The 66,346-nt window shown below is 43.4% G+C and overlaps 2 protein-coding genes and 1 pseudogene across 2 annotated transcripts in view; 2 read left to right on the top strand and 1 right to left on the bottom strand.

Annotated features, from left to right (window-relative positions):
- CRTAP (cartilage associated protein) overlaps nt 1–18,767 on the top strand; it is a 20,049-nt gene extending 1,282 nt beyond the window's left edge. Inside the window, exons 2-7 of the mRNA XM_019727727.2 lie at nt 3,600–3,749; nt 6,216–6,387; nt 10,840–10,968; nt 13,516–13,661; nt 14,609–14,692; nt 18,256–18,767. Of these exons, the coding sequence (XP_019583286.2) occupies nt 3,600–3,749; nt 6,216–6,387; nt 10,840–10,968; nt 13,516–13,661; nt 14,609–14,692; nt 18,256–18,309 (735 nt within the window). The 3' untranslated portion in view covers nt 18,310–18,767. The remainder of the gene's footprint in view (nt 1–3,599; nt 3,750–6,215; nt 6,388–10,839; nt 10,969–13,515; nt 13,662–14,608; nt 14,693–18,255) is intronic.
- Nucleotides 18,768–24,306: 5,539 nt separating this feature from the next.
- On the bottom strand, nt 24,307–65,397 carry SUSD5 (sushi domain containing 5). Its single transcript, XM_019727725.2, has 5 exons — nt 65,162–65,397; nt 58,107–58,284; nt 53,849–53,967; nt 44,738–44,926; nt 24,307–28,558 (listed from the first exon to the last, which is right to left on the bottom strand). The coding sequence occupies exons 1-5, from the start codon at nt 65,250–65,252 to the stop codon at nt 27,270–27,272; spliced, it is 1,866 nt and encodes a 621-aa protein (XP_019583284.2). The 5' UTR covers nt 65,253–65,397; the 3' UTR covers nt 24,307–27,269.
- On the top strand, nt 25,618–25,913 carry LOC141567213 (transmembrane protein 126A pseudogene; annotated as a pseudogene).
- Nucleotides 65,398–66,346: the final 949 nt, after the last annotated feature.

Raw genomic sequence — 66,346 nt, 5'->3', positions numbered from 1 at the left:
AAAACGATTTTTAAAGGAATATATTGCATTTATTTTAATGACTACAAAAAATATATAGATTCATGGCATATGCCAGACTTTGGAGATAGAAGTTTTTTGTGTTTTTTTTACTTGGCTTTTAGTCTTTGGGCTGCAAGATCTGTTTTTCATATTTCCGCTGAAACAGCCACGTGTATGTTGTATTCATATGAGAAATAAAATAGCACAGAACCTAAAGTATCAGTTTTGTGAATGTTTGTCTTGGCAAAAACAAACAAACAAACAAAACCAGTTTTAAAATAGAACCAGAGATAAAATTAATAAATTTCCAGGACCTTGAAAAATGATAGCTGGCTCATACAAGCACTATTTTTTAAGCTAAAAATGATTTGTTTAATTCTCTCTCTTTTTTTGTATAGCTTTTGGCAAATACAGTCAGAACCAAATTTGAGTCACATAATCAAGGGGGAAACATTTTATTTTTAAGCCTTGAGAATAGTAAAATCTCTGATTTCTGTAACAAGCAGATGCATTTGAAGCAAGTGACATAGGGAGGAGGGGAAGTTCGTAGCTTCCCTTTGAAACCCTTTGTAGGTCTTGTAATAATCACTTACTTAAACGTCAGCACAATACCATCTGTTAGTATTTTGAGATCTCTTCTAGGGCAGAAAAAAAGTTAAGAATTTTATTTAAAAAACCAGAATCTTCACTTCATTGCTTCAGTTGAAAATCATTGAAAAACTGATTTTAGGTGGTGATATTCTCTGGTTTATTTATTTTTTTCCTTAATGATGTTTATAATTTCACACTGTTTCTGGGTAGAGGGAGAATGATTGGTGACCGGCACATACATTCTGCCTGCACCTGAAGGCTAGAGGTAGATACTGGAGGCAAATGGTACTGCCAGCTGTAGCAGGATTTAGGTAGATGTTCCTGTGCTGGTCTGATTTGCAGGCCTCTGTTTCAGTGATTAAGGACAAATGCCTGAGTTGAACACATGGATAGAGATGGTGGGTCCAGACTGTCAGAGAGAGGTGAGGAGGTGTGAATGTGTGATCACGTAGAGAAGGGGCTGAGCTCCTGGTGTGTAGCCCTCAAGCCCACACTAGGTTTTATGTCACCAGCCTACCTTAGGTTCCATGTCACTAGCTAAGGCTGCCATCTCCGTGAAGTGCTCATCCTTAATGACTTTGAACTCTGAGGAGACAGAGCTGGCCACTTCGTAGGCACTGTTACTTCACCCTCCTGGATGTGGACTCTGTTCTCTCCTGAACCACAGGGCCTGCCACCACATCGAGGGCAATTTAGGAGTGGCTCTTTTGGCAGTAGATGGCGTCCTCTCATGTACGTGGCTGGCTCTCAGGAACCCCTGGCAGGGTAGGTGCTCCCACCTACCTTCTCCAAAACCTGCCTGTGGTCTGTCAGAGATTTAGCTGCCAAGATGTAGCTTCATGTTCCAGCTGGCAGGGCCTGAGTTAAAGTGAATAAAATCACCCTGTCCTCTTAAGGATGGGGTTCCATTTTGTAAAACTCAGGTCCTAAGTGAGAGGCCTTAAAAAACCCCACGTTGAACCTCTCTTTCTAAGTGGTCTTCTGAGAGCTAGAGAATCTAATTTCATTGACAAATGCTTTAAAAGGGCTGCATTCATACCTCCTCCCTTTCTTTTAGTTGCCAGACTGGCCTTTTTCCGGCCAGGACTGTAGAGCTTTCTGTAGAACTCTTTCAAAGGCAGTCTCATTACAGGCCACTCACTGGTATTCCCAAAATATCAGCATTGACATCTGGGAGTCGGCCCTCATCACCACCCACCAATTCTCTATTGTGCCACTGCCAGTTTCTGCAAATGACTTGGCTCCACTTCTGGGGCAATTTCGTACAGGTATGTGCTACCCTTTGATTCTCAGAAATCCGAGTGTACCAAATATCCCTTTATATTCTGTCTCCAAACCTAGTTCCGTAATCCCTGCCTCTGAGTGTCCCTCCAGGTTGGCTGAAGGAGTCTGTGCCTTCACACGTGCCTCCCCGGCCTCCACCATGTTGCGCCATGATTCCAGGGAACTGCCAGAGCCAGGACATCAATGTGCGGGACCCTCTGGCTGTTGGTTGTGTTTTCACACAGGGAGGTGTCCATCTCCCTGTCTACCTGCCTTCTTGAGCCCCCCCAACACTCTGTTCCTCTCTGAGGACTTCTGCGTTCCCGGGCTTTTCTTTCCCACAAGGGTGCCACACCTGCAGCTCCGGGGCCACAGACCTTGCTGCTCCTGCACGCCCCAAGGGGAACTCTTGTTCTAGTTTGGAGGATTCCCTTTTTCTCCCTCTTCTTCTTCCAGGCCAGTTTCTTCCCGCAGCTCCCCTCTCAATTTCCTCCTCTTGTCACTCTTGCCAAGTTCTCTCAAGAGCACAGGGCTTTTGTCACATGAGTAATTTCTGTGTTCTAACCAGACAGCTACCCCCATGAGGCAGTGACACTCACAATCAGATGGCCACCACCTAATATGGGGGAGAAGAGAAAAGGGAAAAGAGAAGAAAATATGAATTAGCTTTATGAAAATATTATGTAGTCATGTCATGTCCAAATCCCTGATACTTACTATGTCCTGCCTTGCCAGGTGCCAGGAATGCAGACGTGAATGACACTGCTGGGTCCTAAAAGGACCATAGCCTGGAGGGGGAGATAGACACATTAGCTGAGCCCACAGAGTGGTGTGAAAAGCGGGAGGACAGAGCACGGGGTAACGGGGTAACGTAAAAGACAGTCTTTTTAATCATTGTTGCTGGGAGATAGAGAGTACTTAATTGAATATATGGGCCATGAAGGCAGCAATCTTTTTCCCCCTATTTTGCTCATTGTTACAGACTCACTTTCTAGAACAGTGCCTATCGTGTGGGAGGCTCTTAACAAATATTTGCTGAGTGAATGAATGAGTAAGTGAGGAGGGGGTGGGGGTCATTGAGGATGGTAAAGCAGAAGGTTCTGTGAGACACTTGGGAAAATATTAATGTATCTGTCAAGGTTCTGGCAGAAAAGATGTATGTATAGTCATTTGGGTGACTGGAGGAACATTTAATAAGGCAGTTATGTACAAAGGCCAGTGGGTGTGACCACCTCTAGGCAAAAAGGGGCAAAGGAGAAAACCTGGAAGGAGAGACTATATGGAGAGGGCCACCTTGAGAGGAGCTGTGACCTTCAGTTAAGGGACAATAGCAGCCCGAGGTGACTAAGCAGAGAGGGAGCCAGTAGACTAAACAACACAACCTACTCTCTTCCTTTCCTTCAGTCTCCTATTGGGGCTCCTGTTGGGGCTCCTCATTGATGAACCCCATCCGAAGCTAGAGGACAAGGGAGTCCATGCTTGTCGTCCATACAGGCCAGCTTCCTAGGACATGGAGCACCGCGGAGAGTAGATCGGGAAAGGCACACAGAGGCCATCTAATCACCTTCAGAGAATAAACACTTGTCTAGGTCTTGATGGGCCCTGGAAGTCACTGAACCCTTAGCTGGAAACATGGTAATTTAGAAACACTAAATTATTAAAGGACCAAATAGACCTTCTTATTTTGCAAAAATCACTGCTCACCGTCCACTGAGTAGCTTTCATCTTTCTTTTTTGTTCTGTAGGCAAATAATCTTCCGAAAGCCATCGCAGCCGCTCACACCTTTCTACTGAAGCATCCTGATGATGAAATGATGAAGAGAAACATGGCTTATTACAAGAGCTTGCCCGATGCTGAGGATTACATTAAAGACTTGGAAACCAAGTCCTATGAGGTATGTTTGGATTTTTACACCATGGTTAGTCACGACGTGTGTCTTAGTGAACAGCTATAGACATCTAAGCACCTCTAGTAATTTTTGATGACATTTAATGATTATTATGACACTAGAAATGATTGACATTTTAGCACAAATTTGATCCATGTAAGAATGAGATTTTACATTCCATAATGCTGTTAAAGTCACCTTTCTTTTAAATGTTACATTTTAGAAAATATGGTCATTTGATTGTTTAGTTTTAAGATGGTAGAATAAAGACATATCTTGGAAATCATCCAAAAAGGACGAAGAACACAAGAAACAGAAACGTAAGTCTCTGTTTCTGATGAAACGAGGAGAAATTTCTATACACACACGCACGTATCACATATATGAGTATATGTATTAAAGCAGAAAGAGAATAAAGGAACTAGGAGGACTGACTTGTTTGAGAGACTACTTAAATTTATGCACCTGCAAAGGGGAATTCTGATGAGAATTAATGAGGACGATAAGAAGAGGAAGAATCTAACCCCTTTGAGCATTTACTATTGTGTGGGCCTGTCGAGCTCAGGCACTGGGGAGCACGGGTACCAATACATGGTAGGGCAGGATTGAAAACACAGGAATGTGTTGAAAATATCCATGGGGAGCCATTAGATCCCAAGGTTTGATTACAGTGTGACCAGGCTGAAAGCTCACTTTTTGACCCTCAGAAAGTATGTGAAGTCTCTTTTCTGGGGGCCCTTTAGTGTTCCAGGGAAGAATTTTCCAGCCTTCTGCAGGGCTGGTGGGGTGTCCATGCTTGTTTACTGGTGACCGAGAGCCAGTGTGGAGAGAGGGATGGGGGCCTCACAGCTGAGTCAGAGCCCTTACCGGCTTCCTGGTTTTCAGCCCTGTGCCTCAACCCCAGCCCTGCTATGCCTGGTACTTGACCCCAGGGTTTAAAGGTAGAGTCTCTAGAATAATCCGTCAGTCTCTGATAAGGAGTGGCTTTGGGAGCTGTGACCCCTTGGGTCGGCAGGGGGGTGCTGGGACGGAAACTAGGCCTCCCACACCCCTGTTCAGACATTCAGCCCTGCTTTTGGTTTCACGCCTTGCACCAGCCTTCTGTGGTCTCTGGTGCCTACAAGTGCCAACGGGCTGTGTCGCTCACTTTCCCTGTGGGCCCCTCTGTGATAATTTGTTTTTCTGTCTTCTGAAAAGTTGTTGAAATCTCTTGTCTCCTATGTGCACCTTTCCCATTCTCCCATAAAAAGGGTTTACACCTTCTTACTCTCTTCGCTGTCATTTTTCATAGGGTCTGGAGAACAGAGCTGAGTGCCTATGGTCATGCACTGTGCTTAACTGCAAGTAGCTAGACCCTTCTTTCCCCTTTGGAGTACTGCTGAGTGTGGCAGAGCTGCCCTCCTGTGCACCCAGCGGGTTCCCTCTCTCTGCCTGGCCTTCCTCTTGCTGCTGTCACCCTGCTGCTTCTGCAGAGTCTGCTTCCCGGAGTTGCTGCTCAGTGAGCCAGTCTCCAGGCAAGGCCTCTGCAGTTCTCTGCTTGTCTTGTTTCTAGGGGATGCTGCCTGTCCAGGAGGTTGAGGGAGATCCACCCTCCCTACCTGAGGCCTTAGCAGGGTGAAAATTCCAGGTCCAAGGAGTGTCCCTCAGATACCCCCATTCTGGAGCAGCTGCAAAGGAACTCCAAATGGAGAGGCCCATGCTTATTTCAAGTCCTGTCCTGACTTTTCCTACTCAGCTGGTTTCTGTGTAGATCCAAGATCTCTACTTAGTTCTTATGAGGCCAGGCTGTTTCCTCAGCCTTACTTATTTTTTTTAACCTGGTCCTGTCAACAGCAGAAATTCTTTGAAGTTTCCACTGTCTGACACATGGCTGCCTTCCCTAGTGACTCATGCTGCTGCATGGCTCTCCTATTTTATACTTCACTGTTGGGAGAGATATTTGACACCTGCTCTCAAGATATGTCTTTTCCTTGACTCATGGTTTTAAAATTAGCTTGATTGAGGTATAATTTATTTAAAATCTAGTTAACAATTTTAAATATATAATTCAATGAGTTTGGACAAATATATACAGTGGTGTATCTATAACCATGATATAGAATATTTTCCTCTCCCCTAAAATGTTTCCTCATGCCCCTTTCAGTCAAGCCTTTGCCCCACCCAGACCCCTGGAGGCCACTGCTCTGATTTCTGTCACTATAGTTTTCTCTTTTTCCTTGATTTGAATTTGATTTTGTTATCTAGCGTCTGCTCCTTTTTGAATTACACAAAATAAGAAGCGTACCATTATACACAGGGTAGAAAAAGCTAGACATAAGTAAGTCACAAATTGGCTTCATATTTAATTAAGGGTCAATGTGGTTTCTTCAGAATTCATGAGAATGGAGCTTGATGGTGTTCTGACTCCTTCCAGAGGACAGGTCCGGCTCGCTTCCTGTCTGGGAGCTTCACTGGCTTCTCCTTGCTTTCCAGAGCCTGTTCATCCGTGCCGTGCGGGCATACAATGGTGAGAACTGGAGGACATCCATCACAGACATGGAGCTGGCCCTTCCTGACTTCTTCAAGGCCTTTTATGAGTGTCTCGCAGCCTGTGAGGGCTCCAGGGAGATCAGGGACTTCAAGGATTTCTACCTTTCCGTAGCAGGTTGGTGGGGGTTGTGTCCTAGACGTCAATGGGATAGCTGCCCCTGTGGAACCTACATGCCTTCTAGGTGGCTGGAGTGGCCTCTGAGGAACTTTTGAGTTTAAATATGAATGGGTAACTGGCGTGGCCGACACCTACTTGATCAGTCTTTGACTCGCCAGGGGCTTCTGGAGAAATAGAGTATAATGTTCAAGCACCGGCCTGCAGAGGAAGTCTACCATATCAGCTCTGCCCGATTACAGGTTCCCCACAGGCTTTTTGAAAAATAAAAGTGGGCCCATGAGTACCTCGTGTGTCACGTTACTGAAGGAATTCTGATAGTGGAAAGTATCTGGCACACATAAAAGTAGAATAAAGAGTATAATGATCCTTTAAGTAGTTGTCAGAAGATAACTTTTGGAAGAAGAATTTTCTGATTATAAAACAGTGCATGCTCATTATAGGAAGTTTAGGAGGGAATGAAGAAAGAAAGAAAATTTAAAACACCATCCAGAGAGAGCCCAGATTTCCTTAGGGTTTCTCTTTAGCCTTTAGTGGTCAGCATTCTCCAGAAAATGGGAAATGGCCAAGAAGAGATTTCCTGAATTGGTTTTGGGAACACATGTCTTAGACCTGTACCTTGTAGAAAGGGTTCCCTGGACAAATAAGTCGGGGACTGGGTGAGTACTGCCTGCTTCTTGGAAGTCGTTGTGTACTTTAATGGTTAAAGGTTCATAGAGCAGTTTGGCAACTCTTAAGTTATTGAATCCAGGGCTTTTTGGTTTTGTTTTGTTTTGAAATCAATTTTTTTGCTCATGTGTCTCTTTTTCCACAGAGTACTTTTTTTTTCACTTAACAAAATCTTTTTAGTTTGGAAGATTTCAAACATATAGAAGAGTATAATGAACCCCATGTACCCATGACCCAGGTTCACAATTGTCAACTCATGGCCCCTTGGGTTTCATCTAATTCCTGCCTACTTTCCCTCTCTCGTGTTATTCTGAAGCAAATCACAGATGCTGTATCACTTCATTTGTAATATTTCAATATATACCTCTAAAAGATAAGAACTCTTTTTTTTTCAATATAACCACCAATCTATTACGCCTGAAAGATTTGTAACATGAGTTCCTTTATCTTATCATCCAATATCCAGTGTCCCTTTCATCTCAGAAATATTATAAATATGTGTGTACCTTTAATTTACAATTTGTTTGTTTGAATCAGGTTCCAAATGAGGTCCATGCATTGCATTTGGTTATCTTTTTCAATTTGTACTGTGGTAGAATATACAAAACATAAATGTTACTATTTTAACCATCTTTAAATATACATCCAATGGCAGGAAATACATTCACATTGTTGTTCAACCTTTATCACTGTCCATCTTCAGGACTTTTTTTTTTTTTTTTTTTAAGGAGGGTGCAGCTCATAGTGGCCCATGCAGGGATCGAACTGGCAACCATGGTGTTGTTAGCACCACACTCTAACCAACTGAACTTACCCGCCACCCCTCCATCTTCAGAACTTTTTCATCCTCCCAAACTGAAACTGTACCCATTAAACACTAACTCCCCACTCTCCTCTCCCAGCCCTGCTAACCACCATTTCTGGTTTTATGGGTTTGACTCTCTAGGTACTTTATATAAATGGAATCGTACAGTATTGGTTTTTTGGTGACAGCGTATTTCATTTAGCATCATGTCCTCAAGGTTTATCCATATTGTAGCAAATTGCTTATCTTTTAAATCTTTTTTAATCTATAGTTTCTTATTTTTTCCTCCTTTACTATTGAAGAAACTGCATCATTTATCCTATAGAGATTCTCACAGTCTGGATTGTGCTGACTGTATCCCCATAGTCCTCTGTTCTCTGTATTTCTTATAAATTGGTATTTGGATGTAGAGGCTTGGTCAGACTTGGGTTTGATTTTTTTTTTTCTTTTTGGTGGCATTTTGGGGGCAAGACTGCTTCCTAGTGCGTGCGGAGTTCTTCCACCAGGAGGCACAGAATGTCTTGTTGACTCTCTGTGTGATGTTGTCAGCTGCTGGTGCTCATGCTTGGACCGCACACAGCTCTTGTTAATTCGTGTTCTTCTGCTAGTGAGGGGTTGTCCCTTCTAACCTCCCTTCATGTCTATAGTGTCGGGAGTATTCCTTACACTCAGAATAAAGGAACGGGTGCGAAAAGGGTGATAACTTGGAGCTACCATGTTTTGACTATAGATTTAAAAAATAGTTATTAGAAAAGGTAACATTTATTAAACTCTAAGTAGATGCCAGGCCCTGTTCTATGCTTTCTATATGTGTTATCTCAATTTTGCAACCCTATGAGGAAGGGACTGACATTCTCCCATTTTATAGCTGAGAAAGTTGAGGCATAGAGAGGTTAAGTATTGTGTTTTCTATCCTCAAAGGAAGGGCCGGGATTTGAATTCAGGCCTTCTGACTGCAGAGTCTTACCTCTTAACTCCAGTGAAATAATGTCTCACCAGGTGGGGTATATTATACCTAATCTGGAACTTTATTTTATTTTTGATAGGTAATATATGCACGTAGTATTAAATATGAAAGACCTCTCCTGGCAGCACTCCGCCCACAGCAGCTCACGCAGACCTCCGGGGGGGCTCTTGGCAGCCCAGCTCCAGGGAGAGCTGTTGTTCACAATCTTAGCTGTAGAGGGCGCAGCTCACTGATGATGTGGGAATCCACTGGCGACCTTCTGTGTTAGGAGCAGGGCACTCCAACCACCTGAACCACCGAGCCGGCCCCAGATCATGTTTCTTAATTATTTATTTCTTTAGTGTTTTTTAATCTGGAACATTTTTTTGGCCTTTCTTTGTCTTTTTATGCCATTGATATTTTTTAAAAACTCTAGGCCAGTTGCTTTACAGAATATTCCCCAGTTTGGGGTTCAGTGATATGTCCTCACAATTACAGTCAGGTTGTGCTTATTTGGCTGGAGCATTAGGAAGTGTCCTTCTTAGAGTATCACATTCAGATGAACATGGTATCTGTTTGCCCCTTATTGGTGATGTTAATTTTTAAGCATTTGGTTAAAGTGCTTTTCAGTTTCCAGTTTCTCCACAATATAATAACTATTTTACCTTTTGAGATTAGTAAATAATTTGTGGACGGATACAATTTACTATCCATCAAACTCTGTGTCACCCCCACCCCTTTTCCTCTGAGTTAGCATCTGTTGAGGATTCTGCCCGAATCATTTTTTTTCTATAAAGTTTGTGTATGTATGAATTTAAACAGTATATCTTAATGAGTACGCAGAGATTGTGTCATTCATTTTTATTGCTGCCGAGTACTTTTTTAAGGGGTGAGGGGAGTAGTGTACTACAGTTTATTCAACTATCTGCTGGACATTTGGGTTGTTCCAATCTTTTGCTATTACATATAATACTGCAAAGGGAAATTTTAGGCTTGTTTTTCTTCATGGAGATGTGTTTTCAAAGTCAACTTAAGTGGGATTGACTGCTCAAAGAGTAAATGTTTCTGTAAATTATTTAGTATTTTGTTAACATTTTGTGTTTCTACCAGCAATGTAAGAGAGTGCCTGTTCTTCGACAGTCTTTCCAACAAAATGTGTACTATTATCCTGGAATCTTTTGCTTCTAGCTGCATGAAAGGGAGAAAAGGGAGGGGGCCGAGTACCACGTGGGAGATTTTTGGGGACCAGGCCCAGAAGTAGCGTTCATTAGTTGTTGCTATTCACATTTCATCAGCACAGATAATCATATGGCCCCAACCCCACTGCAAGGGAGGCTGGAAATGTAGTCTTTGATACCTTTCTGTGTTGTTATACTTAGGTCAACCTACTCTTTTAAAGACTATAAAGATTCTATCATTTATATGTACCATAATTTATTAATCAATATCTTATTGACCAACACTTAGGTTATTTCCATTTGTTTGCTGTTACAGTGTTTATATGAGCCTATGTCTGAAGAAAATTTCCCAGAAATAGACTGCTAGGTCAGAGGATACGATGTGGATTTTAACCTCTGATAAATTTTGCCAAATTACTCTTTGAAAAATTTGTTTTTGTTTTGCTTCTACCAACAGAATATGAGAGAGTAAGTTTCACCATTCTCTGCCTAACACCGGGTGTTATCAAATTTCAAAAATCTTATCAATTTAACGGTTTAAATTATTTTAGGTGGGATTTAATTTCTTAATTACAGATGAGGTTTTGCATCTCTTCACAATGTTTATTAGCCATTTTTATCGTTTCCTCTCTGTTAATATCCTCTTGACCATTTTTATATTGGGTGTTTGTCTTTTTTTGTTAATTTTAAGAAACTGCATATTAAAGTTTTTAATCCTTTATCATAAGTGTTGCAAATATTTTACCTTTATCATTTATCATTTTTATCTTTTACTGTTATCATTTGGGAGGTAGGGCAGAAGTAATATTAAGTAATGAGTGCATTGCCCTGAAACTTTGTGTGTGTTCTTTCAGATCATTATGTAGAAGTTCTGGAATGCAAAATACAGTGTGAAGAGAACCTCACCCCAGTTATAGGAGGCTATCCAGTGGAGAAATTTGTGGCTACCATGTACCATTATTTGCAGTTTGCTTATTATAAGTGTAAGTAATCTACGCGATCTTGGCAAGATCCTTCTAAGACTTAACTTCCCCATCTATAGAATAGAGGTAATAGCCTATACGTATGGTTGTTGAGAGAATGCATCAAGGTTACATCATCAGCGCTGGTACCGAGCTTTGCCAAACCCTGGAGCCAGATTGCCTGGATTCGAATTCCAGCTTTGTCACTTAGTAACTTCTCTGTGTCTCACTTTCCTCATCTGTAAAGTACACATAATAGCACTAATCTCGTAAGATTATTGTGAAGATTAAGTGAGTTGATAGACATGGAATGTTGAGGATATTCACACACTGGCACATAGCAACTCTTTTTTCCTTTTGTCATTATGTCCCTTCCTCCTCATCATTGGCCTTACTTTTCTGACTATTGGAGTTTTATTCCAGTTGGTCTTGCCTTGGCCTGAAATTGGAGTCTACCAGTCAGAACATTCCAAGTGGACAAAGGGAAATGAATGTGAGAGGGAAAGTAGTTCAGAGTTGGAACTTCAGGGCCTGTTTTTTTTTTTGGCTTTTCCTCCTCTCCCTGTGACTGACTGTGGAGTACCACTTGTTTGAGCAACGTGTACTTGTTGGTTCAGTGACAAACACAGAATGATTATTAGGGACAGTTGCAGCAGGAGCTCTTTTGTCTTACTGATGAAATGCCTGGGTCTGGTGGCAGGAGGCTGGCTAGATTCCCCTGGGCTACCCTTCAAACTCAGAAGGACCTCTTCTTGCGGATTCAGAAGAGTGATGGGTGGTCTTGGTTTTCATAGCTCTCCTCCCCTATGGTGGCCATTTTGTTCTTTGTTGGGTTCTGTCTTCCTGGAACATCCACCTACCTTTTATCCTGTCTCCTGTCTTCTTCAGGACACACTGAAAGATTTGCCTGCTGAAGGTTAAAAGAAAAAATGAAAACATTTTCTAGACATATATTTTTTTTAATGTTTAATTTTTGCTTCTAATCAAAATTGTTCCTCTGAAGCAGTCATTTACACCAGGTCTTCCTGAGTAAGGTAACTTGCCTCTCTCAGCGGGGAACCTGATCTTAACCACAGCGTGAACCTTGTCTAAAGAGGCAATGAAAAAGTTTCCTTAGCTGGGACATTTCTGAGATTAACAGGAGAGTGGAGTGTTTTAAACAGGTGTCCTTCCCAGAAGTCCCCTTTTATGGATGGAAGGGATGAGGTTTTACTTGTCATGGTAACAGTGGCACTAGCTGTTTGGTAGAGGATCATGTAGCATAGAGGACAAGAGTCATGTTCTATATAATCTGTGCACACACTTTCATATGAGACAGCCCTGAGCTCACAGTAGGTCCACAGCAAATGTTCTCTGAGCTGGGCTTGGTTGTGCGTGCGCAGAGCCAGAGCGCTGGACGTTTAGAGGTGTTCTACACACCTCCAGGCTCTGGCAGCAAACCGGTCCTCTGAAATCCTCACATATCTGAAAATCACCCTGCGTATCAGAAACTCTGGCAAAGACTTAGAAGCACAGGTAAACCAAAACATCTAGCTTTGCTTGCCATTCCCCAGGAAATCTTTGTTTTCCGTAGGAGTAAAATTTACTTCCGGAAATTGGCTTCCTGAAAGTCTGCCCTGTTTTGAACTCTTTCTAGATTACCTACTGTACTGAATTTCTTGAGGGCAGACGTTGCTATTTACACTTGAACCCTTTCCCAACCTCATAGGCCTTGGGTACTAAGATGTGTGAGTGTCCTTGAACTCCCGTTTTAAAGTTGTCATTACCAGAAACAGCCACTGGGTGGTACAATTTATTCATGCACACTGGTTAGTTTGGCCAACCAGAACTTGAGCAAAGGTAGTGTTCTCTGGTTGTAAATTAGATGTGGAATGTGCCAGAATAAATACCAAGGACTTGTGCCTTGTCACTTCTTTTTTGTCCTCCACCCCTAACACAAATCCCAATCCCTGCAAAACCCCTATGCTGAAGGTGCTGTTATAGGTGGGGCAACTCTCAGGAGGGAGGCTGAGGTGGGAACCTCTCCTCCTGGAGATGACAAGACCAGGTGAATTTTCAAGTGTCTTCCAGCCCAGAGAGTCCACTATCCTTTTGGTTTCCTAGTTTAGTTTAGCGATAGGAGGGCCCACCTGGATCTGGGGATTGCGGTGTCATCCAAATGGGACCCAGGCACTTTGGGACCCAAATGGGGGCTTGTTTGCTGAGCACATGCTCCCCAGCTCCCTCAGTCCCCTGACAGTCTAGGCCTTGGGACCCAGCCTTCTCAGGCTCCAGGGATGTGAGACCAGCTTAGTTCACAGGAGTCTGAGGTGGAATATAGTAGGCATTTCTGCAAAGGCATCTGCCTAACAAGGAAATTCAGTATGTCAGAACTCCAGGTTGCCATGGAGACCCAGTCTATGACCTGCCCACCCAAGGATGATTCCGTCCGAAGGAGGGGCTGTGGAGAAGGGGGCTGTTCATGACCTTTTCCTTTAGGAAGCTGTGCTTCAAGGAGGGGTGGCTCGTGTGGGGAAATGCAGGTCACCGTGTGCTGATTTTCTGTTCCTCTTTTCTCCCTGACCCCAGTGAGCGACCTGAAGAATGCGGCCCCCTGTGCGGTCAGCTACCTGCTCTTTGACCCCGACAACAAGGTCATGCAGCAGAACCTGGTGTATTACCAGTACCACAAGGACAAGTGGGGCCTGTCAGATGAGTATTTCCAGCCCAGACCGGTAAGTGCCACTGCTCCAGGCACGACAGTTCCCTTCCTCCTGTTCATTCTTACGTTCTGGACACGCTTTGCACCTTAAGAGAAAGAGTTATTTTGGAAAATAAAGGAAATGCATTCTTCCTGTAGTTTTTCTGTCTGTGAATATTTTATGGCTTTATTGTGATGTTTAAATCAGTAAAAATTCTACAAATTTCAAACATCACAGAAATATTTTACTTAAAAAGTGAAATGCCTCTAGAATCCTATGGCTTCTCTTTACCCCTTGCCTCGTTGCTGTGCATTTTCTCATATATACAGCATGTATTTGTTTCTTTTTACAGAAGCAGGATCATACTTTATATACTGTCTTGCAGCTTGCTCTGTCTTTATAACAATGCATCGGAACATTTTCCATGTCACACCATATAACTACTTTATTATGATTTTCACAGCTCTGTGGTTGGCTCATTTGTGGATGGACCATCATGTAATTTCCATGATGGACAAGCTCAGCTTTGTACGTGTTGTTGGGGACCTTTCAAAACTTACATGTTGCTTTTAAAAGATCTTTTCTAAATGATCTTTTTTCTTAACTTGTACTTTCATTGGGATTTCTGTATGCTGTCCTGGTTTGCCGTTCATCTTTCTTCACACCTCTCTCCCCTGCCTATTCTCTCTCTCTCTCTCTCTCTCTCTCTCTCTCTCTCTCTCTCTCATATTCTCTTGTTTACTGGGGATTGGCCACTTTTAAAAAATTGAGATATAATTCAAATACAATAAAATTCACACTTTAAAGTACCCAATTTGTGGTTTTAGCATATTCACAGAGTTGTGCAACCATTACCACTATCTAATTTTAAAGATTTTCATCACCCTCCTCCCCAAAGAAATCCCATGCCCTGTTGCTCCCTCCTCCCAGTTCTAACATTAAAAGGTTGGTCATATAAACTGTTCTCTATGTCTGAACAGGAAGCAGTTCAGTTCTTTAATGTGACTATACTCCAGAAAGAGCTGTATGCCTTTGCTAAGGAAAATATAATGGATGATGATGAGGTAAGTTCTCATGTTTAACACACTTCTGGGTAAGAGAAAATATTACTCATTTCTTTGCTAAAATCACTGGAAGGCAACTCATCCTTGAAATAAGAAACAGAAGGGGACCTTGAGAAATGCAATTTCTGTGGGCGTTTTAATGAAAGTCAGAGTCCTGGCATGAGCAAGAGTGGCTTTCTAGGAACCCAGGCTGAAGTGCCATACTTCCTGACAGGGAGTGTGGAGGGATGCTCCAGAAATCCATCATAGGAGCCATCCAACCATCATTTAAAAAAAAAAAATCGTTTTATGGAACCACAGTGAATTTTCAATTACTCAGTACTATGAAGACACTTGGAAACGCCCATCCCAATTTTTTGGAGATTATTATCTTTTTTTTTTTTTTTTTTTAATTAGGTCCTTGCTTTACGTTGTTTTATCATTCTCTGAAATTCCTTAGAATTCCTGACTGTCACTCAGCTGACTCTTTTTTGCTGATGGAGCAGTTATTTTGTGGTGGTGCAGCCTAGTTGCAGAAAAGCCATCTTCAAGGGTAACATACAGAGAGATGTATTTAGAACAAACTGGAAAATGCTTTCTAAGACAGCTGTGCACTTGCGAGCCATTGGAGCTGGAAAAGAGTGGTGAAGTTGTTCTGCTCTGACCCCTCACTTTATGGATGAGGAGCTTGGTGGGGGGGCAGGAATTTCTGGGAGTTGCTAGGCCACACCCCAGGGCCCTGAGCCTCCATATCTGCTCTTTCCACTGCCCCAGTTTTTGGTGAAACACGCTAAACAAGACATCATCAAGGAATTTGTTTTCTGTGCACTAATTTGCAGGGGACAGACCCAATACTAGCATTCATTTCACTTCCCTGAGCCTCAGTCCTTTGTCTAGAACATGGGACTAATAATGTTGACCTCACAGGGTTCAGAGAATGAAATACTGTGTTGCCTGTGGAAGCGAGTTAGAAACGAGGAAGTGATACATGTGCCATATGCCTTGGGTTGGGTTCCCTTGAAGCAGAGCCTGAGATAAGATCACAAGGGTGCTGCAAAGGAATGAAGGCTGGCTAGATACAAACAAAGTGGGCGGGTATGGTTTGGAAAGTGGAGAAAAATATATTTAGAAAAAGGGGGAGGAGTTGAGTTCCTAATTAACCAGAGGCAAGCTACTGTCGATATTTTGGTATATATGTTTTCAGGTTTTTCTATACGCTTTCCAAAATATATTCATTATAAATTCAACTGTAATTATGTATCATAGCTTTTCCATTTAACATTATAATATGAGCAGTTTCCCTTAGTATGTTTGTCTAGAACAGCTTTATTGAAATATTATTCACATTCCATAAAATTCTCCTGTGGGTTTCTTTTATAGGTGCCCTTTGTCAGGTTGAGGAAGTTCTCCTTATATTCCTAGTTTGTTTGGTGTTTTTATCATGAAGATTCATTAAAGCTCTCTCATGTTACAGATGAGGAAACAAATTCAGAAAGGTAGAGTGATTTGCTCAAAGTCACACAGCTGGTTAATAATCATCCATTGAACAGACCAGGCATGTTCCAGGCTTTAAAATTCCTAGGATTTAGACTTGACAGTCTTAAGATAAAAAGACTCTATTATGGTCCCGGAAGTAATTAACATCTTAATCGAGGCTTTAGAGTTGTGAAAGAATTCATCCTTCTCTACAGAATAAACTATTTTCTTCCTATATATGAAATTATGGCATGTAATAATTTGAAATAAAATATAACGAATGCAATAACATTCTTAGTTTAATCTTTAAAATGTCCAAAGAACAAAATACTGCTTTGAAACAAAGCATCAATACAATTTAGCTACTGATATTCGTGGTGTTCTTTATTATCTCCCTGGGGTTGAAATGTGTGCAAGACCTTCTGAAAGTTTGCACACTGGTTAAAAATTTTGCAGAGGCCCATTATAGTTTCAGGAACGATAAAAGCAGGCTAAAATCGATGCTTCAAGTCTCAGATTCTGATAGTTCTTTGCTTCAGGGAAGTCTAAAAGAAATAGATTATAATTTGCTAGAGTGATTTGTGGAGGAAGTGCTCTCAAGTAGGAAAGGAAGGGGAGGAGCTATGCAAATACATGGTCACAGGTGGAGTCAAGCCAAGCCTGATTCCAGGGGAGCTCGGCACCACGTAGCTCTTCCTGCCTTTTGTAGTGCCCCTTATCAGCCTCTCCTTGGTTGTTGTCAGCCCAGAGGTGTTGGTGTGTACACTCCCTGGCAGAGCACTTGTCCAGCTATTAGCAACCAATGCTCCCAGCAGCTGGTGCCAATAGCCTCCACTACAACAGGCCGTATAGCGGGATGCATTTCTTTCACTGATGAGCTAAATGCAAGCAATACCATCATGCCCATGTCACAGAAGCCACACGGCAGGAAACAGTAACTCTGGGAACAGATGTCATGGTCATACATGTAATCCCTCTACCGTACCATGTTTTCTTTTGGGGGTCCAGAAAGCAACGGAAGAACATTGTTTTTCAAGCAGTAGTCTTTCACTCCTATAGCGTTAGTTTCTAATTTCGGGCATGACATGATAAAGGTATTTGATGGAAATAATAAGACACCCTTTTGAGTCTCATGTACTTGGTAGATTATTTAACTATTGGCAAATGCTGAGACATTTTATGAGTCTTGCTGTGTTAAAATATCAAAAGGAGCAAATAGGCTCTTGGGTTGGGATGGTGACGTCTGTGAGGGGGGCCAAGTTTTAGCAAGAAGTGGTCAGCACAGGTGGGGCTGGCCATGCTGACCTCACAGGAAGAGGGCTTGGCCTGCGTGGTGATTCATTCATTTTCTGCAGTAAAGAGGTGTTGTCCGCTGGTGGCCCAGTTGTCTTATGGGAGAGAAATCAATGCATAGAAAGAAATCAGAAAGTGTGCTGGGCTGTTTCAGGTTGAGGCTTAAGGCTGATTGCAGGAGGAGGGAGCCAGTGGGCTACTGGTATCCACAGTGTGTCCACTGTGGGTCCCACAGTATCCAAGAGTCTGTTCTCTAAGTACGGAGGTTGCTTTAGTCACACCAGCAACATGCAGGTATACACTCAATAATTCATCCCTTAGCAGGTTTATTGAACACCTTCTGTGTACTAGACTCTGGGCAAGAAAAATAACCCAGGTCCTGGTTCTTGAAAAGTGTGTGGACTGGTGATCAAGGCAGAAAGGGAGCAGATAGAAAGTGTTCCTGTGGGATAACTACTAATAGAAAGGGGGTATAGGGGTGTGGGGAGGGATGCACAGAAGAGAGGGCCCGAAGCAGGGTCTTTTAGAGAGTGGTTGGACTGCCTACTTCACACAGGCCTTCCTTCTGTGGGGGCTGCAGAGCATTTCACTCCAAGTTTGCATGGAGTAGATTCCAGACCCCACCCTCAGGGAGGGTCCTCTGAGCCCAAGAGCAGGGGAGAAAGAGAAAGGCCACTCCAGTCTAAGCCGTCAGCTGGCAATGGCCTCCTGGAAACAGTCTCTGCTCACCAACACTTTTCAAGTCACCAACACTGCCTCCCCTACTTTATACCTGCCTTCCCCACTTAACAGAAGTGTCCTGTTGTCTCTTACAGGGAGAGGTTGTGGAATATGTGGATGACCTCTTGGAGCTGGAGGAGACCGGCTAGTCCATAGCTGCCAAAGAGACTGCCACTCGATGTTCAGGAAACACAGATTCTTTGTCCTTTTCCCAGTAATCCAAGTTGTTGATACCTCAAAGCCTTCTCTTTGCTGTACAAAGTAAAAGGGAAGCCCCCGTCTCTCATTATATATAACAAGGGGTGAGCCTGCCTTCCCACACCTGCCTCCCCATCTTCACACCTGCCTTCCCATTTTCACACCTGCCTCCCCTACTTTATACCTGCCTTCCCCACCTTCACACCTGCCTTCCCATCTTCACACCCATCTTCCCATGTTCACACCTGCCTTCCCCACCTTCACACCTGCCTCCCCTTCTTTATACCTGCCTTCTCCACGTTCATACCTGCTTTTCTAACCATTTGGTTGGAAGGATTGTCTTCCATGTTCCCCCCCCCAAGAAAATCAGTATTATTTTTTAAATAAGAAAAATATTCCTAAAAGATGATGATTGTGAAAATCTACTTTGACCTTTCTGCTCTCCCAGTTTTCAGTCTTTTTTACCCCCATGCCCTGATCCAGCAAAGATGGTAGAAGACAACGGCTAGACTTCTCCACACCCCGTGAGGCTCTACACATGGTCTGACCTGCACGTTAGGCACCCACTGAAAAAGAAGTTGGGTAACAGAGGTAGCCCTGCCCAACTCTTTTGCATCTCCCAAGTCTTATCATGCTCAGTTGATTCCATTTGAGGACAGTACTCAGTTATTAGTCTCTGATTTGGAAATGGAAGAAAGCAGAGACGTTTAGCTTCAATCTTTCAGTAAATGTTTGTTGAGCACCTACCACATGCTCAGCATTGACCTGACACTGGAGATACTGCACAGAATAACAGAAAAAAAAAATAAAAAATCTCCACCCTCATGGAGCCTACAGTCTCTAAGGAGAGACAGACAAGAAATGAGCGAGAATCAGTATATACAAGGTATCCAGGGTGACAAATGGAGGTGAAAACTAAAGCAGGGAAGAGAGTAAGGAAGCCTGTTTTAAATAGGGTGGTCAGGGAAGGTCTCACCAAGGAGGTGACAGCAGAGCAGAACCCGTAGGGAGGCAGGTCTCCCGGGAAAGCATTCCAGGCAGAGGCAACAGCCTGTGCAGTGCTTTGCAGTGGAACGTGCTTGCTGTGGGTAGGGCACAAGGAGGCCAAGTTGAGGAGTGGGTGAGGGGACGAATGGAAGGAGATGAGGCCCCAGAGGTGGACGGATAGGGAATGGGGGACAGGACAGATGGCTTAGGGCCGCGTCAGCCGTGTAAGGCCTCTGGCTTCTCTGCGGGAGATGGGAGCCCCTGGAAGTCTTGAGCAGAGGAGTGCCTTGACTTACATATTACAAGGATCACTCTAGCTGTCATATTGTGAGAAACCTGAAAGCGAGCAAGGGCGGAAGCGGGCATACCAGTTAGGAGGCTAGTGCAAAATTGCAGGCAAGGGGAATGCTGGCTTGGACCTGAGCGGCGGCAATGGAAATGGTGAGAAGTGGTCGGATTGTGGATTTATTTTGAAAGCAGGGCCAATAGGATTTGCTGACAGACTGGACATGGAGTATAATAGAAAGAGAGGGTCTAATGGTGACCATAAGGTTTTTGGCCTGAATAACAGGAAGGATGGAGTTACCATTTACTGAAATGGGGAAGATGGGGGGAGGGCTAAGTAAGGAATTTGGTGCAAAGCAGGCTGTCTGAGGTTGGGAGGAAAGGTTCAGGCTGCAAATAAAATTTGAGGGTTTTCTCAGGTCAAGTCTTCAGCAGAGCCTGAGATGGATCCAAACGCATGTGGTTAACAATGGGAGTACATTCAGGAGAAACCTGTGAAAGCCTCCATCAGTTATAGACTGTACTTTAGGGGGCAGGGCTGTGCCTTTGAAAGCAAGTGGCTTGGTCAGCTGAGGGCAGTTCTCTGGAAAAGGGACTGCGGAAGCCTGGCAGCCAACAGGCCAGCACAGAGAAGGTGAGGGGTGGGATGTGAGTCCTAGCTCTGTGAAGGGGATCTGGGAGGGGCTCCACAGCGCCCACTACTGAACCATCTTCATGTCAATGGTATTTAAAGCCAATAGGCTGGATGGAGTCACCAGGATTGTATGTATATAATGAGAAGCAGGAGAAAAGGGCCAAGGACAGAGCCCTGGGGCCCTCTGGGCAATGAGAAACCCACCATAGAGGCTGAGACGGAGCCGCCTTTGAGGTTGGAGAAAACCAGGAGGGTGTGGTCTGGGACCTGAGCTTTCTTTATTCAACCTTATTCCCTCTTCCAATAAGCCACTTAGTCTAATTGGGACCCTCCAGGGATGGGGGCAGGAGGAGACTGGCACAGCATTTGGGAGATAGGACTCACCCACAATGGCATGGGAAAGAATGAAAGGGGATAGAATTTGGGGGTTTTTAGTGTAATGGTGATTAAATGGGGGTGGAAAATCACCTATTTTTGCTTTTCCAGGCTTCCTTTCCCCCGTCTCACTATTCCAACCTCTGGGAACTCAGCTGTATCCTATACTGTCCTGCTTCCTTCATTCACCCCCTTTCTCCTGAGAGCACTTCTTTCACCTGCACAAAATCCTTATGTCAAGATCTCCTTCTAGGGTACCCAACTCGAGACAGTGACCCACTACTCTGGCTTTGGCTGAGTTGGCCCACGAGGGCAGAGTCTGCGCTCCCCAGGGACTGTGTGGCCACCATTATTGACGGTTGCCCTTGTGTCCACCGCAGCCTCGAAATCAGGGCCCCCTCCAGCCCAGCGATGAGTCGCATCCTGTGTGGCTTCTGCCCCTGGGTTCTACTTTCTTCCCTGGCCCCACCCTCTACCCCAGATAAACTCCCTTTGGAAGTCAGTGAGGAAGAAGGTCACAGGGCAGGGCTATAGCGTAGAGGGGGACATGGTGAGTGGACCTCCTGCCCCAGGATTCCTGAGTCCGTGGAGGTGGCGCACCCAGCGTGACAGCTCCTGGCAGCAGTTGCCCTTCCCAGCTGTGTGAGAAAATGCAAGGAGACCACTGCAGGGACCAGGCTGGGCTGGTGGTCTGACTCTCCACCTGACGCCCTGCAGAGCTTCCATGGGTTGCCTTCCTCTGAAACTGGGCGGAACTTTTTGTGGATGATGTTACACGGGGTTGAGTGGTGGCCGAGTGGGACGGGGAGTCCTCATTCATTCTCTGCACTTGACCTCTTTTCACTGGGGATTGAAAAGCACCTCCTCTCCCATCCTAGCAATGTCCCCTGAGGAAGAAACCCTGGGGACCGTACGATCAAATTCTCAGCACTTTGCTTTCATTGAAGGCTGTAGAACAGATTTAATAATTCTTTTTTATTTCAAAGGAAAACAAACCAATCTTAAAAAAAAAATTTTAAAAAATGGTGAGCCGATTCCTCCAAACCGACCGTGAAACCTCAGTGTTCAGGCTGCACTCAACAACCTCAACCCAGCAGCTCCCTGAGTGGGTTTTTTGGAAGAGTCCAGAAGATTCCTGGATTAAGACCTCATGGGTTCAGCATCAGTCTGGTCTGTGTTTTGAAAAAACAAACACGTTCGTAAGATTCGTGGGAGTTTCCAGACCCGCCTAAGATGCCTCACTTGCCCTCTGACCCACCGGCTTGGAGCCCAACAGTTGCTCTATTTGGTTTCCTTAGGCTGGTTCACCCAGGGAGGCTGCCCACTCAGGGGGTGGGGGAATCTGTCCAGCCCCACTGCCATTCAGGTAACCCACACAGCTATCCACTGGATAGGGTCTAACGGCTGCCTGCTATGGCTCCTGTTAACATTCAGACTTTAAGTGTGAATGGCTGAGGGTGGGTTTGTCTGTACAAATAGGTTTAAAAGTGATTGTCTGAAATGTCTCAGGTACCAACATATTCAATACACTAATATCTTTCTGTGTCTTGCGACTTTCTAATGACGGCCACAAACTTGTTGTCCTCACCTCTGGGATCCAGGAGAACCACTGGGTACATTGACCACAAAGGCTGCCTTAGGAAATGTTGCTTTTAGGAGTTCTTACTAAGGGAATCTTAAGAGCACAAAAATTTTATTGAACCAAACTCAGTGGCAAACAGAAAATGATTTGTTAGATTGTCAATGGGAAAGGGTTTATTATGACTGCTGGTGGAATAAACAGTGGCCAGTTTCTGCCAACATTTATGGAAATAACGTTTTTAAGTTTTAAATGTGAGCTGTAAACCGAAGCTACTTCAGTTTAAGAAAAAAAAAAAATTCAATACTTAAACTGTGGGGAGAAGGTGGATTGGTGCCAGAGAAAACATTCTCATTTAATAGTGTTTGCACATGGAACTACAACACAGTTTGTAGCGAGGCACTGAGAAAAACCCACAACTAATCCTTCATCGCAGCTGTCTGAACTCTTGATCATCTGCCATCCCCCAAACAGCGACTTCTTTTTTCTGGTGACTCCAGGCTTGAATGACCTAGTGTGGGGAGTTTAAACTATATACAAGGGAAGGGGGGCGGGGGAAGGAAAGGAAACTTAAATAAGCCTCAGTCAAAGGTTTTGTGCATTGGACTTCCTGTGCCTGCAGCCCGGGCAAGGCTGTTCCCCACCACATCCATGTGTCATCTCCCCCAGAGAGAAGATACCATGACAGCCCAGCTTCACCTTGACCAACCCTCTCCTACCCCAGAAATAAGAGTCAGGAGTAGCTGTCGTTTGTGCCAAAGTAGAATGCTTCTCTCTCTCGGGCAGGCATGTGAGTGGCTGTGCCCTAGCACCTAACACTGGCCCCCCACCACATACCTGATTTTGGTGGCTTCTTGAATGAATGAGAACATTGGCTCACTATCATTTTTGGAGTTGATAGGGCAAGATACTGGTGCCTCATTTTACAAGAAAACAATAGGAAGGAATTAAACAGTTTGGCCAACAGATACAAGATTGATCCCAGAGTTTTATTGCCCATTTTAGGGTGGTGGTCAGTAGGCCAAATGGTAAATGTTGTTGCTGGTGTCTTTTCCACCTCCCCTCCCTGGGTTAGGGCAGTGTGTACGATCTCACTCTTGTGGGAAATTAGAACTCGGAAAATCATTGAAAAAGATGTTTCTAAAAAAGAAAAATAACATTAAATGTTTTATTTTGCTTATTCTTTACTGTTTTCTTTCTTTGCCCACTGGATGAGACTGTCTTAACCACACCCAGTCATTCTAGAACACATGTTATAATGAGGTCTGTTTTTCCCAGGTCCATGAGATTTCTGACATTCAGCTAGCAAAGCAGAACACTTACCCCAAGGACACAGATCTCACACAGCAGGGGTGGTCCTTGCTAGTCATGAGCAAGCAAGGGCCTTTCAGGAGACAGGCTCTTTCCTCTCCCTAAGAGGGTTCTCTATCAGAGATCAGGAATCCCGTTAGGAAAAACATTTGGAATTCCAAATCTTGCTTTGGAACTGATCAGTTGGTCCCTTGCTGCCAATGTCTGAGAAGTGACAGAATGTTTACTGTTTCAAACAAGGACCAAAAACATCTTTGTATCACTAAAAGGCAAGCAAGGAGAAAGGGAAAAAAGTAGGAGGAGGCAGGTGGAAAGAGTGAGGGACCAGTCAGTGCAAAAACAGAGACCCACGGTAGGGAGAGTTCAAACATCAGCTCTTTGAAGAAGAGGTGGAAGACACAGAGTTTGTTGATGTCAGCCCAAGAATTGTACACGATGCAGTGGAAAAGTTTGGATTGAGGAGGCGTGGTGATGTAGAGAGTGTGAGTTTGCACGTTGATTGATGTCTTAGGTCTGGATCCCTTGAAGCAAAGCCTTGTGCAAGTGATGAGTGATCCCTGGTTGGGTGAGGAAGAAGGAGGGATGGGAGAGGGGGCAGGAGCTCTGCAGACTGCCCTGAAATTCTTCTGCAGGGGGTAACATGGCTGAGAGCTACACTAGAAGGGGGCAGTCTTAGACATAGCAAGTACTGAGATTATTTTCAAGATTACTAGACAATCCTTTTTTAAAAAGCCATTGTGATATAACCTAGAAATAAAATACATTAAGCAACTGTTTGAGGGAGATAATTATTTATTTTAAACATCTCAGAAGCTTTGTGTCAATGAACCCCACGCCACCGAATTTCCATGAGCATTAAGCATTTACTAGTCTCAAAACATGCATAATGACACACAATTCAAGTTTACAGTGTTTTAGTCATTCCCTTTCTACATGCATTTTCAGATCCTATAACATTAATTTAGATAACGCCAAATCAATGAAAACTTTAAAAATTTATGTGTTGGATTTATTTTGCAGTTCATGTCTATAAAATAATAATCATTTACATGTATTCATATATCTGTAATAAACTTATTAATACATTTGTATTAATATTACCTATTTGGGGGCTGGTATTAAGTCAGTGTTCTTGGGTTATTACATAATAGTTGGATAATATGATCCCAATGTTGAGATGGAGGTTATTTCATATAGTCAAAAATAGAAAAGTTATCTTGTAATAGATTAGAAAAGAATCTATAAATATATACAGTCTCTGGCTTTTTTTCTCTTGTGTTTTGCTTTGGCTACATGCAGAAAGCATTTCATCCCTATTGTTCTAGATTTCATCTGATGTATAGGTGTTCCATTTGGTACCTTCAAGCCTTTGTTTTACCCAATACTGGGGACTAAGCTCTTTCATTTTGCTGTACTGTCTTTGTAGCTACTTAGACTATTATTTTTCCAAAGCTTGCACCAAAAAGAGGTGTCAGGGTAGAAAATATGTTGCGAGAATTCTTTTTTTCCGTAGGTACAACACCACCACCAATTTTCCACTTGTAAAGAAGATCAGGCTCTCTCTCATGACGCATAAAAACACTTAAGACTCTTACAGACTCAGAATAAATGTATTGCCTTCATCGCTTTTTACCACTGGACACGATTTCTAAAAAGGTGATTCATATTAGAAAACTATGTTTTGTTTCTGTGCCAACACGGAGAAGACCTTTGGAGGTGGTATTTCGGCAGCTTCAAAAGCTGTCTCAGTTGCACACCAACTTCCTTACAAGACCAACCACAGGTGTTCCCCGCCTCCTGGGCCTCCAGAATTTCAGCAGGCCTCAAAGCTCAAAACTCATGTCACAGAGCCGCTGAGGAAGACCGCAGGAAGCACCGGCTGCTGGGAGGAAAGTGAGGCTCAAGATGGAAAATCATACACCAGGTGATACTATCAAGGAAAACGAAACTTTTGATATCATAACCAGAAACATTAACCAATTTCCAGAAGCAGAAATGGATCTACTTGAACATGGATCAACATATATTGGACTTAATGCTGCAGTCTGTGGCCTAATAGCAAAGAGTCTCTTTTGGCACGTCTGAAATATGACGCAGGCTTGTACAGCTGCAGGCTTACCAATGGCAGCGATCCCATTTTTGACAGAGAATGTATCTTACAGAGGTTTTGTCGGTTTACCATTGAATACAGGTATGCCTCAGACCTGGCACCAGACAAAGGAAACCTCTTAACCTACTGGATCAGAATTTCTAAGCCTGTCTTTAGAAAGACATTATTTCTCATTTTGCTGCAGGCTGGGTGTGCAGCATACCTTGGTTCTAGACAATATAAACGACTGACCAAGGCTCTTCATTTGCCTGAACCTGGCCTAGGAATTCAGTGATTGTTAAGCAAATGTGCATACAAAAATAAAACTGTGAAAATAAAAAAATAAAATAAACAATTCACGTTATCATAAACCAATGGTTCTCACACTTGCGTCATTAGGACCACCTGGAGGGCTAGTAAAAGCACAGAGAGCTGGGCCCCACCCCCAGGGTTTCTGCATCGTGAGTCGGGTGACACCAGAGAATCTGCCACTCTAGTAAGTTCCCAAGTGAGGCTGATGCCTCTGGCCTGAGGACCATGCTTCGAGGACCACTGTCACAAACATTACTTGCTGAGCTACCGTAAGATGGTCTAGAAGGTATGACGCGAGTTGCTCCACAAGCAGGTGAGTCCATCCTAGACTGTTCCCTTAGAGCTCGCAGCTGCCAAAAGAAATAGATCAGCACAGATCAGATCATATTCCTTTTTAGGTTTCTGTGCTTCTCCTTCAACGAGGTCCCCACACGTGACATCCTAGTCCTTGACCCTCTTAAAACATTGTTTTCCTCCCATGTCATTCCCTCTTCCTGGAGCTCAGAGAAATGGTGAATCCTGGGAGAGGAAACCAAGGACAGTTCTGTTGGTCCTGGCAAAAATTCTAAGACATTCCTAGGCACAGATGGGTCACGGACAGCTAGGCCATGCTTCCGAGAGGAAATGCTGCTTACCCATACAAAGTGAACCTTGTTTCTAAAAAAATGATGGGCTGTCCCACAGAATGAAGAGAACAGAAGTAGACGTGTGCCTGGCTACTCCTCACCTCTCCCTGTCCCCAATAAAATGTCAATCTTAAATTCTGTCCAAATTCAACAAACCGTTGAAAAGAAATGTCAAAGCTTCTAGACTATGTCCTGGTTCTTAGCTCATTTGCCCTCAGCAACATGACAACATTAAAAGGAAATAACCCCTTATTCTTCTACATCCCACTCCCAACAATTAAATACCTATATCCTAAACAACACTGCTCTTAAATGCTCCATCTATTACACCTATTTCAAAAACTTTCAGGTCACGGAATCAATAATTTTATTTCTTAAAAAAGAAAAAGGAGACAATAGTATGATGAAGCAAGAGGTGAGTTTTGACCTCATGGTGGAATTAGGGCCCAAGCACAGGTCTGAGATTAGTGCAATTCATTCCAGGGCAGATGGTTGAGGAGATACTAACGTGTGTGGTGATACCACCAAAGCCTCCTGCCAGGTGCTTCCAGAGATACTTCTCAGCCTATACAACAAAGACCTGAGGAAAAAAAAAAAGATGAGCCCTATTCCACATGTTTCATGCTCTAGTGAATTATCAGTGTTTATCAATGTGATGTGTCACAGTTTCTTTTCCTCCCAAGTGACGTTGGGAGAGCACACTCTGGAGGTGGCTAGACCTTCTCCATCTCAATCTGCTGGTGATAGTGCCGAGCCTGCCGCTGACCAACATTCAGCTTGTACACAGAGCTCTTGTGCTGGCACTTGCGGTAGCCCCACACTGCCCCAACGCCCGCCAGGAGCAGCAGCAGGCACAAGACAGTGACAATGGTAGCGATGATTGGGCCTCTGCTGAGGCCAGGACACGCATCCCCTACACATGGCTCCAAGGTTGGGAGAAGTTCCTCAGCTGCACCTGGGGCAGGGCCTTCCTGTCCCAAGAAGTCCTCAGACAGCAGGTATGGGAAGCTATCCTGGACCTCAGCAGCAGTGGTTTCCATTGGAGTCTGGGTAGGTGAGGGAATGTGGGTAGGCATCTTCCGGACGGCAGTTGTTATTGTCTCCGGGGGAGAGCTGGGGAGTCCATAGGGTAGGGTGGCCAAGGGAGACTTCTCTGTGGCAAATCTCCAAGGAACAGTTGACTGATACCTGGTCAAGTCAGCATCCCCCCTGCTGGGACCCTCCGTTTCAGACACACCCTTGGGTCGGAGAGCCAACGCTTCTACGTCTAATGTTTGAGATGGAAGAACTGAACTATGGGTCATGTCCTCACTTGATGGGAGGGTGGTACTCCTGGGCTTCTTACCTTCCACGAGAATGGGCTGATGGGATGTAAACAGAACACATTCTTCCAGCCCTACTGACCCATCCCCCCTGTCCCCATCTTCCTCCTCTTCTGCCTCTTCTGCCTCTATCTTCCTCCAAGCCCCATCAGTCACAGGGTAGCCATCTAACCAGGACTCATCGCTGCTGCTCACCATTGGATCTCCTGCCTTGCTGTCATTCCGGCTCACATATGGCCCTGAGGGACCCTCAGTGCTGCTATAGATCACCTTGGTTTCACTGTCACCTGGAGCCAATGTTAGGCCGCTGTGGTTGTCTCTAGCAGGAAAGTGCTTTTTGGTGGCATCATCCACCTCTTTCTCCAACTCCAGCTTGTGGAAGGTCGCAGCAGGAAGCCAGAACAAGTATTTCTGGTTTAGTATCCATCCTGGCAGGTCTGTGGGGACACTGCTCCCAGCACTGGGCAAGCCTGTAGTTGGCACAAAGGCTGTATCCCGGCCTATGTTTTCTCTCCCCGCAGAAATGGAGACCAGACGGTCCTGTTTTGGAGCCTCCTCAGAGGCCTCTCCCTGACCCCTGTCCTCTGCCTCTGTCCGGGAATCCTCCATGAGCTCTCGGAATGACACAGAGCTGTCATCAGGGAAATGATCTTCATAGTCAATAGGTGCCTCAGCTTCATCTGGAAGGAAAGAGGGCAAACACACCTCATTAGGTCCAAGGTCACAGAGCCAGTGCAAAACACAAGAAAGGGAATTAAAAAGCATAAGCACTGGTATGGATGAAATAAAACTGTCCTTGACAGAGGATATGACTGGACATCACAGATAAACCCAAAGCATCTACATATAAAAACTTATAATTAATATCTGAGTTTACCAAGATATTAGTCAATATAAGTCAATAATCAATATAAAATAGCAACTGTATTTCTATATACCAGCAACAAACAGAAAATAAAAATTTGAAGAGATGCCATTTGCCATAGCATTAAAAAAAATCAAACATCTAGGAATAAATCACATAAAAGATGGGCAAGATTTCTGCATGAAATGGTACAAAATATTGCTGAGCAAAATTACAGAAGACCTAAAATGAAGGGATATACCATGTTCATGTAACGGACGACTTAAAACTGTTAAGTTGTCAATTCTGTCAAAACTGATCTATCTAGATTTAATACAATCCTAATAAAAATCTGAGACATTGACAAGCTGATGCTAAAATGTATGGAAATGCCAAGGGCCAAAAATATACAAGACAATCTTGAAAAAGAAGACAAAAGCTAGAGAATGTATACTATATGGTTTCAAGATTTACTATGAAACTGGAGTACTTTTTAAGACCCTGGGATGGGCACAAAGATCCATAATAGGATTACATTAACATTATAAACTGTTCATTAAAAGCCACCATGAAGAGAGTTCAAATGCAAGCCACAGAACTGAGGACATTTAACATATATAACCTCCAAAGGGTTTGTATCCAGACTTTATAAAGAACTCCTTCAAATCTGTAATAAATAGGCAGACAAACCATAGCAAATTTGGCGACATACTTGAATTGGCACATCGCAAACAAGAAATGGATGCTCAACCTCCATAGTAATAGAGAAATGCTAATTACAGCCATAATGAGACACCATCACAGAGCACCAGGATGGCTAACATGAAGCAGACTGACAATATCTAGCGCTAACAAGGAGATGCAGCACTGTTGGTGGGAGCGCGAACTGGAACAACCATTATGGAAAACTGCCCGAGAATCGCTACTAAAACGGAACATATGCATGCTGCATGGTACAGCAATTCCACTACTAAATATATACTCCACAGTAATGTGTGCACGTGGGCACCGAAGGACAGCCACAAGAATGTTCGTAATAACCAAAAAATGGAAAGAATTCAAGTATCCATTAGCTGCGGAACTGATAATACATTGTAGTACAGTCAGTCATATGATGAAAATCTGTACATCAATGGAAATGAACCGACCACAGCTTCCAACAAGGAAATGGATGACTCTCGCTGCCATGATGTTGAACAAAAGAAGCCAGGCACAAAAGAACACATTCTGTGCGATTCTATGTACATAACATTCAAACACTGGCAAAACTAATCTCTGATGTGAAAAGTCAGGATGGTGGTTACGTGTGAATAGGAGAGAAGGGGTGACCACTGAGTCCGGGCATGAGCTGGGCTTTGGGGTTACTAGCAACTTTCTACTTCTTGACCTACATGGTGGCTAAAATGCTTTGTTTGTTTTCTGATAACTTATTGATCATTCCCTTATGATTTGTATGTATGTTATAATTAAGTAAAAATGTATATTTTAAAACACTGAGTTGCTCTTGATAAGACTTCTGAATTGGGAGACTAGGCTGTGAAGTATTCTGAATCCAGCTGAGTAGAAATGAGTGGAGGCCCCACAGTAGGAGGCCAGAATGTAAGGATAGCATGCCAGGTAGGCTCAAGAAGTTGTGTCCTCAAGAGAGCTGAGCTTTCCCCAATCTCTTTTGGTTCAAGCCCTACTTGAACACATACTTAACTATTAATATTACTATAACAGAAAGCCTCCCTATGATACTGTGATATAATAAGAAACATATATTTAGTCTTTGCCCCTGGGTCCTGGCATAATGCTCCTAAAATGCTTGGAACTTCCTGAGTGATAAGGCTGATAGGAACATCTTTTGTTAGTCATAACAAGCTTCTTTGACTATACCTGAGTTTATATTAATGAGGTGACTCTTGGTGGGACCTGGATAGCTTTAGGATGGGGGGCTGGTTGCCAGAGGAACCAACCAGGTGATTAGAGGGCTGGAGCTTTCAGGCCCACTCCCCAACCTCTGGGGAGGGGAAAGGAGCTGGAGAATGAGTTCATTATCAATGGCCATGATTTAATCAATCGTGCCCATGTAATGAAACTTCCATAGAAACCCATAAACTATCGGGCTGGGCGAGCTTCCAGGTTGGTGAATGCCTCCATGTGCCAGGAGGAGGACTCACCCCAACTTCACAGGGGCGGAAACTCCTGTGCACAGGAGCCTTCCACACCTCTCCCTATGTCCCTCTTCACCTGGCTGTTCATCTGTATCCTTTATAGTAAACGGGTGAACATAAGTAAAATGCTTTCCCGAGTTCTGTGAACCAGTCTAGTAAATTATTGAGCCTATAGAAGGGGTCGTGAGAACCCTCAATTTATACCCAGTTGGTCAGAAGTATGGAAGGCCTGGAGCTTGTGATTGGTGTCTAAAGTGGGGAGCAGTCTTGTGGGTCTGAGCCCTTAACCTGTGGGGTTGGCACTAACTCTAGGTAGTTAATATTAGAATTCAACTGACTGTAGGACAGCCAGCTACTGTCCAGAGGCTTGGAGAATTGGTTGTCGGTGTGACTGAATCCCCCCCCCCCCGCCACACACACACACATTTGGTGTCAGAAGTTTTCTGTGGGCAGAAACAGATCTTAGTTCCCCCCCCGCCCACACTTTATTTTGCACCTTGGAAAGCATGAAATGTAAAAAGCTCCAGAACCAAGGTCTGGAGAGAACGCTGCGGTGTCATGTGAAACATTCCTGGACTCCAAAACTGGATTAGTGGGCATTTGGCTTATTTCAAATGTCGATGAAAGAATGTCCAAACCTATAGAAAAGTTCCTTAAAAGTTTATTTGAGGCAAATTTTTGAGGACATGCCTGGAAGCAAAATCTCAACAGATTGAAAAAATACTCCAGAGAATGGCAGTTTTGCAGCTTATTTTATACATTATAACCAAAGGATAAGACATACAGAGGGTTACATGAAATCCATCGGTGATAGATTAAGGGGGCAGGAGAAAGCAAAGTGGGGGAATCTCTAGGATTGGATAAAAAATAAAACAGAGAGACACATAGTGCTTTTGCACTGGTGGGCACAGGAGAGTTAATTGACATTTACAGCACATAGAGATGGTGTGTGGGGAACAAGGTAACAATGAGGGTTCTGAGGTCTCGTGTTCTGGTGCCTGCGGTTGTGCCTTGGAAGGGTCTGGAAAAGAAAATCACTCTGCCATGTCAAAGGTATGTTATCCTAGATACATAAGACAGTGGACAGTGGACAGTGGACAGCGCTCACTTAAGGTAAAGACTGACCTTTGCTAAGAAAGCTACAGGCCTGGGACGTGACTACCTGCCATGACCTGCCCAGTTAGGAATTTATCATCAGACCTGTCGACATGGGAGCTGACAGCATTCGCTTGTGTAAGTCCATCCGAGACCAGAAGAAGGATCTAGCTGAGGCCAGCCCAAACTTCCAGCATGAAGAATTGGAGCCAAATGAGTGATTGTTGTTTTACAACATTAAGTTTTTTGGGGGTGGCTTACGCCGAAAAAGCTAACTAATACACCAGCAATGAGGTGCTCAAAGGCAGGGACCAAGGCATATTATCCCCAGAATGGAACAGCGCCCAGCACATTAGAGGTATTCTTGGATGACTGAAGGAATGAATGGCACGGGGAGGACAAAGAGGGGAAAGCTGCTGTAGCTCAGACCCCAAGACTCTCCTCATTCCTGCCTCATAACCATTCAAAGCGAAGATCTATTTCCAGGAGCACAGTGCCCCAACACACAAGAGAATTACAGGCTCATTTCGAAATTCTGAGGAATGAATTACTTATAACCATAATCTCTTATAACACCCTGAAGACCCTCTGAAAAAGATGCCATCGTGGAAGGACTACTTGACTACATGGACATACATCACATCACACACACACGCTGGCGAGCAAACTAGTCCACAGTCTGGCCCATGAGAGCACCTTTTCTCTTCCCAGCCTCTTCTCAGCACCCCCATCCCTATCAATTTAAAAGGGCACCCAAGTAGAACTCCCCCCACCCCCTGCTAGTAGATTTATCATAGTGAAGCAGGGAAGTGATACTTACCTATCAAAATTTAATCCTAATTCAAAGAAATTTCTCATCCCATACATCTGACAGGTCATTTGTCCCCAAATGTGTCATATCCAATTTTTTTTTTTTAATTTTAAGAAAGGTTGTATTCTCAGGCATTGCCGAAGAAATTATTATTTTTGCAAAACAATACACATTTGCTAGTTGTCTCTCAGAGGTTCTGCTCTTGAAGATGAATACGCCTGTGTTCTCAGCTAGAACACAGACCCCTTTCATGATGCAGAAAGGCAGGAAGCAGGTCTCTCCAAGACCATTTTTCCTCAAGAAGCTTTCACCCACTCGAAATCACAAGCTGTTACTTCATGCATGATCCACAATGGAAGGCCTCTCACCACACGTGATTTCACCTGGGAGTAGTTCTTCGTTGCCTCCTTGCAGCCCAAGACACCAAACTGTCAAGAGCCCACCAATGGTTCTGTTTGATTCCATGCAACTTTTGTCATTTCTGGTTACATTCTGACACTGCATTCATTTTCTCTCAGGTCACCAACTGTAGCTCACTGACGGTTGGGTGTAAATAAGCTAAAGGAACCAACATTTGCAGCGTTTTGCCAGAGGGAAAGCTGGCAGGGAGCCCGGGTCAAGGAGAGAAGTGGAGGAGAAGTGCCCCTTCACTATTCTCACAGTCCATCTTCTTATAACCCCCAACACATGCCAAGACTGATGTGGCCCATGAGTAAATGGAATTCTACCCAAATATGCAACAGCTAAAAAGAAGTGTGTGAGGGATACTGGAACTCTTCCAGTGCTTCAGAGTATTTGTTGCCTTGACGTGTCCTTGTAACTTCTGCCGTCTCTTCTCCCCACACCCCATTTTCCATTTCTATCAGTTCCAGTTCTGCCTGCTTCTTTGTTCCTACTCCTTCTGTCTGTCCCTCCCTGTGTTCTGCTTTCCCTTTCTTCTACCTCATCACTTCCATTCCACACCACTTGTGTATGTTACTGGAGATATAAGCAAAAATCACCTTATTGTCAGGGTAGATTATATGCCACACTTGAAAATATCTAAGTGTTTCAGTTGACATTGCCTCACATGTTTTCTTTGTTCTATACCTATCAAAATGAGGAAACCCCCCAATAAAATAAAATAAAATAAAAACATGCACACACACACATACACACAACTCGGCTAGTTGGATATTAATTTTAAAAAATAAGAAAACTACACTAAACATCAGGGAAAAAATTTTACCAACACCCATGAATGGAGAAGGGCATAATACATTGTAACAAATTTCAAAAACTAGTCAAAAGAGGAAAAACAGAAGATTCTGGAGCAGAGTGGAGAAGAGCAGCATGGTATAGCTCCTAACCTACCCTCAACCTTCACAAACCACTGGGGAGTCAACAAATCCTGAGAAGCAAAGTGGGTGGAGAGAAACAGACCACTAACCAGCAGGGCTGACTCTTCATGAAGGACTCTAAAATGCCAGGACCTCTCATTGTGTAGGTGAGGTAAACCTTGACACAGGACATGTAATGACATCTCTGAAGAGAAAGCAGAGCCCAGATGTTTTAAAACAAACAAAAGCAAAACTACATGCCATTTAAACTGAGTTATCTCCTTCCAGCTACCATTCCTTCTTTTGGATGAAAAGGAGATGCGTGTAAAAGGTAAAGAACCTAACTTAGAAGAAATAATAGTTTATGAGAAACAGAATGAATTCTTTACAATTGTTTCACACTACAGAACTTAATAAGAAAGTGAGGACAATTAAACAAAAGCTCAAAGGTGAGATGGTAAAATAGCAAAATGTTACGAAAAGGGTGAATCAAATTGACCGATGTGACATCATGACAGAACTGAAAATAAATTAGAAACTGCAAGGAACAGAATAGACTGACAATTTTACAAAACTGAGAAAGACAACAACAACAGGAAGACACATATATAAATGAGTCACTGCAAACCTCAAGCAGAATAAATTCATATAGGCACATCAAATAAAAACTGCTAAAAACCAAAGACAACTTTGTACACTTAAAAATGGTCGAGATGGTAAATATTGTGTTGTATGCTTTTACCACAATTTTTTTAAAAAGGGAAAGCATTAATAAATTAGACTACATTCAAATTTTATTCATCAAAGATACCATGAAGAAAGTGAAAAGGCAAGTTATCTAGCAGAAGATATTTGAGACATATATAACTTCAAAAGTTCCGGTATGTAGAATAATATAAAGAACTCTTACAAATCAATATGAAATAAATGGACAATCCAGTCAAAAAAATAGGCAAGAGAATTAATAGGCACTTCACAAATGAGATACTCAGATAGCCAATAAATATATGATAAAGTGCTTTAAATCATTAGTAACAGGGGAAATTCAAATTAAGTGACATTACAACCTCTACATCAGAATGCTAAAAATTAAGAATGGTAATACCAAGAGTTGGTGAGGCAATGGGGCTCCCGGAACTTCATATACTGCTGGTGGGAATGTAAATTGGTGTCACCTTTTGGAAAACTGATTAGGCATCATCTATTAAAATTGAACATATACAGACCCTGAGACTGTGCAATTTAACTTCTAGATATACAAGAAGAATGGATGCAACATGGGCACCAAAAGACCTGTACAAGAATGTTTTTAGAATAGCCCCAAATTTGAGACAACAGAAATGTTCCTCAACAGTAGAATGGAGACTCCACAACAAAGAAAAAGAATGAACTACAGCTTCATGGAACTACATGGATATGTCCCAGAGACATGTTGGGCAAAGGAAGCCATACACAAGAGTCCATACTCTATGCTTCTACTGAAATAAAGTTCAAGCTGGGAAAATATAATTCATGGTTTTAGAAGTCTGGATAATGGTTCTTCTAGGGAGTCAGTGATTGGAAAGGAACACTAGGAGTGTTTTTGGATTGCTGGTCATGTTCTACTTCTCAACGCAAGCGTACTTATGGTATTCACTGAGCTCTATAACCTTTGACTGTCGAAATGTTCTATATTTATGTTATTCCTAAATAAGAATTTAAACAAACAATCAAAATCACACACCATGTTCCAGAAAAACACCAACACAGAAAAGTTGGCTATCGAATGCTAAGAATAAAGGAATAATTCAACTGATACCCAGGCAGAAAAAGCAAATCATGCTCAAGAAGAAAAATTAAATCAGGCTTGCCTGTAATTCCTCAACATTCAATGCTAGAAGACAAATGAACAATGTCTACAATCTTTGAGGGAAAGAAACTGTAACTCAACAATATTATACTTAGCTAAGATAGCATTCAATTATAGAGACAGTAGGCATTCATTTTTTTCAGGATGTTGGTACTTTGAAATATTTCAAGAATATACTGTGTGATGCTATGACTGTTACTTCTATTAAGCTGTAAACCAGTTGCTACTGGCATTCCATTTAAAGATTTACAGATGAGGAATGGACAGTTGGCATTCTCATCAGCAAATTCATCCTCTACATGTGGCTACTACAAGTACTTCTATTAGTATTTGTATCTTGATCAGAATAATTGCTTTGCTAAGTAGCACTCTGAATATCTAAAATGGCTTTCTATTGGTGAAAATAGTGGCCTATTAACTACCATGATAAGTTTAGAAGTGGGCTGCTATTGGTAAAATGAAAGGTATTTACAATATGGGGATTGGCTAAGGATATTTTAGAGACACTTCTCACCCTTACATGTACAGGGTAAAACCAATCTAAACCTTGATGGTGCTTGAGACATAAACCTTAGATGGTCTCATTTGAGAGTAGCGTGTTACTCACTGGAACTTTGGAAATGGAAGCCACCTGTGCTGGCAGTAACCTTCACTAGGCATGCCCCTCTGCTCTCCCTGCACAATCTGCCCAGCTCTTCCCAGCCTGGGAACTCTGAGAGAAGGACATGTCCCCTCTACCTTTATATTCCCAGCACAGCATGGTGCTTGGCACATCAGAGACACTCCATCAATGTTTGTTGACTGGATAAATGAGTGAGTAAGAGGTGAATAAGTGAGTGGTAGAAGCCCATTCTGATAAAGCTTGATTCAGTTTGGAAGTCCAGCAGCCAGGGCATTCTCTGCTTCATGACAGTAGCAAAGCATGGTAAAGAACCGCTTAGTTCCAATACTGAGCATAATCAATGTCTGCTAAATTGCTTCTCCCATGTAACCCACCCCATGAGCTTAAATTTGTCGTGAAGTCACAAGGTACCTGGAATATGGGCAGGACAGGAGCCATGTTCTCCTCCCCCAGCACTTTTCGTGCAGGAAACATTGGCCTAATGTATAAAGTTGGAGCTGAGGATTTGGAGAAGTTCAGCCTACTGGCTATGGGTGGGCCTGCCTTGACCTGAACCCTTATGGTCAGTCTGAGCTCCGAGTGTGTGTGTGTGTGTGTGTGTGTGTTGTTTTATGGTCAGTCTGAGCTCTGAGTGTGTGTGTGTGTTGTCTGGAAGTTCTATCTCCAGAGCTCCTTGAGTCTAGAGCATCTTTGGACGGCAGCCATGGGTCCCTGAGCCAAGCTCTTCCTGTCTCCAGGTTTGTAGGTCAAGGTTCTAGCTCAGAAACAGGGTCTCACTATGTCACCATTTTTCTCAAACCTCAAATGAAGACAAAGACATCAACTGTTTACAAATAGTCTACCCATGAAAAAGTGTCCCAAGCCTGTTTTTCTCCTCATGAGTGACAGTAAAGTTTGTTATTCACTGAATTTCAGCCCAAAATTAAATTCTTCCCACCAGATGGAGAAGCCCAGCTCTTTGCCTATTGAGGTGCTATTTCTCTCACCTTCCCTCTGCTTTCTTGAGTCCACACTCACCTTAATCATCCAACAATCCTTCCAGCCCTCTCCCTCCCCCACAGCCTCCCTGAAACCTGTGCTAACACCACATGGGGACTTCTGATGTAGACCAATAAGTCCAGGAAATGGAAACTTCATGGCTTCTCTTGGCAAAAATCAGATCATTCCCTGCGTGTATTATATGTAACTGCTACTTTAGGAAAAGAGAATACCACAGATAGATAGCACTCAGGAGCAAAAGGAGAAGGCTCACTTGTGCACTGCCTGCATTTATCAGGGTGAGACAGGGTCAGGGGCTGAAGTACACAAGGCTGGAGCCCAGAATCCCAGGCTCTCCCGGTGCTGCCACCGTTCATCTTTTTTCATGGTGCTGCATTTCTGGAAGCCCACACATACCTTCTTTTTTCCTCTGGTCTTGGCTACACAGCCTTTAAAAATAGTAATTTTGAAAAAGACAACCAGACAAGCCAGAAATAACCACTGGTTCAATGAACCTATGAACAAATATGGCAATATTGACAAGGAAAGTCTAAATTCAGTTTCAGTCCCACGTTTTGTTCTATGAAGAAAGTCCAAAAGATGAAGAAAAACAGAAAATGCAGTTAATTTAAGAAAACAAAGGCTTTGGAAATGAGAGCACAGAGCAAAGGAACTTACTGAGGGAACAATAAGTTTGCAAAGGGAGCCTGGCACCGCCCTGGTGCTCTGCTCTCCGTTAAGAGGCCCCTGGAAGAAGTGCACAGACATGATACAGACGTTGGAAGGAGACATGCCTGGCTTTAAATCTTGGCTCTGCTTCTTTCTGGCTGTGTGACACAGGAAAGCCACTGAACCTACCTCAGTTTACCCCCCCTGTAAACTGGAACAAGCCATTTCTATCTACTCTCAGAAATGTGAAAATTAAATGAGATAAAGTGTGCAAAACTCCTCCTGTAGAAAGGGGGGCACGAGGAGACTCAGGGAGGATGGAAATGTTCTTTATTTTGGTGGTGGTGGTGGTTTCAGCTCAGAGACCTTTCTACTTTGTGGGTACAGTTTATTGTATGCAAATTACACCTCAATAGGATTGTTAAAAAAATGGAGTAACAATGAAAAAGCTCCCAGAATAGAGATGGCATGGAGCAAGTTTGGTATGGTTTATGACAGCTGTGTTCTTGGTGCCTAATGGGAGTGTGTGCTGTCTCCACAGCTGTGACAGACTGGGGAAAGGAAAAAGAAAGGACGTCTATTTGTTGTTGGACTCAGAGGTGGTGGGGCCAGTAGAGTGAGGTCAAACTTGGTGTCACTCACTTCCCTAATTTTATAGACCAGAGAATACAAACAGAACCCATGGAGTCTGCTGTGGAAAGTCTTAGGGGTCTCTCAGAGCCTGTCTTCACACTTGGCAGAGTCCCTTTGTCAGGGCAAGTTTTAAAGGAGGAACAAGGGGCAAGTCATAATGGAAGAGTCCACGAATCTCTCACTTCCTGGGTTATCTGTCTATGCTACTTATGCCAGCAGCTCTTCTCTCCCACCCCAACCACAGAGGTGGGATAAAGAACCTCCCCAGCCACCCGGGGCAGAGTCAGAGGACGACTGAAGTCAGGAGAGAACAGTGGTGGTGAAGGCAACGTGAGGTCAGGGGATAGGGTATACGAATGGTCAGGTGCCAAGGACACCTCGAAGACCCCTTAGGAAGGCCACAAGTGGGACTCTATGGGCACCAACAGTGGGGTTATGTGGCCGGGGCACCCACCTGGAGTGCTGGGAGGTCAGAGACTGTTCTTAGGGTGCAAGTGGCCAGAGAGAAAACATGGCCTTGAAGATGGATATGGGACTTGGCATAATAAGAAGCCCAAAGGAAACCAAATGTAGATAGCATGGAGGTCTCCTGCATACACACTTTAGGAGAAAAGCATTGGGATTTTTCTGTAATTAGGGCAACAACCAATTATAGTTAGGTATTGGCAACGTTAGTGAAGTATGACAGACATTTTGGGCCGCCCAACTGGGAATGGAAACCAAGAAGATGTGTGGATTTGGACAGGAAAATGGAAAACTTAAATAGCCAGAATCAGACTCAGACTCTAGGAACCAACGCTAGAGAAATTCTAACACTCAGAGGGGAGAAAATGGCAGTTAAATAAATCCTCATCCATTTAGGTTACTGGTCAAGGCTAAAAAAACAACTCCCCTGTGTTAAAAAAAAACCCACCACCACTTGAGGCTGGACCTTAATGTTGCAGTAAACATACCACCCGGGCTGTGTGTGGCTGAGGTGACCTCCTGCACCAGCCACTCCCCCACCCACCCAGGCGTGCAAGCCCCTATGGGTTCATTCCTACTCATCATTCCAAATTTTAAACTTCAGCAAGCTCATCCAGGCAGTCCCCACCTCACTGATGGATTATTATTATTATTGTTTTAAACCAGTGCTCCACTGAATTGATGGTGCAACTCAGTTCTCCATTGCAGTAGAAGCTGTTGGTGTTACGCCATCTCCCAGCTGCTGTGAGTGTGGGCAGTTCATGGCTCACAGTTACCCCCTTCTCTAGAGAATTGCCCTGGATGGAATGGGACTCCCCCATGGAAGGTTACATGCCACATGACCCCATGCCCAGTATCCTGCAACCAATGACAGACTGATATGGAGGAACCCAAGGCTGGTTCCCTTGCTCCCAAGTAGGATCAACCCTCTGGTGTAATTCATGCTTCACTGCTCCCCATGGGAATCCAGCTGAGGCCACATCCTTAACTCCTTCCCCTCAACTATCCTGCTTTCCTAACCCCCTTTCTCACTCAACAAACCATGTTCACCCAAATAGGCTGTTTTCAGAGAATCTGACCCAAGTATCCAGCCAGGATGCAAATGCACCAACAATGACAAATTTGAACAAAATAGTCTTCATGATAACCCGGAGCCCCGAGCCCTTAGAATCTCTGAGATGAAACTCGTCCTGGGAACCAAGTTATTTTAAGTCGTGACTCCCAAGACACTCGAGCCTTGAGGCTCTCTGGACCTGAAGAGGTCATGAAGGGAATGAAGGGCAGGGACCCTATGTCACCTCAACAGAGGAGCTCCTGGGGCTTTGCACAGGGGCAGGCCTGTCAGCGGGCTTGGACTGGGCTCCAGCAGCTCCCAAGGAAATAGAAGGAGATATTGTGGGGTGGGGGTGGGGGACAGTCCTTGACAGCCACACAACGTGCAGGGACGGTCAGTGGTCAGTCCAGAGGGGACGAGTGCTCCCTGGAGAACTGAGGCAGCTCGGACCACAAGGACAGAAGGCGGGAGGCATGCATGAGAAAGGTACCAGCTGCTTGTCTATGACATCCCCATCGAGTCCTAAAGCTGCAGGGGCCTTTCCAGAAGGACCAGCTGCTGGTCTCCAGAATCCTAGATGCCTGCTGGCAAAGACGAACTTCTTCCCGAAGTAACAGACAGTTGAAGTCACACACTGCCTTTGATTACTTACTGTACTAGGAGCCAGAGTCAATAACACAAGGAAGGGAGGAGGAGCCAGTGTCACACACAAATCCCTTTAGATCACTTAAGTGAGAGGCCTAAATACCCTCCTTGATCAGCAAGAAACTGAAAGGGAGAGGACAAGTATCCACGGAGCCCAGACCTATCACAGGTCCTGTTCTAAGTGATGGACTGCAGGAACCCCATGGGGTAACTCTACATCATAAATAGTATCCATTGTCTCACAGGAGCAAATTAAGGCTCAGGGAAGTCAAGACAATTGTCCAGTTTCCCCTTCTCTTCTAAGGCTGTCCATTGTCATTTAAAGAAGCTGAAGTCTCTCTCATCGTAAAAAGCAGGCAAGCCAACAAAACCAAACCACCCCCCACCCCCCGCCCCACCGCTTGGGCCCCCTGATCCTCTTCCAGCTCTAGCCTAGGTAGGCCTCTTCATGAACAGCAGAAATTCGAGAATGAGTTGTCTGCCCCTGGCTTTCTTCCTCACTGTCTGACTCGTTCCCGTATTCACTGCAGTGTGGCCCCGGTGCAGCCCCCTCCCCGTACACACACTCAAAATACAAGGCCACCAGAACCTTCTTGTACTGTGAAGCCAGAGCACACATTTCAGCTTTCGTTTAAATGATCTCTGCAGGCTTTGAGTGTTTCTTCTTCCCGGAAACACACGCTTCCTTTAAAATTTTACCTTCTGCAACACCTAGTTTCCCAGCTTTCCCTCCTACCTCATCGTCTCCTGCTTTTCTGTCTCCTTTGAGGCATCCGGTTTACTAGAGTTCCCTTTACGGTTGGGGCAGTTTTGCTCAACTTTGTATACACAGTACCTAGGACCCTGCCAAATGAAAGGATGTGGCATGAGTGAATGAATGAATGGCCCACCGGCCTGGAGTACAAGGAAAGTTGTTTTCCAAATCCACATGTTTGACCTGTTCCCCCAAGATGATTTTCCTTCAATTTGAAACAGTCCCCTCATCAAAAAAGTTGATGTTCACTGGAAAAATACATGCAAAATGGAGGGAAATACCTGGTGATGATAGTCTTGTAATACACACACACACACACACACACACACACACACACACACACACACACCACTTCATATAATGGCACAGAGACTTTAAATGTTAAATCTACAGAGTAATGAAAACTGTAATATACTCAGTATACTCAGCCAAGTATAGAAACCAAAATTCCTGCCCAGCAGCTGAAAGCTCTAATAACTCTGCTTTGCAGTGAGAAAATAAACACCATTTCAGACACACAAAACCTGCATTTAGTTCTCACTCTACTGGGGCCAGTAAACAACCCATTTGGCTGGTGGGTGTGGCTCAGGGGATGGTGGGCCGTCAGGGCCTCACCAGAAACACCGGCCAGCTCATTAACCATCTCAGGGTGAATATGGGTCTGCTCTGAGGTGATACATTCAACAAACAGGAATGCTCCCGCCTGATGACTGATTTCCTCGGACAGGTCAGAACTGGCAAGGAGCTCTGCTGCTACCTGCCACCAAGCAGCAGCACAGGGGAAAGAGGAAGAAAGTGCCAGGAGATGGCTCAAATTGTGCTTCTAGAACCTGGCCCGGTCTGTAACCTGTCATTAATATACAACAAGGCAAGTAGAGATGCTGAGAGGAAAATATTTTAGAAGCTTTTGTAACAATCTGACAAGCGAATTCTACGTCTATTGAACAACAAAAAAATTGTGCTTATATTTGGAATGTCTTTAGGTTAGTTTTATCTTAATTCGCTTTTATTGCATATGACTAAAGTATCAGTTGGCTAATGACTGGAAAAAAATTTTAATGGTTCACTGAAAATTTGCAGGTAGTAAAATAGACAACAATAATAATAATTTAAAAACTATTCATGAAAAGACACTCACAGAGGAAAAAGCCACAGAATGGGAGAGAATATTTGTAACACATTAATTAAGAAAGTCTATGTAAAAAAGAAATTCTACATGATGTAAATAATCAATTAGAAAAATGGGCGAAAAACGTGGACAGATACTATACTGAGGAAATGGGATGCCTGGTTAACATGTGTTAAGTGTTATGCTCCAAGTTACCACAGAGGAGTCACCAGATTGTCGCAAAGGTGAAATCTTATGGTCCTGAAGGCTGGTGAGGATGCTGAACAAAAAAAAGTCCCATACACCGCTGATGGGAGAGGAAATGGTTAAAATACTTCAGAGAACTCTTGGCAGCGTCCACTAAAGCTGAAGACACACCTCCCCCAGGGGCAGCAATCCCACTCCCACAAACCAACAGAAATGTGTTCATGTGTGAACCAAATGATGCGGATGAGACATCATGGCAGTGTAGCTTGTGGTGGCCACAACTTACAAACAAGCCAGCTGTCCACCAGCAGCCTGGAGAAATAACCGGTGGTATAGTCACACTATGGATTGTGGATCGCAGTGAAGACAACCAACTACAGCTCAGGCAACAACGTGTCCTTGCAGACAGGACAGTGCCCTAGTCTCGTCATGATTCCCTCATGGGATCTGCAGGACATTCTAGGGACAAACTGTCATAAATTCAGTAACATTGTGGTGCTGGCATCATTGTTTTCTATAAAGCTAGTCCCTGCTTGGTACCCAGATATCTTGGGGATGGTCAGGAAGGTGGTCCCCGAAGGAGTCTTGGGATAAGAGGAGCCCTGTGAGGTCACGTTACAGCTCAGGGTCTGGCATGAGGTCCGTGGTGTAGGAGTCAGAAGCCCTGGTCAGGAGTGGGGAGGCCAGGCCAGGCTATGGCTGTAGATGGTGACTTTTGCTACTGGGAAAATTCACAGGGGGTTGGGTGGGTTGCATGTATGTGTGGCTGCAAAAACCTAGGACCCCCAGGTGTGCGATGATGATGGAGTAGGGACATCTGGGGGAATCCAATCAGGTTTGGGGAGTTCAATGTCCACCAGAAGTCTTTTCAGTCTCAACTGAATAGTCAGACGCACATGTCTGCCACTGGCTACAGACCAGTGGGTAGAGCAAGGCAGCAGGACAGCGGCAGGCAATTCTTATTAGTGGGGCAGTGCCCAGCTGTCTACACAGCTGTCCTGGAGTTATTTTCCCTGCTTTACTACCCACCTCTGACACCCCTGTGAGGTCAGGTGCAATGGAATAGGACTCGCGTGCATGGTTGTGGACCCACCCTAGTTTACAAGCCCCATGTCCCACAAGAGCCAGTAGTTCTTGTCACAACCCCATAGCCTCGCTCTCAGGGTCCCCAAAAGGATTATGCCCAGTCACAGGAATCACCACACTCAGGGAAGCTCAAAGCTGGGGTTCCTCTCCTGCGTTCACGACAATCCTCCTAGCACAGTGTACCAACCAGGGGTCATTTTACCATAAGCATTGTTCCCTGGTACTGCAGCCAGCATTGAATGTTAATCATATTTCCAGGGAAATAAACCAGAACATTAACCCAAAGTCGGTGCTGTCCTTATCGAAGAAGAGAGGGTTTTGTTCACTCTTTACTTCCTGCACAGAAGATGAAGAGCTCAGCTGTGGATACGCTGCATCTGAAATGCTGCAGGAAAACCCAGGTGGACATGGTGCCAGGTCCAGCACTCAGGCGAAGGGTCCGAAAGCCTCTTTTCAAAGGGACCTTTGTGGAGGTGAGCCCCCCACGTGCTGCCTGCAGATGTGGAGCCCCTCTGCTCACAGTGCAAGGGCAGGTGGAGGTGGCCCAGCCCAGGGGTGGCTTACCTTTCCCGCAGGCCTGCACCAGGCCGTACCACTCCCCACAGCTGTTACACAGCAAGGTGAAGGCGCTTTCACGGTGGCCTGTGACGTGGCCCGGGGCACACACGTACAGCAGCTCATCTCCCATTTCTAAGCCGGTGCGTCCCTGCAGGACGGTGTGTGGGAAAGAAGGCGGGTCTCCACAGGGCTTCTCTGAGGAGAAGGAATCACAGTTAGCTTTCCCAAAGTAGCAGAACTTTTGCAGCCCGGGGCGGGGGGCGGGGGGGGGGACAAACGTAAGAAACAACTTTCCCCCTCTGTGGGTACCGCCTGCACCCTGAACTGGGACCACAAGGGCTGTTTTCCCTTCACCCTGGCATCCCCAGGGCCTGGCAGAATGCCGGTCACAAATGAGGCACTCGAAAAATATTTATTGAATGAATAAAATGTGCTTTTAAAATGTAACTTTGTGTTTTAAAATTGCCAGACAATATTACACTTTAATGAATAAATGTGCTTTAAAAATGTAATTTTGTGTTTCAAAATTGCCAGGCAATGTTTACCCGTTATGTCTCCTTGAAAGGAAGACCCAGAGACCTACCCAGCAACAGGCTGCCCGCCCTTTTTTTGCTTTATTTACATAAGTGAATAGGTATTTGTTGTCAAAGTTAAAATGTTATAGACTATAAATACAGCAGAGGGTGGCCCTCCCCTCCTCCAACCTCAACCCTGACAGTAACACTGTTACCAGTTTGGTGTACACACATCAATGCAGATACAGACATACACAAACACTCGTACACACAGAGGTGGATAGATACAGTGTGTGTGTGTGTGTGTGTGTGTGTGTGTGTGTGTGTGTGTGGTTAACATAATGGGATTATATAATATGTATTACTAAGCACTCACTCTTTATAAAAAACAAACACACAATTTTTAGAGTAGTTTTAGGGTCACAGCAAAATTGAGCAGAAAGTAAGTTAGTTCCTATACCCCATCCCACACATGCACAGCCTCCCTAGGATCAAGATCCCACACTACAGCGGTACATTTGTTACAATTGATGAACCTATATTATGACTCAAAATCATAAAAGCCCTGCAGTTTACATTTGGGTTCACTCTGGGGGGGAAGCCTCACTCTTGGATCTGAAGATGGAGAAGAGCCCCCACCGTGCCCTGCAGCCTGTTCCTGACCTTGCCCTCAAGCTGGCCCCGGAGGCAATAACGGCCCATGTCCCCTTTTCACTCACTGCCCTAGTTCTCCTATGAGAAGGTTTTTACAGGTGTGAAGAGGAAAGGGGCCATATACTAAATCTGACAAGCTTGGGGGGTGGCCCACATGGCAGGCCTGACACACTCGGTGATCAACAGTAACCACACAGGATGGTCTGATAAATTCCTAACTGGGCAGGTCATGGCAGGTAATCACGTCCCAGGCCTGTAGCTTTCTCAGCAAAGGTCAGTCTTTACCTTAAGTGAGCGCTGTCTACTGTCCACTGTCTTATGCATCTAGGATAACATACCTTTGACATGGCAGAGTGATTTTCTTTTCCAGACCCTTCCAAGGCACAACCGCAGGCACCAGAACACGAGACCTCAGAACCCTCATTGTTACCTTGTTCCCCACACACCATCTCTATGTGCTGTAAATGTCAATTAACTCTCCTGTGCCCACCAGTGCAAAAGCACTATGTGTCTCTCTGTTTTACTTTTTATCCAATCCTAGAGATTCCCCCACTTTGCTTTCTCCTGCCCCCTTAATCTATCACCGATGGATTTCATGTAACCCTCTCTATGTCTTATCCTTTGGTTATAATGTATAAAATAAGTGGCAAACTGCCATCCTCTGGAGCATTTTCTCAATCCTTGAGATTTTGCTTCTGGGTATGTCCTCAAAAATTTGCCTTAAATAAACTCTTATAAAACTTTTCCATAGGCTGGACAGTCTTTCGTCAACACTGGTGTGTATTTTTTACTGGAAATGAGCCTCTTAGAAATGAAGGTAGACTGGTTTGTATTAAAACTTGTAAATTGCTTACTAAAAATCTGTGCTGGTCCATAAAGCAGCTACCAAAGTGCCCATCCAGGGCCAGTGAGGAAGCACAGAAGGTGAGAGGGGGAGAGCCCAAGCCTTCCCCCTATTGGCAGGAGTCCCCTAGGTCTGCCTCAGGTGAGACCCTTGGCATCAGAGGTCCATGGAACAGATCCAAAACAGCCCCATCATGTGTCATGACACTTACATTGATGTTAGTTGAGGGAAGAGGTTCATGGTTACAGGGCTGGGGACCTGGGCCAACCAGGTCAGACTTCCAGTCCCAAGGTGGACAGTGAGCACTCTTGCTTTGTGTCGTCTTAGGTAGCTACAGAGAGAATCAATCCCATTTTATATATAAAATCTTAGTAAGTGTCACATTTCCCACCATTAAGTATGATGCTAGCTGTAGGTTTTCGGATGTTCTTTATCAAGCTGAAGAAGTTCATTTTTATTCCTAGCTGGCTGAGAGTTTTTATCATGAATGGGTGTTGGTTTTGAAAAATGCTTTTTCTGCATCTATTGATATGATCATGTTTTTTTCTTCTTTAGCCTGTTGATGTGATGGGTGACATTAATTGATGTTTGAATGTTGAACCAGCCTTGCATACCTAGAATAAATCCCACTTGGTCATGGTTTATAATTCTTTTTATACGCCTATAGTGTTGAGTTCAAATTGCTAAATTGAGGATTTTGGCATCTATGTTCATTAGATATTGGTCTGTAGTTTTCTTTTCTTGTAATGTCTTTCTCTCATTTTGGTATTAGGATATTGCTGGCCTCATAGAATGAGTTAGGAAGTATTCCTTCTGCTCCTAACCTCTGGAAGAGATTGTAGAGAATTAGTGTAATTTCTTCCTTAAATATTTGGTAGAATTTACCAGTGAACTCATCTGGGCCTGGTGCTTTCTGTTTTGAGAGGTTATTAGTTATTGATTCAATTTCTTTCCTTACATGCTGGATCAGAAACTAGGTCTTTTTTCCCCTAATGTTTTAGAGCTCTTTCCACATTAAAACTATAAATTACCTCAGTCTTTTGAAAGGCTATATTATAGCACACATTATTTAATCATTATACTGACATTTATACTGACTCCAAGTTTTCACTACTATAAACAGTGCTACAATGAACAGTTCATATGTATATTTTTGTACATATCTTATTTCATTAGGATAAATTTCTAGAAGTGGGATTGCTGCATCAAATTCCTTTCAAAAGAAAAAAGGAAATAATTTTAAATTCAAATTTCCTCTTCTAATTTTTTACGTTGAAAAGGAAAGCCTTTAGTCCTTAGGCCGTCAAATGACCTAACAAGCACATCACTTAAAAGGAGAGATGCTAAGATGAAAATAGAAAATGCAACTTGTGCTTTAAGCCCTCCTGACTGACCTCACAGCTTGTAGCCTTGGTAGCAATCTCACAAAGAATCATTGCTACGCGTGTTCTTTAACAAGAGAGATTTTGAATGAAAAAGGGTGTGGCGGTACTGTAGGAAGTCAGCACAGAATGTTGCATTTTAACCCAAACTGCCTTGACTGTATAGTCTACGAGATCAACTGTTTATTTCACCTATGTGGCAAGCAGGGACAGGCAGCCACCTGACAGTGGCCACTATTCCAGGGGCACCCCCACTGAGGAGAGAAGCATCAACCTTGGGTTCACTTGGTCTGAGCAGGGCATCCTGAAACATGGACCAAAGTCATCAGCCTCAGTCAAGGTTGGGCTGAATTCCAGCTGGTCTCTCAGGGGCAAAAGGCTCTTTCTCTCCACCATCCTCAGCTGCCTGCAACGTATGCTGGGTGTCCCAGTCTTTTCTCCTCTTACCAGGATCTAGTTTGGGAAATTGGATGCTCTTCACCCAACACTTATCACAGGACGGGTAAACACTTTCAGCCTCCCACAGCTCTATCTGTGGAACACAACAGCAACTCTTTGGATGAAAATCCAGGAGCAGGGTAAACTGTTTTGAGAGTAAAGGGGAACTTCAGGCCAAATTCACACCCTACCAGACTCACGGGATCTTCTCCCTCAGATACAATTTCCAGAATGGCGTGTGCTAGATTCTGGCTCAGGAAAACCATAAGAATGCTCCTGAGAGTCTGGGTACACATATCGTATGTTTCTGGATTTCCCACAAATGTTCAAGACAGGAAACACACTGTTTCTTAGGTGGTGTGACTTCAGAAGCTGCAGGAACACAATTCCATGTGTTCACACAACCAAGTTCATGCCAAAAACACCACCCGTGTCCAGGTGCACCTTGAATTAGTTCCTTTCACTAACCTTCCCATCTTGAACCTCACGAGAGAGCTATGGAAAACAGCTGGCTACGTACCTGGGCCCTGTTCTCTTTAGGGAAACTTATATTTGAGCAGTCTTTACCACTACTTCTCAATTATTCCACAGGTCGGGATTGTGGTTTGTGGATTTCTCAGACCTTAGAGCTGAGTTTCAACAGTTTCAACACAAAGAGCAATTTCTATTGTTTTCCCTTCCAAGGAAAGAGATTTTATAAGCGATCTTGTCTGTCAAACAAATAGTACTAATGAACAATAACTCATATTTTCAATGTAAAAGGATGCATTTGCTTGCCATTCAGAGCTTCTGACAACCAGTTTCCACAGTTTACAACTCATAAGAAAGCCGATGCTTTTATTTTGAGAAGTTTTAAGACAGCCATCATGACTTTTGAAATTGTAAAGAAGAGCATTCAAGCCCCAGTTATTATTGTTTCACAAACCAAGGGTGTAGAAATTCTGACACACATGCTTGACCTTTCCTCCTTCTTTTTGGTTTCCCTAAGCTAGGGGAAGAAGTCATCTTTTGTGCCCACCTGCCCAGCTCCCTCCCATTGGACTCCACCCAGTACAGAATCAGCATATCTTTCTCATTCCATCCGATTTTATCATTAGTTCTCAAACTCGCCGTCATTGCATCTCAAACTTGAATGTGCATCAGCCAGAGGGCTTGTAAGACACACACACACACACACACACACAGACTGCTGTGTTTTTGAGTTTCTGGCTCAGTCGGTCAAGATTAGGGTCCAAGAATTTGCATTTATAACAAGTTCCCAGGTGACATTAACAGTACTGGTCCAGGGATTATCCTTGGAGAACTAGTGCCCCCTGAAAAACAGGCAAAATTAATATTCTCGGTCATGGCCATCAGCAGAGATTGCCTCCGGCTTGGGCGGAATGGGGAGCATCAGGGCATTTTTGGAAAAGGGCTCCAGGGAAATTTCTGGGGTGAAGGAAATGTTCTGTCTTGACGGATGATGAGTGATTTTCAGCTTCTTCATACTTTCTACTGCAATCACCACATGTTCATGTTTACAATTAGAAAACATGTTCAATATGTAAAATGGAGCTAAAGGTAGAATGACCCCTACCTATCTCATAAGGTTGTTACCAGAATGAAATGAGCTTATGCCTTGCCCAGTGCCTGCTGAATGCCTAGAACTTAATTAGGGACATAAATAAACATGAGTTCCATTTCCCAAGTACGTGGGAGACTGATGGTCTTTTGAATCATTCTTCACGTAATGATGATAATGGAATGCCCAGTTCCTTCAAACCAAATATAGCCAAGCACAGGATGGCTGAACAGGAAGTGGGGGGAAGAAGGGCAAAACAAAATGTTTATAGGAACCATCAGAACATGGACCCATTGGCACCATTTCTCTGGTTGCGCAGACACTTGCTGTTCCTGGGAACTGACTCTGCATCAGGACTGATCTAGCATAGGTGTTTGGAATGGAAGACCCCAGTCCAGGGAAAGCCAGACCCGACGCCGTCTGGGCCTGGGTGTGTGGACGGCAGCGGAGGGAGCACCACTGCTAACTGTGATGGGGATTATCTGGGCCGCCCTCTGCAGCCACTTCAGGCCTGCCCAGCACAGCTACTCAAGCCCCTAGGGATGTTCTAAACCCAGCTCACCGTCCTGAAGCCCTAGTACCATGGCTTACCCAGGGCTAGTCCTGAACCTAGGCTAGGCCTTTGCTCCACCTGTTCTGTCTGCATTGGCTTCTCCTCCTGTTCCTAACTGTTGTTTCCAGAAACAAAATCCTCAAATTCTGCCTCACTGCCACTGCCTCAGGAAGTCTCTCTAATTACCCTCCTCTTCTGTGTCATGGAAATGCATTCATCTTTTACTTACACACTGTCAACTTCTTGACAGTAGGAATGAAACCTTTATACCTATCTATGTATCTATCTATCTAGCCAGCCATCTATCTAAAACACCCACAAGTCTGAGCACTGGACTTTGCATTACCCAGGACAAATAAACAAATGGCCAATGCCAGGTCAATGGTAATTAGCACAGAATCTTCCACACTCCCTTGGGAGACCCTGAACTAAATAAGTTCTATCAGGTGCTCAAAGCATTGCGATTGGTTCCAGTCTCCAGATCACAGCTGGAGAGTTTCCCCAAAGCCAAAACTGAGGCCCGGGGCCTCCTCCAAGAAGACCTGAGAATTGGCTCCTCTCATCCTCTCAAAAATTCCTGATTGCTCTCAAGACGAGCATCCAGCTCTCTTCTTGATGACATAAAGGAAGGGAATGATTCTATTTCTGTTTTTCAGGGAAGCACAGGCATGCAGGGAAAGTGGAATGTAGTGCTAAGAAGGTGAGGTGGGCTGATGGGCAGAGCAGCCTGGCCAGCCCTGGTTTAGCGGGGAAGAAACAGAAGCACATCCAGAGTAGAGCCTTGTGGGTACACTCTAGACCCCACGCCGTCCTCCCCCGACAGGCTGCCAAGAGAAGCAAAGCCAGAGAACCCAAGTGGAGGCAGCTTATTTCATCAGCATCCAGTTGGTTAAAAATAACTTCACTTATTAGCTTAAGTGAGATCACCACAGGACTGGAAATTCACTCTCTGTGAAACAAAAATACTGGAAGGAAAATGGGAAAAGTCTACATTCATAATGAACTTTAGTTCAAAAAAAGAAAACATAGGAGGAAGCTGTCTGAATGTCCCACAGGCTCTGTTTTCCTTCTGGGCTCTTTATAAGGCACATGTCTGCCGTTTTTGGAGTTAGCACACTTCATTGCTTCTGTCTTGCCAAAGAAAAGCAACAGCACGGAGCTAAGCCGGATGAGGCATCATGTGGAAAAAGGCAACTTTTGGAGATGATACTGCCCTGGGGTGTATGCTGAACCAGACCTCATCTACATTCCCGCCATAGGAACCCCAAGGAACCGCCTGTTCTCAGCTTTGCTAAGACACTACGCGTTCCTTCAGCACACAAATTTCCCTGTTGACTGTGCTGTCAACAAAGGCTCCACTGAGGAAAAGCAGCAGCTCCACTGAGCAGGGCGGTGGACAGTGTGTGAGCAGCTTACATGCTCTTTCTAAAGGACAAAAGGCAGAAGAACAGGCACAGAGCTCTCTCTGAGTGACCCCAGGGATCCATCCTGCTTTTCTAGAAAGGCCGAGAGAGAGCAGCCCTCAGCATGCATTCCTGAGTCCCACCTGAGACCTCCTCACAAATCAGGCCCTGTAAGACCAAGACTCCAGTCTTTTCCACGCAGCCCCTCCCCATCAACTTGGGGGTGATGGGAGGCCAGGCTAGGCCCAGACAAATTGCCCTGGGATTCAGGGCTCTTGAACACTTTGTAATGAACCACACACAGTGTTCGCTCTGCTAAAATGGCATCTGTCTTCACATACTCGTACATTCACAGGAGTCGTGAATGTGCTTCACGTGTTGGTTCCCCATGACTCAGATTTGGGTTTTTTTGTTGTTGTTGTTTTGTTTTATGAGGGGTTCTTTTTGCTGTTGTCATTTTTGGAGGAAGGAGTATGTAGAACACTTAATTTTTTTGACATGTTTAATTTTTATATGATTTCAAAGCTATAGAAAGGTTGTAAGAATAAGGAACTCCCATAAAATCCTTTATCTAGATTTGAAACCAATGTGTTTTCATTTTGCCCCATTTGCTTTATCATTCTTCTAGACAGACAGATACAGATACAGAGACATAAAGATATACCATACAAATATATAAATATGTGTACCTATACTGTAATTCTTTTCCGAACCATTTGAGAGTAAGTTGTAGATCTGATGTCCTTTTGTCCCTAAAAACATTGGTATATATTTTCAAGAACAAGGATATTCTCTTACATAACTGCAGCACAGTTACCGAAATCAGGAAAAATTAAGCTTCGATACAATACTATTATCTAATTTATAATTCATATTCAGATTTCATCAATTATGGCTATTTTCTCCTGGGCCAGGATATAATCCAGGATCACAACTTGGATTTCATTGTCAAGTCCTTTTAGTCTATTTTAATCTAGAACAGTTGCTTAGACTGTCTTTGTCTTTCTTACCCTTGACATTTTTTAGAGTACAGATAGGCCAGTCATTTTGTAGGCTCTTTCTCAATTTGAGTTTGGGCTAATACTTTTCTCAGGATTAGGTTCAAGTTACGCATTTTGGGCAGGAATACTATTGACTTGAAGCTGTGTTCCTTTGCACTAGATCAGCAGGCACATTAGATCGGTTCGGCAATAACTCAATTTTGGAGTCACCATCCTGGCTTTGACCTTGGTGCCCTAAAGGATGTGAAAGGATGTTTCCAACTTCTGGCTTCATGCGGCACAATGGTGGGCAAAAAGGGCACACACCTGCATACACACAAGCTGTTTGAAGGCCAGTGAGGTGGAAAGCCAGGCTATCCTGTTAGATGCTGAGAAGTACAAGGCTCAGTCACCTCTATCACGCTAGCCAACAGCCAGCCAACTCTCAGAAGCAAGGCCACCTAACTAGCAGCTGACAGACTTTTCTCATCCCTGATCCGGGAAACTATGGTGACCTACACTGTCTCCAGAGATCCCCTGCACATGGAGTCAAAGTTATCCTCCACCTCTGTCACTGTGGACTTTGCTTCGTAGTTCACCATTGCTTGGTCTGCTTCCCTTCTCTATCCACTTCCCACTGTCCTATTGGCTTTTCTTTGGAAGGACTTCCTGATACACCATGTTCAGTGTATCCTCATCTCCAGGTCTGCTTCTAGAGAGCGCAACCTAAGATGGCCACCCCCATGAGCACATCTTCTAGAACCTTTACAAAGGCTCTGGCACTGACCTTCATCCTTAATACAAAGGGCATTGTATGTACCACCAGGAGCCGGGTTGCTCTCAATTCTCACATCGACAGCTCTCATGATTTGCTGCTCACCACTCCCCTTGCTACATACGGTTGTCCTGAAACAGACAAAGAAGACACTGGGTTAGGAGAACTAAAAATGGGAAAGAACATTCTTTCCTGCTGTCAGTTTGGAATCAGCAGTTTTTTCTGATACAGACGCTTTGGCTGAAAGCATTAGTATAGAAACACTCTCCCCAAAAGTCTAAAATCAGGAAGATATAGATGATGCTTGAGTTGAGGTCATATGTATCAATTCAAGTTTCAGAGGTAATATATTGTCAATCTCTTTTAGTATATGTTTGTTTTTCTTTATTTCATAATATTCTGCTCTTCTCTTTATTAGTTCCCTTCTTTACGAAGGGGTTTGTTTTGCTATTCTTTGTTATATTTCTTGAGATGGATCGTTAGTTCAAGAACCTTCAGCCTTTTTCCTCCTTTAACACAAACATTTAATGCTTTGCATTTCCCTCGAGATATAGCTTTAGTAGCATCCCATGGGTTTGAGTATATTATATTTTTAATATCATTCAGTTCTACTTACATGTTAATTTCCATTATAATCTGTTTTGGTCCCATGATTTACTTAAGGATATCTTTTGTAAACAGCAAATAGTGAATTTTTAAAAATCCATCTTTTCTTTGTTTTTTTTTTTAATTGGAGAGTCTCATCTAGTAAATCACAGATCTCTTTCAATTTAAATCTGCCACCTTCCCTTAGTTCTGCACATTCTTCCTTTTTTATTCTCTTTTCTTTCCCCTATTTTGATTGTTTCAATTCTTCTTCTTCTTCTTTTTTTTTTGTTGTTGTTTGTTGGCATCCTCTGTATCACTATTCTTTCAGTGGTTATCCCAGAAGTTATAACATGCTTCCTAGACTCATTAAAATTTAATATTATTTTTACCCTCTTCCCCAATTACACAACTTAAAATACTATATATTAACATACTTAAAATACTTCCTGACTTATACACCATTTTTTAGTGTTTAGTATTTACTGCTTTATGTAATTACAAAATTTGAATTTATGTCCCCCCCATTTACTTTTTCCATTTTCATCCTTTTTTGCATCTCTAGCCTTCCACCGGCAATTATTTTCCTCCTGCCTGATGAGCATCCCTTAGTGTTTCTTTTAGTGCAGGTTTGATATAATAATTTTCTCACCTTGTGTCTGTCTGGAAATGTCTTTATTTTATCTTTATCCTTGGAAGATATTTTCATTGGGTGTAGTATAGAATTCTAGGTTGGCAGTAATTTTTTTCAGCACTTTGAAGTTATCGTTCAATTGTCTTTGGGCTTTCATTGTCGGTTTATTGTTGCTTTTTTGAAGGTACTCTTTCTTTTCTTTCTTATTACCTTTGATATTTTTTTCTTCATATTTGACTCTGATTAGTTTGAACATGATGTGCCAAGTTGTGAATTTCTTTTTATTTGTCCTACTTTTGCTCTGTAGGGCTTCTTGAATCTGTGCCTGGATGTTTTCTTCAGTTGTGGATAAGTCTCATATTGCTTTTACTGCATCTTCCTTCTCTTTTCCTTTTGGAATTCCAGTCACATGTGTCTTCTTTGCCTTTTACCCTTTCTTCTATACGTTTCATCCTTCATCCTTTTTTCTTCTGTTCTTTATTCTGAATTTCTTCCTCTGAAGTATTTTCCAGTTCACTAATTTTCTCCTTGGCTCTTTTTATTAGGTTGGTGCAAAAGTAATTGCAGTTTTTGCAATTATTTTTAAACTTCTAAACCGCAATTACTTTTGCACTAACCTAATAATCAGCTGTTAGATCTATCCATTAAATTCTTAATTTCAGTTATTGTATTTTTCATTTCTGGAGTTTCCATTTGGTTATTATAGCTTTCCATCTTCTGCCAAAATTCTCCTTGCCTCTTGTATCTTTGAACAATATAAAGAGTTAAAGTCTGCATCTACCAATGCTAATATCTAGAGTTTCTATTTGCTATTTTTATTCTTGTTGCCTTGACTCCTCATGTGACTGGTTATTTTATATCATGTGACAAATCCTATATTTGCTAAAATTATTTGTGGAAATCAATTGCTTAGAATAATGCTATCTCCTTCAAGATATGATTTTTACAATCAGTTCTGCTAGCTATATAGAGCCCTGGAACTCCAGTATCATCTCAATCCAAATTCATGGTTTCAGAGGATTTGAAGCTATGCTGCAGCTCCTTTGAGAGCCTGTGTCCTCGCAGTTTACTCTTACTCTTGGGGTATAGCCCTGCAATGTCCCAACCCAAAGCGAAAGGACTTCCCAGACCTACACATAACCTGAATTCAAATTTTTGTCTTTCTAGTTCTACAAGGCTATCTAAATTGCTAATCAGCTTTTCTGCCACCGTTTATGGAATCTGCAAAGGCTCCCAGGAGATAAGTGGCCCCACCATTCTAGACCTCCATCTTCCTATGAATTTATGTATATACTCAAAGTAAATTCATGGAGATACAGATCATATCTATTATATGCCTACTATGTCATCAATTGTGAGATGCACTGTATATTTAATAACTGGTTTTTGGTAGGAAGGGAGGATGGCAGTGATGGAAAGACTCCCAGTGAAATAAATGGACATACCAATGGTTAGATACTTCTTGGTTCCAGTAACATTAAAATGGAAAACCTATTTTTAACATATCATGTAGTAAATATATAAAGCAAGTATGTTTTCTTTATAAAGAAATATCATCTTAGCAATGTAGAGATCCACTAAGATGTCTTAACACTTCATAGCAAACCCAGTGATGGATCTTTCCAATGACTCAGTCCTGAGTTGTAATGCCTGGAAGACCTAAGCCTGGCTCCAAACTGGCTCTTCAGAATCTCTGAATACCCTGGTTGTCTGTTGCAGTGATGGTAATAGAGTTATGAAAAATATCCATACTTGACTACATTATGGAAACATGCATGCACAGGACATATTTTGTCTATTTAGGAAGCTGGATGTGAAAATATAAGGCAGAGAGGGTCACAGTTCCAGATTCACTGAAAAGCTTTGGATGTAGCCTCAGTTATCCTCATTATTCAATTGCTGCTTCACATGTGGCACATTTGGAGATATGAGTCAGCATGGTTGTGTGTGTTTTCTATGGCCATCTGCCAGGCAGACATCTTCAGGATGATTATCAACCAAAGTATTCTTGGAGACCGTTTTGCTCTTTCATATTCCTGTGGTGCAAAGGAGAAAGTGGAATGGCTCCTGCTTTCTCTGAATATGACTAAAGAAGAAATTAGCAGCACTAATGGGAAGTTTTCTCCTAGCTGGCCACAAGATTTACTTCTCCACAAGGATTCCGTGGGTCAAGAACTCAGACGGGGCACAACTGAAATGGCTTGTGTCTTCTCTATAATGTCTAAAGCCTGAACTGGGGAGACTTATAGGCTGGTGACAACTCAACAGGTGAGGGCTAGAACCACCTGGAGGCATCTTCACTTACATTTCTAGCAGTTAATTCTGTCTATTGGCCAGAACATCGGTTGGGGCTATTGGTGAGAGCACCTACATGGGGCATCTCCATGTCGCCTGGGCTTCCTCATAGTATAGCCATCTCAGGATAGTTAGACTTCTTACAGGGCATCTCAAAGTGAGTGTCCCCAGAAATCCAGGCATGAATTTCTCTGACCTAATCTCAGAAGTCACATAGTATCACTTCCACTGTGTTCTAGTGGTTGAGGGAATGCTATGCTATGCCTGATTCAAAGGGAGGGGACATAGACCTCACTTCTCTATGGGAGCAAAATGAAAGAATTTGTGAGCATATTTCAAAACCTCCATACCATCTTCCTACTCATGTGCACGCGGGTGCATGTCCACAGAGAAAAGCAAATAAAGAATATATACCAAACAATTAAGAGTCATTACCTCTGAAGTAGGGAAGAAGAGAGAAACTCACTTTGTACTTTATATGTATCTGTATTATTTGAAATTTTCACAAGCATGTATTATTTTTGTAGCTTAAAAAGGAAATTCAAAATAACAAAGTAAGGGGGAAAAAACTGTGACAGAACTCCAGAAAAATGTTTTTGTATGAGAACTCAAAACAAGAATCCACAGGAAGCCACTGCCCACTGCATTTTGCCTATCTTGGTGCCTCAATCAGACAATTATTGAGCTCCCAAATGAGCCCTGGTGGGGCAGTTGGATGAGTTGGAAGAACAGCCTTCCATAGCTTGCCTGACTTACCCCAGGGTGCCATCCGCCAGCCAGCCCGTGGTGCACACCGGGAAGGTACAATCCTGGACCACTCTCCGCAACTCCTCTGCAGACACCAGGTGAGCACCTCTGCTCTTGCAGGAAAGCCGAGCCGCCTCCAGTTCAAGGCCTTGAGAGCCATTGTGAGACTCCAGCACAAAAAGCTTCCCTGTGTGGGGACAAGCATGGGCACAGGCTGACTCCAGGGTCCACGGGAATTTAATCTCAGTAAACTCACCCTCTGGTAGACGCCTGTCCTACTTGCCTAAAGACCTGAGTGTAGCAACTACCTCATGGTACTCATCCTTTGGACCAGGTGATGACAATCACACTGGGGTTTTAATACATTTTTTGCTCTTGTCTTTTAAAAAAGAATAATAAAAGGGGCCAGCCTGGTAGCTCAGGCGCTTAGAGCTCCATGCTCCTAACTCCGAAGGCTGCCGGTTAGATTCCCACATGGGCCAGTGGGCTCTCAACCACAAGGTTGTCGGTTCAACTCCTCTAGTCCCGCAAGGGATGGTGGGCTCTGCCCCCTGCAACTAAGATTGAACATGGCACCTTGAGCTGAGCTGCCTCCCGAATGGCTCAGTTGGTTGGAGCGCAGGTTCTCAACCACAAGGTTGCCAGGTCTATTCCTTGACTCCCGCAAGGGATGGTGGGCAGCACCCCCTGCAACTAAAATTGAACACGGCACCTTGAGCTGAGCTGCCGCTGAGCTCCCGGATGGCTCAGTTGTTTGGAGCACGTCCTCTCAACCACAAGGTTGCTGGTTCGACTCCCGCAAGGGAGTGCCCCCTGCAACTAGAAAACGGCAACTGGACCTGGAGCTGAGCTGCGCCCGCCACAACTAAGACTGAAAGGACAACAACTTGAAGCTGAATGGCACCCTCCACAACTAAGATTGAAAGGACAACAACTTGACTTGGAAAAAAAGGCCTGGAAGTACACACTGTTCCCCAATAAAGTCCTGTTCCCCTTCCCCAATAAAATCTTAAAAAAAAAAAAAAAAAGAAGAAGAATAAAGAATTAACCATCTGCGCTGGCATGTTTATCTGAATAAGCCCTTCGAATGTTTCTTTTAAAAAGGTGTTTTTTACAAACACCATGTTGCAAAGCTCCGTGTCCTAGGTTCCCCTCAGTTGGGTCCCTTGCCCAAAGCACTGATGGAGGGCTTAGCTCTGCCTTCCTTCTCCTGCCCCAGTCCTGGAGTGACCGAATTCACAGGTTGCTTCTCTCCTCTCTGTCTCATGACATTATCAGGCCTTTCCCCACAAGGAGTTCACTTCATTTCTCCTCAATGGGAAAAGATAGCAGCGGCCATGTCTGGTTCTCCGTGTCTTCCAGCAGCACATCAATACATGGTCAACAGTAGCCCTCAAAACACATGTGGTAGATGGGTAGGGTAAGAACGTGAATTCAGGCAGAGGTGGAAGCTGAGGCTGAAAGCAAAAGAGAGCTTTAGGCAAGAAATCTATGGTTCAGAAGGGAGCATGGTCCCAAAGAGCCTACTGGAAGGATAAAGCAATGCTTTGGGTGGCCCTGTCAAGTTTAAGGCAAAGGCAAGAGAGAAAAAAACACAGTATGAGACACATTTCATTTCCATCTGTCAGCAAAATTATCAAACTATATGGATTTTATGAGAATAAGACACTTAACGGTCATCGAATGCAAAGTTGCTATAATAAACATAATCCCCCAGCTTTAGAACCAGATGTTATAATAGAAATGTAAAATTTTTTCCACAGTAAATATGTCTGTATGTCCCTTAGGCTTGGTGGAAATGTGCAGTAAACAACCTGAATAACAATACTTGATGGCCCTGCCTGGAGAAGTAAACATGCAGAAGCTGAAAGAGAACTGAAAACACAGGTTTATATAAAAACTTCTACTTGAATGTTCATAGCAGCATTATTTATAATAAATAATAGGTTTATAATTGTAACATTGTATTTATAATAGCCAAAACATAGACTCAACCCAAGGACCATCAATTGATAAGTAGATCAATAAAATATGGTATATCCATACAATGGAATACTATTTGACAATAAAACAAAATGAATGATACATGCTACAAATTGATGAACCTTGCAAACAGTATACTAAGTGAAAGAAGCCTACATACTTTGTGATTCCATTTACATGAAATGTCCAAAACAGGCAAATTCATAGAGACAGAAAACAGGTAAGCAGTTGCCTAGGGCTTGGGGGGCTGTGGAGAAATGAGGAGTGAATGCTAATGGATACAGGGTTTATTCTGGGGTAATAAAAGTGTTCTAAAATTGTGTGTGGTGATTCATAACTCTTTGAGTAAACTGAAAACCATTGAGTTACACACTTTAAATGGGTGAATTGTATGGTATATGAATTCTATTTCAATAAAGCTGTTATTTAAAAAGGCATTGCTAGAGAAGAGCAGGTTCTCTTATGATGATAATGATTTGATGAGTAATATAAAAGAATTTTAAACACAAATAAATAACAACTCTCGACTATAAAAAGGCAGTATTAATAAAACTACAAGGAGAAATTAAAAAATCCACAATGCTTATGAAGATTTTAACTACTATCCTCCTTAGCAATTGCTAAAACAGAAAAAAGTCGGAAAGGATACAGAAGACTTTAAGCAACAAAATTAACACACATGACATAGGACAAATGCACAGCACTGCAAACTATAGAATACACATTCATTTTAGGCACACACAGGACATTTGTAAAGTTGATCAAACACCAAGCTATAAGACAAATCTAAAAAAATTTCAAAAGACTCAAATCATACAAAGTATGTTTTTAAAACCACAGTACAACCTAAAATCACTTGTTTTATTTATCAAACACTTACATAGTGTTTATTATGGGACAGGTGCTGTTCAAATTGCTTTGCAAATATTCATTAAATTAATCCTTATAACAACTCTATTATATAGGTGTTAGTAGTATTATCCCCATTTTACAATGAAAGTTAAGTTTTAATGAGTTGTCCAAGATCATACATCTGGTATACAAAACCAGGCAGTTTGGTTCCATGCCAGTGATCCTAACCACTGTGTCACATTGCCTCTCAATAACAGAGTAATAACTAGGAAATTCTCTTGTGCATGGAAATTACAAAATATACTTCTATTATAAATGAACTATTAGTTCAAAGAAGAAACCACAATTAAAATACAACATTTTTATTTAAGTGATAAAACCTATGGAGAAACAAAAGTAGTATTTAAGGGAAATTTATTGCCTCAACTGCTCATATTGCAAAAGAACAATGGTTGATAATCAGTGATCTAAGTTTTTATCTCAAAAACATGGGGAAAAAAACCCGACATAAAATTAAAGCTTCTAAAGAAATAGAAAGAAAGAAATACTAAAGATAGTGCAGAAAGCAATGGAACGGAAAGCAGATATGTACAATAGAGAAAATAAAGACAAAAGTTGCTTCTTTCTAAAGAATGATAAAATTGATAAACCCCTAACAAGATTGATGAAGACAAAAAGAAAGAAAATACAAATTATCAGTGTCACGAATGAAAGGAGACATTACTACAGATCCCATGGACAATGAAAAGATATGAGATTATTATGTGATATATGCTAGTACATTTGACAATTTAAATGAAATGGACAAGTTTCTTAAAAAAACAAACAGCAAAACAGACACAAAATGAATAAGAAAATCTGAATATTCCTTTATCTACTAAAGAAATTAAATTCATCATTTAAAATCTTATTTAAAAAAACTCCAAACACGTGTGACCTCACTACCAAACACTAAAAAACAATGCTCATCTTACAGAAACCTTTTCAGAGAATAGAAGAAGGGAACAACTTTCAAATTTATTTTAGGAACCATCATAACCCTGATGCCAATTCCTGACAAAAATATTACAAGAAATGAAAATTACAGGGCAATAAGAGTCAAGATGGCAGATTAGTCACAAACTTTTAAAAATGATTTGGATTTTGAAGGTGATTACAAAGAGAAATTTCAAAAATGAAGAAAAAAAAGAAAGAAAATTACAGGCCAGCATATTTCATGAACATAAACTCAATAATCGTAAAATCTATTTCCCTCACTCCAGGCTCAGTTCTAAGTCATCTCCTCTCACGGTAAAACATTTTCCTAGGATTCCACCCACACGCAAGTGACTCACATCATTTTTCTCTTCAGTCCAGACCCTTTCCATTCACCCATCCATCTCTCCTACCCGACCCTCTCTCACCTGGAAAACTAAGACCACATCATATGTGGTCTTTGTATATCAAATCTTGCTCTGGTCCCATCCACTCTCCCTACATAACAATCAGGGTGATCTTTTCAAAATGCAAATCTGATCAGTCCCTCTACTATTGGAAATAATTCAATGGCTTCTTTTCCTTTTTTGGATTAAAGCAAAACTTGGCCTATGAGGCCACACATCATTGTACTCACACCAATTTTCCTAGCATCATCTTGAACCACTTCCACCTCGGATTCTTGGCTCCAGCCACTCTTTCTCTTATCACATGTCCCATATTTTCTCTATCACTCACAGTCTCTTTGCACATGCTATCTTTACTCACTCTTTCTTCCCCCTCATTGCCCAGTTAATTCTTACTCAACTTTCAGATTCTCCTACACCAACTCAAAATCTCCTAGTGTATGTCCTTATAGCACTTCTGTCTTTTAATCTTATCACGTATGAAAATTGCAATTGCACATTTCAGTCATATAATTCTTTGCTTAATGACTCTCTCCCATTGGATTTTAAGCTTCCTGAGAGCAAGAAGCTGTTTCTCCTCACCATTCTATCCTCCACAGCAAGGACAGTACCTAACATATAGTAAATATTCAATAAATTGCCTGTTGAATTAGTGAATCTTTTCCTGTAATCATTACCCAAACACAGCTAATTTGCATTCAGTTAATGTGAAGATGTTTCAGTTACAAAAGTATTTTAAAAGTACAGTGGCAGGTCTCTTTTATGTATGAGATGCATATCAAATCAGTCAAATGTAAACAAAATGTTTTTCATTTGAATTGTTCTCATTGAATTATTTTTAATAACTCCATGGAGTTTTTAATAACTCCAACTTTCTCTTCAATGTCTGTAATGCATCACAGTTTAGCTTAACATTCCTTCTTCTTCCATCACTGTAGAACACAATTAAATATGGAAAGTGGTGGTAGTTAAGCATATATTTAGTAAAGAAAAGGACCCTTTCATACTATAGGTTACAATTTTTCAATGGCTCTATTATAAAAGTTGGAACTTAGCAAATGGAGTTTCTTGAAAGCAAGTGTACCTATAATTCTTCATTGGGAAAGATGGGAGAAGGAAAGAAATTAGGGAGAAATGGGGGCATTTCTGGCAAGCAGTAACAAGAAAACATGCTCTGGTGCTGTCGTTACTTTCTCTTTGTCCTTGCCTTCAATTTTCTATGACCCACATCCGATCAGGTAGGCACACATTATTGACCCATATCCATCTGGCACTGCACTTACGCAGTTATAATGGGGTGAAACTCTAAAGCCTCGTGGATTGTGGAGATTTTTCTTTAAAAGGAATTAAAATTGGTACAGTAGTATACGTTGTTCAAAAGTAAATACTAACTCCAATGTGTTCTACTTGCAGTCTTTAAAATCAGCTTTAAAATTTTCATGACGCAATGTCAGGCAAAACAAACAAACAAACAAACTACAAGAATTAACACGGTTTGACTGCTAAGAGGTATGGGATTTCTTTTTGGGTAATAGTAATTTTTAGGAATTAGAAGTGGTGATGCCTGCACAACATAATGAATATACTAAAACCCACTGAATTGTACCTTTTAAAATGGTAAGTTTTACGTGAATTATATCTCCATTTAAAAATTGACAGTGATTACCAGGAGCCTTCAAATTTAAAAATGTTTTCTAACCATCTCTCTGAGGATATAGAGAATTAACACATTCATACTTAATTAGGAGCAGAGAGTTCTTGAAGCTGGCACGTAGGACAAAGAACACCAAAAATTCTAAGATAATATCTGGAGGTTTTTCTTGCTTTCCCTAACCACCATGCTTATTTTTGTCGAGTCTTCTAGTTTCATACAATATTGTTTGCTAAATAGCAATGACATTTAAAAATATACAAAGCATCCTAAATCCGCTGAGAGTTTTTCTCCTTCATCAACCTAATTCTTCTCAAGCTTGGATTTACTAGAAACCCCTCATGGATGTGAGAACTGCTGGCTTCTTTTCTTTCCGATCCTCCTGAGCCAACTCAACCAGGTCTTGTTCCGAAATCAAAATACAGCTTAATTCGCTTTTCTAAATTGGACTGATATAAAGCTGTGATCCTGTTCTTTTAGGGGTAGTACTGAAAGCTGAATTCAGGTTCAAAAAACAAACAAACAAACAAACAAACAAGTGGGGTCAATGTTCTGAACCTGCAATAATCTGATCCTGACACTTATTTCTCTAGCCTCACGTCTAAGGACATCCTTACTTTATACTCTCAGCTCCAGCCGGCTGTCTAGCATTTATCCCATTTCCCCAGCCACTCCCAGCACAGGGCCTTCGCACGTGCTGTTATTTCCCCCTCTACCCAGGACACTCTCCTCTCCGCTTTGCCTGGTGGAATCCCACTCATCTTTCAGACTTCCCTGGACCAACCCAAAATACCGACAGTCTTCTAATCACTGGCCTTGCCGTCAGGGGCACGTTGAATAGACATGGAAAATTATATTTTTGCAGAGGAAGTTGTAGGGCACTGCAGACTTAATTTCATTTGAAAGACTTGTCATGGAGATCTTGGGAAAGCTAACGGCGGGACTGCAGGACCAATGCTCAGGCTGCTCCGGTGCGTGAAGGAAGGGGCCCAGGTGGGGCGTTCGGGCGAGCTGAGACTCGCTGGGCCGGGAGAGGGACGCAGGGTCGCTGGACCGCTGTTCACCTCGTTCCTTCCCAGGCTTGCGGTTTTCCGGGCTCGTTCAAAGGAGCACCCTTAGCGAGCTTCGGTTTCCCTGCCCAGACCCCACGCGCCACCCGGTCCCCGCCGCCTCCCAGGCACTCCGCGGGCACTCACCATCCGCCCGCACCAAGAGGCGCCGCAAACCGAGTAGGAGCAGCGCCGCCGTCCAGAGCCGGGTGCGGGCTCTGGGTCCCTCGGCAGCCATTGTCCGGGCGTCCACGGGCTGGCGAGCTCGAGTGAGGGCACTGGCTGCGATCCGGGCTGCCTGGGCCACTGCCCAGCTTGCGCCACTCGGCTTTGCGCGCTGCGCTCTGCTCGCGCGTCGCAGGCTTCGCGCCCGGCACGCCGAGAGGGAGGAGCGCGGACAGCCCCGGGGGCTGGGGACGCCGTTGCCGCCGCGCTGGGGTACTTAACTCCCCGGGGTCTGGTCGGTGACGCCGGGGAGGCGGCTGTAATCCGGCTCCGCCTTCGTGCTGGGCACCTGGAGGCCTCAGTGCCAAAAGAGGCTGCGCCGGACAGCGAGCTCCCAGGGCGCCGCTGGAGAGGAGGGTGAGGGCGCGGGGAGGCCCGGAGAGCAGAGAACCCGCTCCGGGAGACCTCCGCCGGCCTGGGGCACCCTCGAAGAAAGGGTGACGCCGTCTAACAGGCCGAGCCACTCCGCGAGGACCGTTACAAAACGGATGCCTAACTCTGTCCTCTGCTTTTTGACTTTCCAGCTGGCGCCCTCCTACAGAAGAGGAACATTTTTATGAAAAAGAAGAATCAGACTTGCCAACCGCACTCTAAGGCGTGAAACGCACGGAATAGCGAGACTCCTCTTCTCTAAAATCGTAGCTTGAAAGTCACTCAGATAGGGGCATCTTCGGGACGCTTCCTTACCAACTTTTCCAGGTACGCTGTAACATTTCTGAAACGGTGTGGTTGACACCTTTATCACACCTCCCAAATCAGGGCTGCTTGACTTGGGTAGGGCCCGATATTCGGATTCTTTCAGTCTGGGCTGGGAGTCTACATTCTAAGTAAGTGTCCCACTGAATTCTGCTGCAGGGGGTCCCTGCCATGAACAGATTCCTTCTTCCAGCTCACCCCCGTCCTGTCTCCCAGCATTAGCACCGTTTGGTGAAAGATGCAAGATTTGCATTCCTCGTAGGTAGAGTAATAAATATCAGTACTGTTGTAACAGGACACTGGTGGCACTCTACGGTTTACAATCCCTTTTATCTCCATGTACTGATCAACAAATATTTATTGAGCACCCACAGTGTGCCTGCCCTGTTCTAGACCCTGAATGAGGCTACA

Source organism: Rhinolophus sinicus, linkage group LG10 (assembly GCF_036562045.2).
Source record: "Rhinolophus sinicus isolate RSC01 linkage group LG10, ASM3656204v1, whole genome shotgun sequence".
NCBI classification, from domain to species: Eukaryota; Metazoa; Chordata; class Mammalia; order Chiroptera; family Rhinolophidae; genus Rhinolophus; species Rhinolophus sinicus.
The sequence above is the reverse complement of the archived record's forward strand: the minus strand, read 5'-3'. Positions and strand labels throughout refer to the sequence as shown.

What these genes read in the sequence shown, in the direction of transcription:
- SUSD5 (XM_019727725.2), bottom strand. Translation starts at nt 65,252, where the DNA reads ATGGCTGCCGAGGGACCCAGAGCCCGCACCCGGCTCTGGACGGCGGCG. An exon ending in CTGGCGGATGGCACCCTGGG is followed by an intron (nt 53,968 to 58,106) that starts GTAAGTCAGGCA and finishes TGTCTGTTTCAG; the next exon opens with GACAACCGTATGTAGCAAGG. An exon ending in GGTGCAGGCCTGCGGGAAAG is followed by an intron (nt 28,559 to 44,737) that starts GTAAGCCACCCC and finishes CTTTCCTTCCAG; the next exon opens with ATGAAGCTGAGGCACCTATT.